Consider the following 72,089-nt stretch of genomic DNA (forward strand, 5'->3'; position numbering starts at 1 on the left):
GTTAATTAAATGTCTTTAAACACTCTTCTGTGTGCTTTACAGTATCATCAGCACATCCATTCACTGAAATATCACTTTTCTAAGCATGGTAAGAAAGAAGCACATTTAGAGATATATGCAAGGGGAAGTACATCTGTTCACTGATATAACACTGTTCTCTAGTGTCAAGCATGAAACACTCTGATAATTAATCTCTTATGTGTAGTTTAACACTCCTCTACATGCATGACAAGAGTCAGCACATCCATTCAATAAAATTCCATTCCAATTAAGTTCCTTACTTACCAAGCAAGTAGTAGCATTGTCTTTTTTTTCTCTTTAAAAATTTCTTTCTTTTTTTCTTCTTACTCCTTTCACCTATTTCTTTCCCTACCGCCACCACCTGACTCTGACAACCAGCAACTGTTTTCTGTATCTCTGAGCTTGGTTTTCTTATTTGTTATTGTTTGTTTTAGGCTCCACATAAGAGAGATCATATGGTATTTGTGTCTCTATGTCTGATTTATTTTGCTTACCATAATCCCCTTGAGATCTGTCCATGTTGTTGCGCATGGCAAGATTTCATTTTTTTATGGCTGAATAGTGTTCTCTTGTACATATATATACCAAATGTCTTTATCCATTCATTCATTAATAGACACTTAGGTTGTTTCCATTTCTTGGGTACTACAAAAAATGCCACAATAAACATGGGTGTGCATGTATCTTTTTGAGTTAATGTTTTTGTTCTCTTCAGATAAATACTTAAAGTAGAATTTCTGCATTACATGGTAGTTCTAGTTTTTAATTTTTTGAGGAAACTCCAGACTCTTTTCCATAGTGCCTGCACCAATTTACATCTCCATTAAAAGTGCATAAGGAATCCTTTTCTCTCCATCCTTGTCAACACTTGTTATTTCTTGTCATTTTTATAAAATCCACCTTACAGGTGTGAGTGGATATTTCATTGTGGTTTTGATTTGCATTTCACTAGTGACTAGTGATGTTGAACACTTTTCATCTACCTGTCGGTTGTCTTCTTTGGGAAAATGTCTGTTTAGATTCTTTGCTCAACTTTTTAATCAGATTGTTTGATTTTTTTTGTTATTGAGTTATATGAGTTTTTTATATTTTTGGAAATTAACCCCTTATCAGATATATAACTTACAAATATTTTCTTCCATTCAGTAGGATTATTGCCTTTTCATTTTGTTGATTGTTTCCTTTTTTTGTGCAGAAACTTTTTAATTTGGTGTAGTCCCACTTATTTATTTTTGCTCTTGTGGCTTTTGCTTTTGCTGTCAGATTCAAAAATTACCCAAAACCTATCCCAAAGAGCTTACTTACTCCTTATGCTTTTTTTTTCCCTAAAAGCTTTATCATTTTAAATCTGAAAAAAAAAGAGGGTCCCCGGATAGCTTAATTGCTTAAGCATCTGACTCTTGATTTTGGCTCAGTTCCTAATCTCAAGAGTCCTGGGATGAGCCTGTGCTGGGTTCTGCACTCAGTGGGGAGTCTGTTTGAGAATTCTCTCCTTTCCCCTCTTCCCCTCTTCTCTCTCTCTGTCTTTTGAATGAATGAATGAATGAATGAATGAATGAATAAATAAATAAATAAATAAATAAATATTTTTTAAAAGTTTCATAATTTTAGGTTTTACATTCAACTTATTAATCCATTTTGAATTAATTTTTGCTTATGGCCAAAAATAATGGTTGAGTTTTTTTTTATTTTTATTTTTTTATGGTTGAGTTTTATTCTTGTGTATGTGACTGTCCAGTTTTCTCAAGACCATTTATTGAAGAGATTGTTCTTTCCCCAATGCAGATTCTTGGCTCTTTTGTTGTAAATTAGTTGGCTTTATATGCATGGCTTTATTTCTGGGCTCTCTATTCTATTCAATTGATCTATGTGTCTATTTTTATGTCAATACCATACTGTTTTTTCAAATAACATACTGTTTTAATTAATATAGTTGGAAGGCAGTAAGCATGATGCCTACAAGTTTGTTGTTTACTCAAAACTACCTTGGATATTTGAGTTCTTTTCTGGTTCCATACAAATTTTGGTATTATTTTTCTCTTTTGGTGAAAATTGACATTGGAATTTTGAAAGGGACTGTACTGCATCTGTAGATTGCTTTGAATAGTATGGAAATTTTAACAATATTGATTATTTTTATCCATGAGCATGGAATATCTTTCCATTTATTTGTGTCTTCAATTTTTTTCACTGATGTAGTTTCCATATATAGATCTTTCATCTCCTTAGTTAAATTTATTCTTAGGTATTTTATTCTTTTTGATGCACGTGCAAATGGAACTGTTTTCTTAATTTTTCTTTTCGATGGTTTCTTTTTTTCCTGCTGTTTCCTTATTGGTGTATATAAATGCAACAGGTGTTTATATACTGATTTGTATCCTGTGACTTTACTGAATTTGTCAGTTCTAATAATGTCTTGAGGGAGTCCTTAGGGTTCTCTCTATATAATATCATGTCATTTGCAAATGACACTTTTACTTCTTCCATTCCAGTTTAGATACTTGTTATTTCTTTTTCTTGCCTAATTTCTCTGGCTAGAACTTCTAATAAGATGTAGAATAAAAGTGGTGATAGTAGGCATCTTTGTCTTCTTTCTGATCTTAAAGGAAAAGCTTTTTTTTTTTAAATTCTTTTTTTTTTAATTAATTAATTTATTTATGATAGTCACACAGAGAGAGAGAGAGAGGCAGAGACACAGGCAGAGGGAGAAGCAGGCTCCATGCACCGGGAGCCCGATGTGGGATTCGATCCCGGGCCTCCAGGATCGCGCCCTGGGCCAAAGGCAGGCGCCAAACCGCTGCACCACCCAGGGATCCCTTAAAGGAAAAGCTTTGAGTTTATCAACATTGTGTATGATGTTAGCTGTATAACATATATCATGTTTCTTGATTTATTCCCTCTACACCCACTTTATTTTGAGTTTTGTTATAAATTGATGTTGAATTTTGTCAACTGCTTTTTGCACATCTGTTTAGATAATGACATTTTTATCCTTAATTTTGCTAATGTGGTGTATCACATTGCTTTATGGATGTTGAACTATCCTTGCTTCACTAAAATAAATCTCACTTGGTCATGGTATATGATCCATTACGTGTATTACTGAATTCAGTTTGCTAGTATTTTCTTGGGGATGTTTACATCTATGTTCATCAGGTATATTAGTCTATAATTTTCTTGTAGCATCCTTGTTTAGTTGTGGTATAAGGATAATTCTGGCTCATAAAATGAGTTTGGAAGAGTTCCTTCCTCTTCTGTTTTGAATGAGAATGAGAAGATTGATATTCATATTTTGAATGTTTGGTAGAATTTACCAGTGAAGCCATCCTGTCCCGGACTTTTGTTTTTTGGGAAGTTTTGAGTGCTGATTCAATCTCTTTACTAGTAATTGGTCTGTTTGGATTTTCTATTTCATTATGATTCGATCCTGGTAGGCTGTATGCTTCTTGGTATTTATCCATTTCTTCTAGGTTGTTTATCTTGTTGGCATATAATTGTTCACAATAGTCTCTTATGATCTTTTGTATATCTGTGCTATCAGGGTTTTTTTTTGTGCTATCAGTTGTAATGTCTCATCTTTCATTTCCAATTTTATTTAAGTCCTCTCTTTTTCTCTTGGTTAGTCTAAAGATTTAAGTTTGTTTATGTTTTCAAAGAACTAGCTCTTTGTTTCACTGATCTTTTGTTTTTGTACTTTCTGTTTCATTTATTTTCACGCTGATCTTTGTAATTTCTTTCCTTATATTAATGTGGGGATGAATGTATTCTTCCTTTTCCAGTTCCTTGAGGTGTAAACTTAGGTTATTTATTTGAGTTCTTTCTTATTTCTGAATTGCCATGAAATCCCCTCTTTTAACTGTTTTGCTATATCCAATGAGTTTTGGTATGCTGTATTTTTTTTTTCATGATGTATAAGGTACGTTGTATTTCTATTTTCATTTGTTTCAAGTTTTTTTTTTTAATTTCTCTTTTGATTTCTTCTTTGGTCCATTGGTTGTTCAGTAGCATATTGTGTAATGTTTATGTATTTGTGGATTTTCCAATTTTTTTCTTGTAATTGATTTCTATTTCATACTATTATGGTCAGAAAAGATGCTTGGTATGATTTCAGCCTTCTTAAATTCATTAATAGTTATTTTGTAGTCTAACATATGCTTTGTCCTGGAGAATATTCCATATGCACTTTAGAAATGTTTATTCTGCTGATTTTGGATGGAATAGTCTGTAAAGATTTGTTAAATTCATCTTGTTTAATATGGGATCTCAGACCAACATTTCCTTATTGATTTTTTTGTCTTGATTGTCTATCCATTGATGAAAGTGGGGTATTGAAGTCCCCTACTCTTATTGTGTTGATGCTTTTCCTTTTATGTCTATTAACATTTGCTGTATATATTTAGTTGCTTCTGTTTTGGATGCATTAATATTTACAAATATTTTATCTTCTTGTTGAATTGACTCCCTTGCCATTATATAATGGCTTTCTTTGTCTCTCACTACAGTCTTTGTCTTGAAGTCTATTTTGTCTGATGTGGGCATAGACAAAAACTGAGTTGTCAGACATATGCACAAACTCCTTTATGGGATGCTGGTGGCTTGGAGTGAGGCAGAGGGAGAGCCTAAAAATGGCACCTGCTGCCTCTCTCTCTCTCTCTGGAGAGCATTGCAGTTTGCCTCTTGATGTGTGTTAAAATAGAAGCCTGCTCCTTTCACCCCAGCTATTATGATAAGTTAATTGTTCTCTTTCGTGGAAATACTGGGCAAGTTTCAGTCTGTTTTCTCTGCACTATGCCCTGGGGAGTTAGCCATGATAAGTCATTGAAGCCTTTTAACAATTGTCTCTGAGTTCACTACAGCCTTGTGAGCCTCATGGCTACAAGCCCTACTGGCTTTTATTTTTATTTTTGTAAAGATTATTTCAGAGAGAGAGAGAGAGAGAGAGAGAGAGAACTAAAAGGAGAGGGAGAGAGAGTCTTAATCAGACTCTATGCTGAGCACAGAGCTGGAGACAGGGCTCAATCTTGTGACGCTGAGATCACGCCCTGAGCCAAAACCAAGAGTTGGTCACAACCCACTGCACTACCTGTTGCCCTTCCTACTGTCTTTTAAAACTAGATGTTTTGGGTCCCATATTTGAGGTAGAACTATTAAAAGTTTTAGTGCTAGATGTGGGGTCCAAACTTTTCACTTCTCAGGGGAAAGTTGGGAGTTGGGAGTTCCCTCCTGGTTTGTTTTTTGTTTTTTTTTGTTTGTTTGTTTGTTTTTGGTCCCTGCACTTGGAATGGAGTTTATGGTAAGACTGTCTCAGCCTCTTACCTGTTCCAGTGTGTGTGTGTGTGTGTGTGTGTGTGTGTGTGTGTTTCTCATGTGTAGGAGTCACCTGATGATCTTCTGGATTTCTTTCAGAGGGAATTGTTCCATATATAGCTGTAGATTTGGTATGTTTGTAGGTGAAAGTGAATTTAGGAGCCTCCTATGTCATCATCTTGAATCATAACTCCTCAATCTTAATCTTTTTAATCATTCTTCTCCAGATGTCCTCCAAATTTGCAGTGTTCTTAAAGTTTGGAATCTGTTAGTATAGTGTTCATAGTATCCAGGATAGAGGATTATCACCACATAATGCCAGAGCTACCACTTTTGTTATGGACATTATATTTCTATCAATTCATCTTAAAAAACTTTGGCTTTTTAAAAGTTACTTGAGCTTGTATTTAATATTATTTTTTATATGAAATGCTAATACAACCTCCATTTTGAATTCTTTTCTTTTAAGATTTTATTTATTTACAAGACACACACACACACACACACAGAGGCAGAGACACAGGCAGAGGGAGAAGCAGGCTCCTCACTGGGAGCCCAATGCAGGACTCAATCCCAGGACCCAGGGATCATGATCTGAGCCAAAGGCAGATGCTCAACCACTGAGCCAGCCAGCCATCCCATCCATTTTGAATTCTTGAGGACTTTTATTAAGTCTGACCCATTACATGTTTCTGTTTAAGATGTTCATTTATCCCTAAATAAGAAAATAATTTTTTTTAAAATTAATTATATACAAGGCACAGTGTTTTTTGTGTCATCAAGAATAGATACAAAAAATGGTTCAAAAGCAGAGCCTGCCATGAATGGTTCACAAGCAGAGCTTGTATTCTAGGAAATAATATGAATCATAAACAGAAAACAAATACCTAATATTTACAGTAGAAAGTGCTAACTTGCATAATAATATTACCATTATATCTTGACATGAAGAGAATAGAAAAAGTAAACAGCAAAAATTAGATATCTTGAGACAGAAACAATATGGTATTCAAAAATGAAGAGTGACTGGATAGACAGAAAAATATGAAAATGTGCCATAGTGAGAGAAAAGTATAAATAAATGTAGGGAAATAGAAGTGCTTCAAGCATGGCTACATTTTAATTAAAGGCATCAGCCTAAGATTATGTAAAATCTATATTTTTATTCTTTTTGCTCTAAAATTAAATTTGAAGAATTTCAAATCATAATTTGAACATCTCAAATACATCAAATACAACATAATCAAAACATCATAATAATGTTTTAACTTCTTAGCAATGAGATTTTACTGCCTTCCTCCCTTGTGAAGCTATGTGTTTTTGTTTTTTGTAACTATCCACAACTGTATGAAGTGCAGAAATCAAAGTCTGCCACCAATGTGATGATGTTTGATGCTTCCTCTGCCTTCACTACTGCCCAATTTGTTGTTTGAGAATTGAAATATTCCATTATGCAAAAGGATTTACATTTTGGCATACTCTGGAGGCTACAAGAGGCATAAACCAGTGAGTGATGCACGCATGCAAGCAGCAAACTTACTTTATTAGAATAAAGGGATAGAATTATTACGTATATATCAAGAATGAGAATATGTTTTACTTCCCACAATGAAGTCATAAGATTTTGTAGAATAGAATTTACTTTGCGAGTCATTCACCATATCTCTTTTTATTTATTTATTTTTTATTTTTTTAAAATTTATTTATGATAGTCACAGAGAGAGAGAGAGAGAGAGAGAGAGAGAGAGAGAGGCAGAGACACAGGCAGAGGGAGAAGCAGGCTCCATGCACCGGGAGCCCGACGTGGGATTCGATCCCGAGTCTCCAGGATCGCGCCCTGGGCCAAAGGCAGGTGCTAAACCGCTTGCGCCACCCAGGGATCCCCCCATATCTCTTTTTTTAATTAATTCACAATTTTTAAAAATATTTTATTTATTTATTTATTCTTTCTTTTTTTAAGATTTTATTCATTTATCTGTGAGAGATACAGAGAGAGAGGCAGAGAAGAGACATAGGCAGAGGGAAAAGCAGGCTCCATGCAGGGAGCCTGATGTAGGACTCGATCCCAGGACACCCGGGATCATGCCCAGAGCTGAAGGCAGACATTCAACTGCTGAGCCACCCAGGTGTCCCTAATCCACAATTTTTATACATTATACTTTATTCCTGCTATTCACTGTTGTAAAAAATGTATGTTAATTATAATGTAAAGCAATATGATAATGTTTTTACATTTTTGACTCATGTAACAGTTGCATAGTTCATTCATAATGATTCTTAAAAGTAGGTAAGAACTTATTAATTTTCTGTAGACTAAAAACATTTATAATATACTTATTAGAATTTTTCATTTTTTCAGAAATAGCAATATTAAAATCTAAGAAAAGAATAAGTCTGTTAATTATATGGATAATTCATATAATTATATATTTATAATTTCTTATTTTCTAATGCTATGAAATAATGCAGAAAAACACTTAAGCCATTTTTTTTAAATACACAAATGTGGCTCCTAAGTCTTGTGCCAAAGTGCACAGAGAATGGTACATTTATTAAGCATATATAAACAAAAAATTCAGCAAGTCATTGTATGCCTTTGCTTATCTTTTTTTCCCTTTGGCTAATGATATAATTATTGATGTTATTTATCTTCATCTGAGAGTTAAGAGTTAATATTTAAAATTTGATAATTATGCTCCTAATTAAAACTTATAGTAAATATTTCCTGGAAAGGAAGTTAAAACTTAGTTCAAATAGAAAAATTCAGAGTTTCTTTAGATTATGATGCTAAATCACAGGGGTGCCAGGAATGCAGTAATGTTACTTTCCAAGAATTCTTAGCATTCATCTATTTTCTCAGCCTGCTGTTTTTAGTGGATATATGAATTTTTCTAATTCCTCAATGTACATGGTGTTTTGTTTTAGAATTCTCTTTCATTTTCTGGCATATATTTGTTTCCTCTTTGTTCAACAATTTTTATTTATCTTAGTCTTCAGTTTTGCTATGTATCTAGTAGTCTTAGTTTATTCATATTTAAGAATGGAAGACTGTTGACTTCATTTTTCTCTGCTCTTGTATGCCTGTTTCTCTGCTAGCTTTCTCCCACCTAGAGGACTAGGATTGGAAGCTCAGATCTGAAATAATGCCTGTCACCCTTAGGGTGAGCAGATGGGAAAACTACTCTTTGAAAGCTAAAATGAGGAAGAGTTTACTTGTGGCACTGGAAACCATTACAGCAATATTAGAAATCATATGCTTATGATTAATTAAAATTATTTGAATGCTGTTTTTTGGATGCCCGAAAGTATATTGGGCTGCAGTGCTCAATGAGCATAGGAAAAAGGGATAGGTTAGAAGTGAAGCGAGCATGGGGCACCTGACTAGTATAATATTTCAGTAGACAGACTTTCAGTTAGCTCTTTTTTTTTTTTTTTTTTTTTTTTTAGTTAGCTCTTTTTTTAAGGGGGTTCTACTCCCACCTTCCATGACAACTCTTTGAGCCAGGTACCTCTGTAAGAAATGGGCTTTTCCCCATGTAGACTGTTCATGTGTACACTGAGCTGTCTTTTGCTTATTCTCTTTTTCCACCAGTATCTTCATTTGCTGGAATTTTATTAGACACTTAGGAGAAAGAAGAGGTAAGTTCTCATTTTTAGTTGTTTTGAACTGAGAGAGACATTTAGAGACACTTATTTTTAAAAAATCAATGTATCTATTATATGGAGAAGGAATGGTAGGAAGGAAAGGCTGACATAAGGGACATAAGTAAGTGGGTTCAGATAAAAGAAGTGACAGTAGAAATGGAGATGAAAAGAAGTAAAAGGTAAAAAGAAGATAGAATTTGTAGCATTTCATGACTAATTAGCTTGTGACTGGCTGTTGTGAATACATACAAAGAAATAACTTCTTCCTTTTGCATGACCAGTAGACATAATTTTCATATAAAAACAATATGTAGAACTCCAGGCAACATGTCTCTCCAGAATTATTTTCTAACTGTATCAAAATTAGATTCTAAGTAATTAAAATCTGATCTACTGACTTTAATTGATATATTATATTTTCTGTAATCTAATATGAAGCTATGATATTTGGATTTAAATGTAAAAAGTATGGAGGCAATTCATTCAAAAGCAGGAAGCCATCATCTAATTTTTCACTGCTCCTCATCTTTTTTTTCCTATAATTTCATAAAATAATATCTGGGGCTCAACTTTTTAACTCATATTACTCAAGCATTTATGGTTTTGATTCTGGAAGAACTACCTCACTCTTATGAGAATAAGAAGTTTATCTACCTGTTTCTGGTATATTATTTCCGGTGTATTATTCTATGGGCTTTGCTTACATTGTTACTTTCAGTAATGCTTCTGTATTATAATAAAATATTCTCTGTCTCAAAGACCTGACATTGCCACCCTCTTCCAGATCCTCATAGTTGCTGATATTTGCTCTCTATATAACTTCTAAATTACTTTTGTTTCATTTTAAAAAAATGTTCACTCATTTTCTCTGCTTCCTTTATTTTCATTATGCCCAAATGCATAAATTAGAATCCTTAACAGAATTCATTTAATACTACTTTCTCTAAGGCCTGATAATACTTGAAGAATTAGATATAAAGAAACTATCTAAACCATGTCTTTTGTTTTTGTAACTCACTGTAGCACTGAGCATGCTCATAGGAATATTTCTTCTCTTTGATTTTCTATAGCATCATACTCTTTTGTTTTCCTCCTGGTCTCTAGGCAGTTCCACTCTGTCCACTGTGGTCTCTTCTTTTCTTTACAGTTTTAAAGTATTGTGTCCCAAGGCTTTCCTCTACTTTTAACACTCTCCTCTTTTCATGCAATATAGTTTCCGTGGGTTAAGTCATGCACTCATGGCTTCAGTTCCCAAATTAATTAATTAATTTATTTTTTAAAGAGTTAAACGTTGGGGGTTTAATCTTAGACTGCACATATTATATAATGTTTCTATTTTATTTTAATTCCAGTATAGTTAACAGACAGTATTATATTAGTTTCAGGTGTACAATTTAGTGATTGAACACTTCCATACAACACTGTGCTCATCAGAAGTACACTCCTTAATCCCCATCACCTATTTCACCCATCCCCTACCCTCTCTCCTCTGCTAACCACCAGTTTGTTCTCTGTCATTAAGAGTTGGCTTGTTTGTTTGTGTATCTTTTTTTCCCCTTTGCTTGTTTTGTTTCTTAAATTCCACATGAGTGAAATCATATGGTATTTGTCTTTCTCTGATTGACTTATTTCACTTAGCATAATATGCTAGCTTCATCCATGTCATTGCAAATGGCAAGATTTCATTCTTTTTAATGGCTGAATAATATTCCATTACATATACATACTGCCTTGTTTTATCCATTTCTCTATCAATGGATACTTGAACTGCTTCCATAATTTGGCTATTGTATTTTTTTCTAAGTTTTGATTTAAATTGTAGTTAGTCAACATATGGTATAATATTAGTTTCGGGTATAGAATTTAGCGATTTATCACTTACATATAATGCTCATCATATTAAGTGCTCTCCTTAATATCTATCACTCCTTTTACCCACCCCCTTCCCACCTCCCCTCTAGCAACCATCAGTTTGTTCTGTAAATCTACAAGTGTACTTCTTTGTTTGCCTCTTCCCCCACCCCATTCATTTTGTTTCTTAAATTCCATATATAAGTGAAATCATATAGAAGTTGTCTTTCTATGACTTATTTCACTTAGCATAATACTCTATAGCTTGTCTGTGTTGTTGAAAATGGCAAGACTTCATTCTTTTTATGGCTGAGTAATATATCTTCTGAAGCAAATATCTTCTCCCATTCTGTAGGTTCTCTTTTAATTTTATTGTTTCCATCACTATGCAGAAGCTTTTTATTTTGAGATAGTCCCAATAGTTTATTTTTGCTTTTATTTCCCTTATCTCAGGAGACACATATAGAATAATGTTGCTATAGCTGATGTCAGAGAGATTGCTTCCTGTTGTTCTCTCTTCTAGGAATTTTATGCCTTCAGGTCTCACATTTAGGTCTGCAACCCATTTTGAGTTTATTTTTTGCATAGTATAAGAAAGTGGTCCATCTTTCTTTTGCACGTAGCTTGTCAGTTTTCCCAGCACCATTTGTTAAGGAGACTATCTTTTCCCATTTAATATTCTTTCCTGTTTTGTCAAAAATCAATTGGCCACATACTTGTGTTTATTTCTAGGTTTTCTATTCTGTTCCATTGATTTACGCGTCTAGTTTTGTGCCAGTACCATGCTGTTTTGATCATTACAGCTTTGTAATATAAATTGAAGTCTGGAATTATGATGCCTCCAGTTTTGCTTTTCTTTTACAAGATTACTTTGGCTATTTGGGGTCTTTTTTGGTTCCATGTAAATTATAGGATTTTTTTTTGTTCTAGCTCTGTGAAAAATGCTGTTAGTATTTTGATAGGTATTGCATTAAATGTGTAGATTGAATTGGGTAGTATTGACATTTTAATGGTATTTATTCTCCTAATCCATGATCATAGAATGTCTTTCCATTTCTTTCTGTTGTCTTCAATTTATTTCATTGGTGTTTTATAGCTTTCAAGGTACAGGTCTTTCACCTCTTTGGTTAGGTTTATTCCTAGGTATCTTATGGGTTTTGGTGCAGTTGTAAATGGGATTGATTCCTTAATTTCAGTTTCTACTGCTTCATTATTGGTGTACAGAAATGCAGTAAATTTCTGCATGTTGATTTTATATACTATGACCTTATCAAGTTCATTCATCAGTTCCAGCAGTATTTTGGTGGAGTCTTTTGAGTTTTCTATATATAGTATCATGTCATCTGCAAATAGTGCCAGTATTACTTCTTCCTTACCAATTTGAATGCCTTTTATTTCTTTTTCTTATCTAATTGCTGTGGCTAGGACTTCCAGTATGATGTTGAATAAAAGTGGTGAGAATGAATATCCTTTTTTTATTCCTGACCTTACTGGGAAAGGTCTCAGTTTTTTCCCATGAGTATGATGTTCGCTGTGTTTTATTCATATATGGCCTTTATTATGTTGAGGTTTCTTCCCTCTAAATCTACTTTGATGAGAGCTTTTATCTTGAATGCTGTGATTCATCAAAAGCTTTTTCTGCATCTAATGAAATGATTATATAGTTTCTATCTTTTTTCCTATTGATGTGATGTATCATGTTGATCAAGTTACATATATCGAACCATTCTTGCATCCCAGGAATATATCCCACCTGATCATGATGAATGATTTTTTTAAATGTATTGTTGGGTTCTGCTTGCTAGTGTTTTGCCAAAAATTTTTGCATCTATATTCATCAGAGATATCAGCCTGTACTTCTCTTTTTTTGTGATGTCTTTATTTGGTTTGGTATCAGGGTGATACTGATCTCATAGAATGAATTTGGAAGTTTTACTTCTATTTTTGGAATGGTTTGAGTAAAACAGGTATGAATTTCTAAACGTTTGGTAGAATTTGCCTGTGAAGCTATCTGGTCCTGGACTTGTGTTTTTTGGTAGTTTTTTTAATTACTGATAAAATCTTCTTGCCAGCCTTCAATCTGTTCACATTTTCTTATTACATTTCTTATTCTTATTCTTATTACATTTCTTATTCTTATTTCTTATTCTTATTACATTTCTTATTACATTTCTTATTGCTTCAGTTTTGGAGAGTTTCTATGCCATTTATTGCTTCAGTTTTGAAAGGTTTCTATGTCATTTATTTCTGTTCTAATCCTTATTATTTCCTTCCTTATGGTGGTTTTAAGTTTTGTTTGTTATTCTTTCTCTAGCTTCTTTAGCTGCAAGATTGAGATTTTTCTTGCTTCTTAAAATATGTCTGTATTGTTATAAACTTTCCTCTTTGAACCACTTTTGCTGCATCCCAAAGGTTTTAAAATATTGTGTTTTCATTTTGTTTGTTTCCATGTACTTTTTGATTTATTCTTTGATTTCTTGGTTGACCCATTAGTTTAACCTCCATGTATTAGTGGTCTTTCCAGATTTTTTCTTGTGATTGATTTCTATTCTCACAGTGTTGTGGTCAGAAAAGATGCATAGCATGACTTTGCCCTTTTTGAATTTGTTGAGGCTAGTTTTGTGGCTTAATATGTGATCTATTCTGCAAAATGTTTCATGTGCACTTAAAATTAATGCGTATTCTGTTTTACGATGGAATATTCTGAATATATCTGTTAAATATATCTGTTCCAGTGTGTCATTCAAAGTCACTGTTTCCTTGATGATTTTGTTTGGATGATCTGTCCATCAATGTAAAGTCCCCTACTATTATTGCATTACTATCAATTAGTTCCTTTATGTTTATTATTAACTGTTTTATGTATTTTGGTGCTCCCACACACAATAGCTGTATCTTCTTGTTGGCTTGCTCCCTTTCTTATTATACAGTGTTCTTCTTTGTCGCTTTTTGCAGATTTTGTTTTAAAGTTCATTTTGTCAAGTATCAGTATTGCTACTCTGGCTTTCTTTTGACATACATTTGCATGATAAATGTTTCTTCAACCCTTCACTTTCACTGCATTTATGCTTACATCTGAAATGAGTCTCTTAAAGGCAGCATACAAACAGGTCTTTTCTTTTTCAAAATATTTTATTTATTTATCTGAGACAGAGAGAGAGCAAGCATGAGCCTGAATGGGGGAAAGGTCAGAGGGAAGGGAGAGGAAGAATCAGATACCCTGCTGAGTGCAGAGCCTGATGTGGGGCTTAATCCCCAGGGCCCCAAAAGCATGACCTGAGCCCAAGTCAGAGGCTTAACCTGCTTAGCCACCCAGGTGCTGCAGGTCTTATTTTTTTTTAACCACTCTGTCACCCTGTGTCTTTTGATTGCATCATTTAGTCCATTTAAATTCAAAGTTATTATTGATGGGCATGTATTTATTGCCATTTTTTTTTTACTTGTTTTGTAGGTTTTCTCTGATCTTTTTTTTCTTTCATGGTTTGCTGATTTTCATTAGTGATATACTTGGATCCTTACTCTTTATTTTTTGCATATCTATTACTGGTTTTTTGATTTGTGGTTACCATTCAGTTTATATATAACATCTTATGATTATAGCACTCTATATTAAGTTAATGGTCACTTAATTTTGAACTCATTCTTTACTCCTCTCCCACCATGTTTCAGATATTTGGTTATCATATTTTCCATCCTTTTATTTTGTGCTCCTTTGACTGATTTTTATAGATATACTTAATTTTATTTTGCTTTTGTGCTTCCTGTTTTTCTTACTCTTATTTATGTCTTTTGTTTTCTACTCACAGAGTCCCCCTAACATTTCTTATAGATCTGGACCTAGTGGTCATGAATTCTTTTAACATCTGCTTGCCTGGGGACTCTTATTCTCCTTCTATTCTGAATGATAGCCTTGCTGGATAGTATATTATTGACTCCAGATTTTTCCCTTTCAGAACTTTGAATATACTGTGGCACTTCATTCTGGCCTAAAAAGTTTCTGCTGAAAAATCAGCTGATAGCCTTTTGGGGTTTCCTTTATGTATCTGTCTTCTCTTCTTTTGTAACCTTAAAAAAATTTTTATCACTAGTTTTTGCCTTTCTTTCTTTCTTTCTTTCTTTCTTTCTTTCTTTCTTTCTTTCTTTCTTTCTTTCTTTCTTCTTTCTTTCTTTCTTCTCTTTCCTCCTTTCTCCTTCCTTCCTTCTTTCCTTCTTTCCTTCCTTCCTTCCCTTATCTTTGCTGTTGTAATTACTATGTGTCTTGGTGTGGACTTTGTTGGGTTGAATTTGTTGTACCTTATAAGTCTGGATCTCTGTTTCCCTCCCCAGATTCAAGAAATTTTCAGCTATTATTTTTTGAAATATATTTTCTGCCCTTCTTTCTCTCTTTTCTCTTTCTGGGATCCCTATAATGTGAATGTTATTATGCTTGATGGCATCGCTGAGTTTTCCATGTCTTTCTCCTTATACAGTATTTGTTTGTCTCTCATCCTTTCAGTTTGATTCTGTAACTCTATCCTTCAGGTCACTGATAGGTTCCTCTGCTCCCTATAGCCTACAATTTATTTCATCTATTGTGTCTTTAATTTCATTTATCATGGTCTTCATCTCTGATATGTTATTTTTTTTATCTCTTTGTCAAGGGTCTCACTGGTGTCTTCCAACCTTTTCTGAACTCCAGTAAGTATCTTTATCATCATTACTTTAAATTCTCTATCAGGGATATTACTAATTTCTGTTTCACTTACATCTCCTGCTGTGAGTTTGTCTTGTTCTTTCATTTGGGACATATTTCTCTATCTCATTTTTTCTAGCTCTCTGTGTCTATTTCTGTGTGTTAGGGAAACAAGTTACATCTTCTGCTTTTGAACATAATAACTTCATGAAGAAGATGTTCTGAGGTGCCCTGCAGTGCAGTGTCGTCTGTTCTCAGAACCCAGCACTTTAGGGGAGTCCCCTATGTGCATTGTTTTCATTCAGCTATGATATCTGAGTCACTTTTCCTTTCAGACTAGATACCTGCACAGATTCTCTGCCTGTTGTGGGCTATGCTCACTCTCTGTCATGTTAGTGAGACTCAGGCCAGCTGGCTCTGAGAGGGCACAGGATTGCAGGGGAGGTCATCAGCAGGATGATGGTGTTTGCAAAATTTGCACTGTGCCACTATTCCTAAGCTGGATCTCCTCAAGTGTGGTGGATGCAGGGTGTGTGTATATGTAGGGTTAATAATATGTGTGCTGAGCCCAGGACCAGTGGGAGAACTCCTGGTTGGGTGTCGTGCACCGCTAGTAGGTCAGGAAGCAAGTGCTACCTGGCAAAAGTGCCCCTTTTGTTTTTGTTTGGGGTGGGGAGAGGAAATGGCGCCTGCCAGCTCCTTTGTTCCTGGAGAACTCCCCAGTGTGCTCTGAAGTCAGTGTAAACAGATATACCTTCTGTTGTGCAAGCTGTAGCTTCTGTGCTGCCTCTTCTTGGGCTGCTGTCTCTTTAAGGGTGGGGACCCAGCTATCAAGGGTGTTCCAGGCTCACCTAAGGCTGAGTCAGCTGATTTTTAAAGCCCCAGGTTCCAAGTCCAGCATGTTATATGAACTCACAGAATTCAGCTACTCTGGTTTTCAAGGCCAGACATTATGGGGATTCATTTTTCCCATGCAGGCTCCCTGATGCTTTCCCCTCTTGATGACTATAGTTCCTCCCCCATTTAGGCAGCTCCCACCCACCATTTCTCCTCCTCCTAAACTCTCTGAGGCACCTTCTTCTCTACATTTAGTTGTGGAGTTTGTCCTGCCAGTCTTGGAATCACTCTTTAATTTGTTTACTCAGATATGAGTGATATCTAGCTATAAATGTAGGACAAGGTGAGCTCAGAGTCCTTCTACTTAGCCATCTTCACAAGCATCTTCTGGTCCCAGACAGAAACCTTTGAATTAGAGCTTTCTCCTGACAGATACCTGTCAATATTTTTCACTTTGATGTTCCATAATCACCTCCAAATTAATCCAGTAAGAGATGAACTTCCTGTTATAACTTCTCTTCTTACTGCATTCTTATGTGGATGGAAAATAAACTGGTAACAAAAAAGATTATAATGTATACTAATGATAAATTAGATACAAACTTATTTCAGAGTGTAAGTTTTGTCCTATTTAATATTTTGACCCAAGGATATTTATTTTTTCCTATACTGAGTGCTCACATCATTAATGTCATCACAAGTCAGACTATTATTGAATTATGTGAAGGGGAATATTGATAGGCTGGAATTTAAATATGTTGGGTAGTGTCATAGATATCTGATATATATTTATAGGTTGGACATTATGACAAATAAATCAATGCAAAAACCAAATAGATATGCATAGAAGGTGGACTCATTTTGAACACTACTGAAAAGATTAGGAGTAGTCATAAAGGAAAAAAAAGCAAGACATTATTTCTCTTAATTTTAATCTTTAATTTTTTTGTGGCATAAATTCAAAAATGTCACTAATTTTCTTTTATGAGGCAAATCTGAATAATTTCTTTTTTTAATTTTGCATTCTTATTTATTTTTAAAGATTTTATATACTTATTCATGAGAGACACAGAGCAAGACAGAGAGAGGGAGAGAGGCAGAGACACAGGCGGAGGGAGAAGCAGGCTGCATGCAAGGAGCCCAACGTGGGACTTGATCCCAGGGCTCCAGGGTCACAACCTGGGCTGAAGGCGGCACCAAACCACTGAGCCACCCGGACTGCCCTGAATAATTTCTTTTAAAGGGAGTTGCACTTTAATCATTTTGTGTATAGGGGGGGGTAAGTGTGTGTATGATGCATATAATGAGTTTTGTTCAAACATTTCAGAAGTATGTAAGGAAATAATTAATTCCCTCATTATGCCACTCCCAACTCTGAAATAATCACTATTAAAAATTAATTCTTAAATAAACATAGTTCTATATGAGAGAGCTCCATTCTAGCTGTCATGCTTTTTAAACAAATGGCTAAAAACATTTTATATGACTTTTATGACTGCACACCTATGCTTCTGCTATAGCAAACTGAACGTTTGCACTGCTCCCTCTTTTGTCTTTTCACACACACCCCACATATAATTATTTTTTATTTTACAAAAAATGATCATAATTCTGCATACTTTTGCAAAGTAACTTGCTTTTTGTCACCTACTATAATATAGAGATTTTCTATCCTATCTGTCCATATATCTATATATTCTATCATTCATCAGACTTACAACTTAATTTTAAGAAAAGAGAATTCCATTTTATGTGCAAACCAGAATACATTAATTCATCACTGTTGAGCATTTTACGTATTTATTAATAGTCTGTTAAGGTAAAATCTGGTATGATAAAAAGACTTGTGGACATGAAATGAAGAAAGTCATTTAATTTTTTTTACTTTTAATTTTCTATAATTTTGATATAGAGAAGTTGTACTGGTCATCTCTAAAGTTGTGTAACACTAGAGCCCTCTGTTTTCCTGTGAGACCCAGTTCAGGTCATTTATATGGGTGGCATTGCTTTAAAATACTCTAAAGAATTTTACCAATATATAGATAGTACTACTGCTGTTATTGTGATTTTGCAATCATTCAGTGAATTGGAAACTTGAATTTAAGACAATAGACCAGGGATCTGCTCAGACATTCCAGAGAAACACAGCTGTACTCTAAGGGGCTCAGACTAGTGGTAGGTTCATATAATAAGTAAAGCACAGCCAGATTACTGAAGATTTTGAATATCACATTTGGGATTTGAACATAAAAATAAAGCTTATACCATTTTGTTAGCTTTGAGTAGGAAGTTGTTTGCAACACTGGTTGTGTATTTGTACTACTGGGCAGATTTTTAATAAATAATACATTATCCAGAAGACACACCTAGGGATTTTGATCTAATTGGTCTGAAATGAGGCCTGGGCATTGGTACTTTAAAAATCTCTCCACATTAGTATTTTTAAAAATGTGATTTGTACATTCAGACTAGATTGAAAATCATCCTTATAGGATAAAGTTTGGTTTCTGTGTATTTTACATTGCATTTTACCACTTCTATGCCCCCTCCTTGCACTATTTTAGATAGAATATTCTTATAGATTTTTGTGCTCCTGTCATTTTATTTTCTGAAAAGCATATTTAAATGTGGTGGGGCATCCCTGATCAGACCTACTCACCCTTGCTTGATGATCTGGAATCACCAAAGCTTGAAGAGATTTGACTCCATGTATGTGCCACGGCTTTGCCTATACATTTCCTGTGAGGATGATCAATATGCATCATTAAAGTGACCAAAGTGAAGAGTTTCCTGCATGATTCTAAATAATTTTAGATTATTATGTAATGATTGTTTAGCTTTTAAGTCAGAAATAACAAATCAGATTTAGGAATCTACTTTCAATTATATGCTTAATCTTCATAGTTACCTTTATTTAACCACTTAACAAGAGAATGTTATTCAGTTTCCTTGGAAATATAGGAATATATACATTCACTGAATTGATTGGAAATGTATTCAGTCTGTTCATGAAAAACAGTAACTAGGGGAGCCCCGATGGCTTAGTGGTTTAGTGTCACCTTCAGCCTGGGGTGTGATCCTCGAGACCTGGGATCGAGTCCCACATTGGGCTCCTGCATGGAGCCTGCTTCTCCCTCTGCCTGTGTCTCTGCCTCTCTCTCTCTCTCTCTCTCTCTCTCTCTCTCTCTGTGTGTGTGTGTCTCTCATGAATAAATAAATAAAAAAATCTTTAAAAAAATTTGAAAAACAGTAACTAAACTTTAGTGTTGCACAAAATGCATATATGAAAACAGTGTATTTCTTGTTTGATAAGAAAAATAACATCAAGTTTCACCCTCCCATATACAAAATCAGTGCATTTTTTCTAAAGATTACAGAAAGAAGAAAGTGAGCACTCAATAGAAATTGGTCTTTCCATACATCTGGTGATAGAGCTAAACAGAACTGATAATGTGAAGTGCTGCTGCCATCTGCAGCATGAAACACTTATTAAAGGCATGTTCCATATATGTGTGTCACTGGGTTCTGAACAACTTGCTTATATAAAAAAGTAAGAACTGTTTAATTTCTCTATTAGTCTTTCTATGTATTTTCTGCTAGCTTTAAACATACCTAAAAATGTAATGTATTTTAAAACATTTGAAGGGTGTATGAACATGATATAGGTACCAAAATGAATATTGACATTATATTTGATTGATTATTCTGAAATTAATTTTGAACAAGCAATTAAATGATAGATTAGTGGGATGCCTGGGGGGCTCAGCGGTTTAGCGCCTGCCTTTGGCCCAGGGCGTGATCCCAGGGTCCTGGAATTGAGTCCTATGTCGGGCTCCCTGCATGGAGCCTGCTTCTCCCTCTGCCTATGTCTCCGCCTCTCTCTCTCTCTGTGTCTCTCATGAATAAATAAATAAAATCCTTAAAAATAAATGATAGATTAAAATAGTCTTTATGATTCATTGATACCAGGAAATATTTTCTAAATCTTTTATGTTTAGCAAAGTTTTATAGAAATCACTCCAATAAAATTTAAACTTTTTTTCACAAATTTTTTTTCTTTCAGGTTTATTCATTGCTTTCTTAATTGTTACATATATTAGTAATACAGGTATCCACAAAGAGGATACCAAAGATATATTGTCAGTGGATGAAAGATTTTGAGTTGTTGGGTATATGTTACTTTCCCAGTGATAGCACCAAGTGTTGATGAAAACATTACTTATTGAGGCCTTAGGGGGATGAGAATATTTCTCTCCTAGGTTTCTAAATTCTTTTCCTATGTATTTTAAAAATTTGTCCTTTTGCCATTTCTTATCCACTCATATTCTCATCTTAGAGGCTAGACAAAAGTTAACAGCACTGTGAAACTTTCTTATAAGAATGTAAGTTATTTAACATTTCCAAACATTGATCTCCCCGCCTGTGCCTTTGTGCTTATAATAATCATTTTGTTGTGTTGTTGCATTGCAGTTAACTGGAAATTGCATGTGAGAAGTCTAGCATAATATCTACAACATGCTCATTAATGTTAGCTTTTATATATTCATGAAACAAATCATTTCATCATGTTTAGTGTTGTTTGAGCAAAATACCAAATTTTCATATTTTAAATCTCTTATATTTATATTGTAATTGATCATTAAAAACTTGATATTTATAATTAAGTGGAAAATGCCCAGAAAATGTATTTTTCAATTATTTTGATAATAGTATTTGGCAGAATGTCAAGAAATACTGACTCAGTCAACAAAAGCTAGATTATCCTTTTTTCCTTAACAAGATTATAGTTTATTTTTTCTCTTTATTTTTTTTTTTTTTTTTTTTTTTTTCTCTTTAAAATGAATGATAGATTCCTTAAATTACATAACTTAAATTATTTAAACCTCAAACACCTGAACAGTTGACAATACATGTCATTAAGTACAATGCTCACTTGTTTTTATGACAAAGAAAAGTCATAGCATAAGAAATTTAAAAAATCCATTTGCATTCAGAGAATTTTTATCTAAAAAGCCTTTTAAGATAATGCACAGATTCTAAAACAAAATGTTAGAAGAAAGAAAAACTGCTAAACTTGAGAACTCAAAATATAAACGATAGGTTCTTTTCCCCCTAATTTTATCAATTAAAGAAACTATGACAAAATGTTAAGATAAGAGTATGTTGTGAAGTGTTACTATTTTATGTTATTTCCTATGTTTTATCCTCATTTTGATAACAAACAAATGTATGTAAACCTCAATGAATTAGAATTTCAGTGAACTGCTATATATGCTGCTGGGCTATACTCTGATTCTTCAGATGACCTAACAAAATCCCTCTTTTGTAGGGAAATATGGGTAACTTATTTAATGAGTTTAATTTCTTTCCTCCAGGATGTTATGAATAGGGAAGGATATTCAAGGTTTTTGTTTTGTTTTATTTTTTTTGTTGTTGTTGTTGTTTTTCTCTAGTACCTGTTGGTTCACTTGGACTCAGTGTTTTGTTCAATCTAGTTTCTAAACAATTTTCAAAGCCATTAGAGGATGCTTTGGTCAAGTACAGACAAAACACATCCAGGAGAAGCTATTCTTTGAATCATGATATAGCAATACCAGTGAAGGACAGCTGCAAGCACAGCTGAGTGGGAAGGGTGGCCTCATTTCTCTAGAAGGGCCTCGATTCATTAGGTGAACCTCAACTTGTGGGACCTCTTCATTCTTTTTTTTTTCTTTTCAAGATTTTATTTATTTATTTATTTATTTATTTATTTATTTTTAAAAGATTTTATTTATTTATTCATGAGACACACACACACACACACACACACACACAGAGAGGCAGAGACACAGGCAGAGGGAGAAGCAGGCTCCATGCAGGGAGCCTGATGTGGGACCCAATCCCGGTACTCCAGGATCACACCCTGAGCCAAAGGCAAAGGCTCAACCACTGAGCCACCCAGGCGTCCCTTTATTTATTTATTTTAGAGCTAGGGAGTTTGAAAGAGTGGAGAGAGGAACAGAGAGAGAAGGACAAGGAGACTCAGTGCTGAGAGTGGAGCCCAGTGTGGGGCTCAATCCCACGACCCTGAGACCATGGCCTGAGCCAAAATCAAGAGTCAGAGGCTTAACTGACTGAGCCACTCAGGTGCTCTAGGGTGTCCTTATTCTTGATGATAATTACAGTGTTTCTGACTTCTATGTCTTTGTGCTGTACTCTCGGCATAGCTTTTTTGTTTTAGAAGTAAACTCCATATACAACAGGGGCTCAAACCCACAACCCCAAGATCAAGAATCACATGCTCCTCTGACTGAGCCAGCCAGGCACTGTGCTTTTGGTTTGGGATGTTCTCGTAGGGGCACACTTCCTGGATTTGACCCCACCTGGCCTGGGGCGGGGGACACATTCATCTCATGCGTCATCACTCTCTAAGGGTTCTAATCTCTCACTCTAAATGTACTGAATGCTTCCTTTTTTTGTGCCCTGATGTATGTTCTTTTGTCATGAAACCTGTAACACTGTATTGTACCAGTTATGATGAATGGTATGGCCATTCCTTCAGCTTCCCACAACAGAGACTGGGGCTTCATCCTTGAGTTATTAGTATTCCTTACATCTCATATCCAATCATGTGCCAGGTTTGGCTAATTTTCTCTTCCATACTTTGCCTTGCAAGACTTTATATTATCAAGCCCCTGGCCACTGACACCTCAGTTGCACAGGCTACCTGTATTTCTCAAAATTGCTCTGCAGGCTCTTGGCTCAGAGCCTTTGAACTCACTTTTCCATCTGCCTGGAACTCCATTTTTCCACACGTTCTAGTGAATTGCTGCCTTTTTCCCTTCCTCTGCTCAAATGCAACAGTAGCTCCATTTTTTCCTCTATTTCTTTATTCTGAATTATTTTTCTTCATGAAACAACTGATTGTTCATCATAGCAACGAGTCACAGTCAAAACCAGTATTAAACTTGTTTAATCAGTGATTGATTACAAAAGTACACACATGTATGAAAAAAAATTCAGTAACATTCCCTGCAGTCCAATTTTGTAAAATCAAGTAATCAGCCGCAGCTTTAGTCCAGTGAACATTTCTGAGAGTCTGCCAGTCAGAAACAGTCTTACTCTGATAAACACATTTCTATAGTTAAAGTTAACACTCCAGCTTCTACACTTCACACTTTTCCAAAACCCTATGTAGACTTTCTTTTGCTTATAAACTGTCTTCCAAACTCAGCCCTCCCTTGCATAAGCAAGCAATAAATTAAACATTGTTTTAGACATTGAGTGATAGACTCTTTATCAGGATTTATGATCACCTATGATTACATGATATTTTTGTTATCTGTTGGTTTATTGTCCATCTGTGTTAGAACATAAGCTCCAAGATGACAGGCACCTTGTTGCATTGTTCCTTGCTGAAAATTCATGCTGACATAGATGCCCAGTACATAATAACAACGTCATAAATATTTGTTGAATGCATCCATCTTTAGAGTAGGAATATCTGCCACTTAGCATAATATCCCCACTGCCTAATATATTGCCTAGTATATAGAAGCAATTCTGTAAAATATTAGTTATATAAGTAAATGAATACATTCGTTGACCATGCATATTTTAAAGTATTTTTTAGGGATATCCTTGAAGTAAACCCATGATTATTCAGAAATCTGTGCATCCATATACATAGGTCTTTTTTAAAAAAGATTTTATTTGTTTATTCATGAGAGACACAGAAAGAGAGGCAGAGACACAGGCAGAGGGAGAAGCAGGCTCCTTGCAAGGAGCCCGATGCATGACTCGATCCTGGAGCCCAGGGATCATGCCCTGAGCCAAAGGCAGACGCTCAACTGCTGAGCCACCCAGGCGTCCTCACATACATAGGTCTTATATATTCATCTCTTTCTTCAGAAATACACTAGCTGAAAAGATGCCCACCTGCCTATTCAACATATCCTTTTGGAAAACTTAAAGGAATGACAAAATCACTATGTTTAAAACTGAATCCAGGATCTTTATCCCCAAACCAGATCCTCTTCTAAATTTCTCTCTGTCAGTAAACGGCAAAAGCCAGAAATCCCCTTTCTTCCTCTAATCTTCAATTTCAACCCAGTATCAAGTTATGGTCATTTTACTCCCTAAATATATTTCTGCTCACTTCTCTCCCTTTACACGAGTGCCACATGTCCAAGCTACCAATAGCTGTCACCCAAACTATTTTTAGTAACCTACTAATTGGTCCATGAGCATCCTTTCCTGCACTCTTCCCAATCTAATCTTTAACCAATTAACTCTTAAGAACGTTCATCAGATACTGATGAGATAGAGTCTAGAATCTTTTAACTGGCGTACTGGCCCTTTTCATCCTCCTCTTGTACCATATTCCCCTTCACTACCTAAACTTTAGTCACTGGCCTTCTTCAAGTCATATGAGATTGTCATGTCTTTCTTCTGCCCCATCACAGAACTTTTTCAAATGTTAACACCTCAGCCAAACACATTCTTCCTTCTGCTCCAGTTATTCTTCACATGTTAATGGTACCATCACTCCCTCACAACCTGACCAAGCCAAATACCTCTGCTGTACTTAGTACCTTGTCTATCTCCTATAAATACTTAAGTTTGACGTCTAACCTTTGTGTGTGCCATTATTGGATTAATAAGTCTTTTTGAACCATAAGCTCCACCAAAGCAGGGGTACCATATTTTTGGCATATAGGAGGGAGTCAGCAAATATTTATTAACTGAATGAATGAATGGGAGGTATTTGAAGCTGGTCACATCTCTCCCAGTACATCTCAGAATAAATGGGGTTGGAGCCTGTGATCTGAGAGTGTAGTGGGGCCAAGGAGAGGTAGTAAAACAGAAAACTGTGATGTACAGAGGACCCTCATTCTAGAGCTGCATGCTGTTTCCTGAAAATTTTACTGAAGAGCCAAGTCTTATTAGTCTCTCATGGACTCATGTTTGTGGGAAAGGAAAAGGCAAAAACAGAGCACAGAAGATATGTAAAGATCAATTTCACATTTAATAAGGGAGAGGAGACAAGATGATCTTAATTTGTTGTGGTGTGCAATTCAGGAGCAAAGTGTTACGGTAGGTTTTTTTTTTTTTTTTTTTAATATAGCCAACTTTGATATAAGTGCTATATCCTAAGAGGCCTTTTATCTTTAGGGAGTCTCTTTTTAGAAGTAGGGGTTTTAAACTTTTCACTAGTTTTAGGAATCATTTAAATATTTTTTAAAATCCAAACGTTTGTCATGTTAAAATATAATATTTATAAGTAACATTTTTCTCCCATTTTGCCGCACGGTAAGAGTGTCGAATGCTGTTGTTGTGACCTTAATTACAAAAATCTTTCACTTTGGAAATCAAAAGTACAAGAAGAATATATAAAAGCCGATCCATCTTTAGGAAGAAAATTTTGGGGAAAAAACAGGGCGCCAGGCAGTCTTCCACATACTGTCTGATTTTCCTTTGTTTTTACTGCATTTTGTTACCCCACCGGGAATTCATATGAAGCATGGTGCCTGACGTGTAATAAGCCCTCAGAAAGTGCCAGCTAATTTTCTCCATTTTATTAGTTAATAAACATCAGCTATAAAAATGCCACTTGCTTTAGCTGGTTATGAATAAATCACACATACATTAGTTAAAATGATGAGGGGGGAAGAGAGGAAACACTGCAGTCCCCTCAACTGTCACCAAGCTCTGCAAAGTAACACATAGGAAACCTGAGAAGTTTGAGACTCTAGGACCGATCTCCTGATGCATGGCTAGCACACAGCAGAGCTAGGCTCAAGACAATGTCTGTCACACGCAGGACTGCCATTTGCTTCTGTGACTGCATTGTTCCAATACTCAGGTCATACTAGTGACACTGAAAGAATGGATGGGACCACCAGAAGAAAGATTGGGTGGGATTTTGAAGCATGGTTATTTTTTGGTGGTCAATGCTTGAACGATTCTGTTCCACCAGTCAATCTTTTATGGTTTGCTGAAGCATGCCAATGGAGGGGGCTCTCAGAAAACGTGCTTCTTTCCCCCTTTCCATCTTATACAACCGAAAGCCCTGATCCCAGAACCCCGGACTAAATTGCTATTTGTGGGCTATCTTGGGAACTCAACGGACATATATAGGGTTATTTCTAAATGAGAGGTTCCCAATTCCAAATGATTAACTTAGGCTTGGAACACATTTCCATCACTAAGCAGGGGATTGCCTGGAGTTTCTCTGAACACCTTTATAAGTGGATAGAAATTTGGGTAGTATTTGTATCATTCTAAATTAGAGTCCAAATGGTTACATGGTGCTTTGTTTAAAACAAATCTGTTTCCTCATTTTGAAAAGGGAAGAACTATCATCATTCCTAACAAAGAATTCTGAAAATTTCTTCTTATGTGGGTGGGCTTTGGACATGAGTAGATAACTAGGTGTAGTTACCTAGGGGACTCTGAAAACGTTAAAGCATAAGGCATTAATTAATTGAATTGACCGTATGCCCTGACTTCTGTATTTGCCTCATGTGTTAAGTTTTTATTTGTTTTTATTTGCTTATTTTTAAGTCCTGGAATAGTGCATTTTTCAGAGCCCCAGATCCCTTTCTTGACTGAACTTTCACTATAAATAGATAAAGTTCCTGTTCTATACCACTGCTTTTACTAACTTAGAAGTCTATTTATATACTTACTTAAATCTCTGGTGTGCCTTTGTGTTTACAGCATACTTTGGTTTGTAAATATTAGCTTCTTTATGGAAATATTAGTTCCTTACCACTAGAACAAATTGATTTCATCTATCTTCCTCCTCATCTTTAAGTATATTATTTATCCAGGTTTTCTGATATAAAGTGAAAATCTCACTACAATAAGATTAATAAATAATGTCAAAAGATTAGTCATGAAATAATGTTTTAGAAATCCAGGCCTTTTGATTAGTAACCAGCCTTAGTGCCAGAAAAACTTCAAAGTGCTCTCTAAACATTGAATTTTCATCAGTGATGCTGCCAGTCTTAGTTCTCATCTTTCATGCTTACCCATGCAATAACTTCAAAAGGATTAAAAAGAAAGAATGACAATCTCTCAAAGCAGCCCTGTACTCGGGCCAGTAATCTTGTCTTTAGCTATCACGCATTTACAACCAGATAATTGCTTCATTACATTAAGCTTTAATAAATATAATAATTAACATTTGTTAGCAAAAAAGCAAATATGCAAGCCATTTAGAAATGAAATCCAGAGCCCAAGGGATTTCTAGAAGAAAATGAAAAAGAGTTAGACAGCGTCAAATATAGACATCTTCAAAGGGAAAGAGATCACTTAAAGTTTCCTTTACTTACTGAAATAGTTTCTTGCAAACTTTATTGTTTTTGTCATCTTGCTTATTATAATCCAGCCAGTGAATGTTCAAAGAACATAAAATCCTACAAATAAATAAACTGAATATGAGTGAATTCACAAAAATGCAACAATTAAGATCAGGAGTCTCACAGGGAAGCTTTGATTGTATAAAGCAATCATGATGCCCACTGGTTGTTCCAACAACATGCAATTTATCAGTAGGAGGAAAATCAAAAAGGTTTAAGTTTGATGACACTTACACGTCTAGTTTTCAGAATGCAAGTTACTTGAAAATCTTATCTGAATCAGCAGAGTATCATCCGTCAAAACTTTGGGTGATCAAGACAGTGCACGCTTCGATTGCAGGGCATTCTGTGTCATGCAGGACATTGTAATAAACACTGATTTTTGAACAAGTATTACATACATCATCATGGACTCTGTAGGTAGTAATGAGGTAGTCATCTCAGGAAGTACTGAAAGCTATATCACAGGAGTCTGACAAGGGGTAGTTAGAGATGTAGGCTGTGGAATGGTAGGGTCAAACTAGAGGAAAACCAACATTAGGTAGTGTTTGTGAATTTTGCTGTTTGGATCAGGGAGCAGCTTTCTGAAGGTCTCTTTCTCAGTACAAGGTAACAAAATAGAGACAGCATTTAAAACATAAAAACATAATTCTTCCCATCAAATTATATTTAGAAATAAGTGACTTATCTTGGTAATGCATGTTGAAATTGTTTTAAAAGCTATATTGGCCAAAAAAAAGGAAAAAAGAAATAGATGGGAACGTTAGATATTCTCAGTGAGTATATTTCTCCCTCAGACAATGGAGTTAAAAAGTTATCTATTCAGATGATTGGGGTATTATCTGGATCAGTGCTTCTCCAATTTATAGTACACAGTGAATTGTTTACAGTAAATTTTTACTGATTATAAGTGGGTAGGCTGGATTAAAGATGATCTGTTTTTTAATATAAACACTAAATGTGGAGCTTAATCAGAAAGGCTAAATTAAAATTTTGAGGAAAGGTTTTGTGTGTGTGTGTGTGTGTGTGTGTGTGTGTCTATGTGTGTTTGTACATGTGCATGTTTGGAGGGATTGGTGTTGAAATGCTGAACGATCAAAAATGGGAAAGGCGAGCAGGAAGTGGGAAATTAAAAGCTCTATCAAGTGGATAGAGGATAATAAGCAATGGAAGCAATATTAGGTCATAGGCAAGATTGACCGGAATTGGTTAGATTTATAGATGCAAATGGGAATTAAAGGTGACTGCTTAGTAAGTATAAAAACCTAGTGCTGTACATATATGAATTCTACCTCTTACCAATGATAGGGAACCAATAACTTAAATTCCTGGAAAAAATATATTCTGTATTAGACCCTAAGTACCTATCAGTAATGTCACTAGGGAATTATTTTTAGTTCATCTACTTCCCAAGTGTCTTTAGAAAAAAACAAATAGAGAGAGCAGCACACATTGATAGAACCATAAGATTTAGGATCCTAAAATTCCGAAGGACAATAATATATGAGAGGAAGAATGCATGGTTATTTTACAATTCCATGAATTTTTGTGAAAGCACTGACAATGCTAAACAATGAGGTAGAGATTAGAGGAAAAATAAGGAACAGGAGACGGCCAAGCATTTGGCACAGGTGTTACTTGACTTCTGTTCTCCTATCACCAATCTCCACACCAAGAAGAAAATATTTCTAATGAAATTATACGTTGGGAAAAAAGGACAAAGACTTAATACCTTTGTAATAATGGATACCTGTTAACTCATCCCTGTGAATCCATGTATCCATGTTCATACTGGAAGGGCAAGACTGTACTTTCCACATTCTGAATGTTACTTAGTTCATTGTTAAATGATGAAACAATTCTAACTTTATCCAGGATAAAGTGACATTTACAGATTTTTTAATGAAAGAAAAAATAAGCCAAAAATCTAAATTGAAAGTGAAAGGGAAGGGTAACTAAGGTTTCAAAGAAGTGATGAGTAGGATGTTGACAGGGCACCCATTCTTGAGGAAGAAGGTAGGAGAGCCAGTGGAGAGCGTTGCCGGCTCCTAAATTCTGGCTTCTGAAGAGTTGGTGGTCCCAAAGTAGCCTTCTCCGCATAAACCTCCTTGGGGTAAATGCAGTGCTGTGTAGATGTAGTGAAACGCCGGGACACCTGCACCCCAATGTTCATAGCAGCAATGTCCACAATAGCCAAACTGTGGAAGGAGCCTCGGTGTCCTTCGACAGATGAATCGATAAAGAAGATGTGGTACATATATATAATGGGATAATACTCAGCCATCAGAAGGATGGATACCTACCATTTGCTTCAACATGGATGGAACTGAGGGTATTATGCTGAGTGAAATAAGTCAATTGGAGAAGGACAATCATCATATGGGTTCACTTGTATGTGGAATATAAGAAATAGTGAAGGGGACTCTAAGGGAAGTAGGGGAAACTGAGTGGGGCAAATTAGAGAGAGAGACAAACCATGAGAGACCCCTAACTCTGGGAAACAAACAAAATGTTGCAGAAGGGGAGGTGGGCAGGGGAGTTGGGGTAACTGGGTGACTGGCACTGAGGAGGGCACCTGATGGGATGACACTGGGTGTTATACTCTATGTTGGCAAAGTGAACCTCAATAAAAACAAATGAAAAAAAAAAAACCAAAAAGAAAATGCAGTGCTGTGTAAAATGAGATTGGCACCACAGTAATTAACAAGAAAAGGGAAACAAATCACTCACACTCTTTAAGACCAGACTTACAAAGAGAAAACAAGCACCAATCATCGCTGCTTTGACAGTCACATCTAGATCTGCGGGAACATGAATTCCAAAGTTGTCAGCATTGGTAAAGACATCATTCACAAATCCTGACCAGTACTTCGAAATCTTCCCGATTGTGAGCTTTTCGTTAATGGTCTTCACCTGTGAAAAGAAAATAAGCGATGTTAAATCTGAAGGTGAAACAAATGGTTTTATGTATCTTGGCATATTTGCTTCAAGAGAGACACAAATTATTTTATTCCTCATCTGTGACAATTCCGTGTCATTCATTCCTTTATATATAAGCATAAGTTTGTAGATTTAACTTTAGAGTTCAGAAATGTTGCTTCGCTGACAGTTATCTAATCCATGTTATTTTTTTTTTTTTTTGCTTTGGTATGCAGATTGAGAATATAATAGCAATAAATAATTAGGGCCCGGCTACCACCAGATGGCAGCAGGTACATAGTCTCAATTACATGGTCTAACTTTGAAGGTAATTTCATTACCTGAGGTCCAGATTTTAAACCTTAATTCTTCAGTAGGAAAAAAAAAAAGAAAGAAAAGAATAGAAAAAAGAAAATCTTTTTGATAAAGATTTTAGAAAATTTTTTTGGAAGAAATTAATTTCTAGGTACATTGTAAACTTTTTCATTGTTATTGCTAACATATTATGATTACTAAAATATTTAAATATTATCAGTCATTTCTTAATCTCATTTTTATATTATGCTTAAATATTTATTAGGTCATTCCTCTGTAACTAACCCTAAGTCCTATTTTTCAGTAAAAAAAAAAAAATCCTCTGGGCAAATGTGCCACCCAGGAAATTCAGACTAATTTGACATCAAAAATCTGTAGTCCTTCTCAGCTCGTAGGAGTCTACAAGTCAATTTTATCAACTATTTTGCTTGCCCTGTTTCTCATTCAAAGGCTGACAGTGATTCAATATAAACTTTCACTTTCTGTATGGCAGGAGAAGATAGAAAATGGAGAAAGTTACTTAGGACATTCATTCCCACAAATACTAAAACCTCCTTTTTTAAAGATTTATTTATTCAAGAGAAAGAGGGTGACAGTGAGACAGAGCAGGAGCAGGGGGAGGGGCAGAGGAAGAGGAAGAGAGTGAAGCCAACTACCCACTGAGCAGGGAGCCTGAGGCAGGCCTGGATCCCAACATCCTGGGGTCAGGGCCTGAGCTGAAGGCAGACACTTACTCGACTAAGCCACCCAGGCACCCCAATACTGAAACTTTTAAGTGTCAATCATAAGGCATATTTGTATCCTTTAGGTTCTTTCTTTCTTTTTTTCTTTCTTTCTTTCTTTCTTTTTCTTTCTTTCTTTTTTTTTTTTTTTTTTTTATTTGAGAGAGAGAGTGAGAGCGCACCCATGCACACACAAATAGGAGAAGGGGCAGAGGGAATGAGGGAGAGACAAGCAGACTCTCCACCCAGCAGGAACTTATCCTATAGTCTTAGGAAAGCCATGCTGAGTTATTTTGGAGTAGAGCAAAGTTAGAACAGCTTCCTTTGCAAAATTTACATTGTAGTCTGGGTGAATAGTCTTCCCTGAAGTCCCTCAAACTGAATGTCCTGGGTGGGATATACATGAATGTATAGAAAATGAAGGAATGAATAACAAATTTACACTTTAGATTGGATCTCCTTTGCCTAAAATATATTTCTAGGAAAGGCTGTTAAGATAATTTATATTCTTACAATTGAATTTACAACTACCTATATTGCTTTTTAACATTGAATTTACACAAATATGTTCATGTAGGTATAGCTTATTTTACAAAATGAAATTAGCAAGTCTTCTGGTCATTGCTTCTAAATTAGTGATATTTTAATGGACTGTGCTTCTTAGATGAGATCTGAACTAAGATATGTAACCACCAGAGCTATAGGAAAGAAGATATAATTTAGGGTGATTCTAAACTATATTTGCTTTGTACCATGGGTGCTGTAATTCCATATAAACCAAAAATTTTAGGGGCGCTTGGGTGGCTCAGTGGTTCAGTGTCTGCCTTCGCCTCAGGGTGTGATCCCAGGGTCCTGTGAATGGTCAATCTGATAGATGGAATCCCACATCAGGCTCCTTGCAGGGAGCCTACTTCTCCCTCTGCCTCTCTCTCTCTCTGTGTCCCATGAATAAATAAATAAAATCTTTAAAAAAAAATTTCAGTATGTCTTTTAAAAAGAATTCTTGAACTTGATATCTCTGTGAAATTATGAGTTGTTATTGGCATGTACAATATGGGTTTACTACGTTATTTCATAAATATATTATCTTCTAAGTTTATTTCAGAGTTATTTCATGATTTGAATATTTTAAAACTGAAAAATCAGGACCTAAGTGAAAACTCTTCATTCTGTCATCCATACCTCAAAATCCACATCACCAAAACAGCCACATGTTGCACAAGGACCAACAATTTTCAAAATATCTTCTTTGTTTGCATTTTGGATCGTGAATTTAGGCAGAAAGGGGTGCCACTTCTGTGCAACATAACCAACTATTGTACCAGGAGGGGCTTGGATTTCTAACTGTAAGAAGAGATAATAATAAAATAAGATTTTTCTAAGGTCACTGGGTTTTAATTTTACAACAATGTCAACTTCTAAACAGTAACTTTCATGAAATTCTTCTGTAATCTACAAAATATTCTAAATATCTGCTTCCAAGGAAACACAGCAGGGGATTTTTTTCTCATATTTTATACAAAGAAATTCACTATTTTGATATATATTTGGCATGACTCACTCAAAGTCCACGTCTTTAATCTTCTTTCCCTAAAGAGAACCTATCCTAGAATTGTTCTCTGAGCCTGGGACACTAGCTTCTTTGCCAGTTTGTTTTGTGTGGCAGTTGGTGGAGGACTGAAGCTGTTTCCCAGGAGGTACTTCAAATCTCCTCCCTCTCTTGTGTTGCCACAACACACATCTATTTTTATCCCTCCCTTACCAATGATTAGTTATTCAGGATTTTTTTCCCTTCAGGCTGTCAACTTCTAGCTTCTCTGTTCAATTAAAAACAAATGCTTCTTGTGCAGGTTCTGTTTTGCATACCAATTTCATTTCTGTTTCACTTCCTCCAAAGTATTATAGACTAGCAATTGCATTTTCAGGCTTCACTTTTAGTATTTTACTCCATTCCCTTCATTCTCTCCATGTGTTTATTTCCCATCATATTGTATTTCAACCTACTTATGCGGTCAAATCCCTTGTGAAATAAGCTAGAGGTGGGCAAGCATAATGAAAATTGTTTGCTTTTAAATCAAACCAACTCCTTATAATCGGTTGACCTTTTATTTTTTTTTAATTTATTAAGTTCATAGTCTCATGTGTATCTCTCTAGCATTCCTGGGTCAACAAAGATGGTTTCAACAAGAGAGCTTAGAATTATATAGACCTGACTTGTCAAATCACTAAGTTGTAGACCTGAAACTAATGTAAAATAGTGTGTCAATTAAACTTAAATTAATTAAAAAAAAAACTAAATAGAAAGAATTATATAGATTTATTCTGGGATCACTTTTCAAATAATTGGTTTGATTTTGACAAAAATTGGTAATGGGTATCAGGATACATCTTATTTTTCACTGGGCTACTATGAAATAAAACATCAATTATCAGAAACCTTCAAATGGATGTTTTATCTTATACTGACTATACCATCTTAGAGCATATTAAATCTCATATGCTCAGTAGGAGGATGAAGTTTCTGGGACTCCGTATATGAGTACTTTCGCCATTTTATCACTTAGCTAGGAAATTGCTTACAGATGTTTGGAGAATTAGCTTTAGTATATAATGCTAGAAACTTCTTCAATTAACCCTATCCATATTAATATTTTTTCCCATTGTGCTAAGTAGAGTACTTACACGTATGTCCTCAATAAAGAAACTTTTTTTTTAAAATGGGGTTTGAATAAAGACAGAGGGTCAAGCCCCATTCATGATAGTTCATGGATGTTTAAGTTACTCCAACCCCTAAGCCCCAGTTTCCTCAATTGCTAAATGTGGAGAGTAAAACCTATTCTTTCTAACTCATAGAGATGTTATGATATCAAAGACATTAAAGTAAGTAAATGTTGCATGTCGACTTAACTGCATTATGCCAATAGAAAGTTATTATTGTAGAGCTATTAGATAATGATGAAAATCTATCATACATTAAAATAATTAAATGACTCCCTTCAGAACAATAACATAGTCTTTGTCAAAGTTTGAAGTTCATCATAAAAAGATGAATGGGTTGTGAAATTCTATACTAAAAATAATACCTCACCAACAGAACACCTCGGAAGAGTTTAGTATTAGTTAGCACTTTCTGATCTTTGCTACTATTAGAAAACACAAAGGGTAGATGTGCTTGATGGTGGAACTCATAGATATTACAATTATATGATTAATACAGAGATTCAGGGAGATGTGTCCTATTTACACAACCCTTTAGCTGTCTACCAATTCATGGAAGCCACTGTAGCTTTTGGTCAGAAAGGAAAACAACAACAACACAACAACAACAACAACAACCAGTGAATCACCAAATCCTTAAGCTTTTCTGATTCTAAAGGAGCAATCTAATAATTCAAACAATTGAAAGGTGAATGGCCTTATGGCTTCAGATCAATGCCATTAATTAAACAAATTATTGCTAATCTTTTCAAACATAGAAAAATAAAAGTACACCCAATGACTAACCTCTTGCAGGTAGCAAGGGCACCAGCAGCTGTTACATCTCAAGGGCCTGTTTACCGTAATCACCTCCCGACCTGAGTTATCTGTGATCTTCAGAGTGCAGGATCGCAGCGTGGAACAGAAAGTACGATTGAAGCAGATGCTTTCCTCCTCTGCAAAGTAAATTCTTTGTCCCAAGCTGTTTTTAATTTCGTATTTGTTGGAGGTCTCTGTGCCAAGTATCACTAAGGGAAGAAAAAAATTCATCAAACAATGCTCTTGCCTAGTATCAAATCTTTAAAGAGGTAGTGTTATTAAAAGAAAATAGTCACTAATTATTAAGTATATGGCATGTTTTTCACCCAAATCTACTTCCATGCTCTAAAATTTGAAGACTAAGCTATGGAAATCAAAGTCAACCAAGAACAGAGCTGTACAATGAGTACATTTTGATTCCAGATATATGCCCTTCTTGATAGATGTAGTTCCACTCTCCAAGTGAAGAAACAAGTCTGTAAAGAATCAAATCCTCAAATAATACTTCTATCATTGCTGTGGAATTTACTGGGACAACTCACAGCATAGTAATGATCTTCTTTAAGATTTATATGGCAGTATACCTACAGCTGCATGCTATCCTGCTATTACAATTTCAACTTATTTTAGATATAATATAGAATATTAAGGACAAAATACTCAAGCAATTTGAATTCAGTTAGTCACCATTGTAAATCTTTGTCAAATAACATACCATCTGATTAATCATTAGTGCAATGATAAAACATCACATTTTGTTCAATGGATTTTTGTTATTTATTTATTTATTTATTTACTTATTGTTTTTGTTTCAAGTTTTATTTAAATTCCAGATAGTTAACATGAAGTGTAATATTAATTTCAGGAGTAGAATGAGTTTTTGTTATTTAGTTTCAACCTTGATTTCCATTTCTGAAATTATTAAGAAAATAAATTATTAACAACCATGGAAATGATAAAATATCTTGTATTATTTTAAGAGAAAAATAATGTTAGATTCCTGATAACAAATTACCAAAGACTTGGAGAGTTTTATGCTCTCAGGTTTATCTACCTCAGACTAACAATTTACTTTCAACGTTTATTTTAAACAGTAGACCTACTGATCTTTTAAATTTTATCCTCAAAACTTAATTTTTTATGAGATATTTAAATATAACACAATTACTGAAGCCTAAAATATTTGTAACAGTTCTAGTTAAGTGTAGAATATAATATACTTACTTCCAAGTAGCTCCACCTGCTGGTGTATAATTATCAGGTCTAACTGTTAAAGAATGACAAAGGAAATAAAAAGTGTTATATCATGGTTTGAAAACCTTTGGAGAGACTACTGTTAACCTGTTCGCCATATGAAATTTGGTGATTTCCATGTTCTCTACCAGGAAAATGGTTGAAAACAACTCACATTTTATTTTTTATTTTTTAAAAATATTTTATTTATTTATTTGACAGAGAGAGAGAGAGAGAGCACAAGCAGGCCGAGCATCAGGCAGGAGAGGGAAAAGTGGGCTCCCTGCAGAACAGGAAGCCCAACGTGGGGCTCGTTTCCAGGACCCTGGGATCATGACTGGAGCCTAAGGTAGGCGCTTAACTGAATGAGCCACTGAGGCACCCATTTTCTCATGAAAAAGATATATTTTTTACTCAAGTACATTTTAAAAAAAATTACAAGAACCCTGAAAATCCCAAGGCCGAATTGCCCAGAATAAGAATAGGAATTGTTGGTTAACTTTGTGTTCTTTCTGTGATAAAGGGAAAAATGAGTGACTCTTAGAAACAATACTTGGAGAAGATTTTTTAAACAGTCTTTGAATAATAATGCCTACAAAGTTTTAAAACTCACTTTTTAAAGCAATGATTTGAATGCCTGGCCTCTCCTTTCCAACCTTCCTAACTTCTCTTTCACTCTCAACTCAATCCTCACAGTGATAAAATGTCTTTGTGAAAGCTGAGAGAGGTTATTCTACAAATTGTTCTCTCACGGCTTCCTTTGGACTAGACAAAAAAACAGCCAGAAATCCTACTGATGCCAACAAAATTCCATTTAAGCAGAATAAGTTTTGCCACTAACAGCTGACATGATAAAATTTGCTTTATATCATTAGAAATGAAGTTAATTTATAGAGATAAAGTACCCATAGATAAGAAAAGACTATATTAAAAAAGTGTACAATGCAAATTTTTAAAGGAAATAGTAAAATATATTCTTAGAATGATTTTTTTTCACTAAGGTAAATTCATGAACCTTGAAGACCACTGTCTTTTCCAACACTTCATTTTCTATTTTGCCTCTTAATTTCTTAACTGTAGTCCTCCTTCATTAATAAACTTACTGGTAACAAACTGAAATGTTAGCAATATTGGGTATTGATTGGGCATCACAAACCTGGAAAATTTGAAGTTACATTATTTCCTACATTCTCCTTGCTTATCCTGAGATGCCAGTAAAACTAATGTCACATCCTCTATTTAAATCTTATTATTGGTAAGAGAGTGCATGTGGCTTCTTTTTTTTTAAGGTTCACAGAAAGTATTTTCCATAAATAATTAGTGATTTAAGATATTCTAAAACCTATTCCAACAATAATGGAAATTTTTAAAATATTAGAATCAGTCTTTTGTCGTGTCCTATTGTTAGTTCTGTTCTCTTTTGAGGAAAATGGAGGATGAAGAGAAGCGAGAAGTCCCAAAGGATATCTGCCATTATCTAGCTGTGGTTCCCTTCGTGGTAACTAGGGGCAGAGAAGAACTATGAGGGCAAGACTGAGGTTGGAGTCTGGGAACTTAATGTTAGTGCTACAGATCAAGTTTTAGTCTTGAAATTTAGAGACTGTCATTTGAAATCCATTCCATGTTGGAAAGGGAAGTTGTAATCCTCTGCTTTCTAACAATAGCAGATGTTTATTAGTGGCTAACATGAGGTAGTCACTGGGGTAGATATTTTGACATAATGTTTGATTTAATCCTCCCCAAAACTCAGAGGGTAGACATCGTTACATTGTGAAGAAACAATCCCAGAGACATAAAGTAGTTTGCCTGGGATTGCAGAGTTTGTCAATGGGCAGGCTGGGATTTTAAACCCAGATCGGACTACCTGCAACCAATTCTGACCTGGGTTCTACTCTCTTGTATTGGCATCGCTAAACTAATCTTACGAACTGGGATAAACAATTCTTAAAGTGATACTGTGGAACTTCTGAGTAGCTTTTCTTCCTATTTTCTCTCCCCCTTATACACACCCCAACCTCTGTGATAATATTTGATTTGATCTATCTCTGTGGGCAAACCCCTTGGATTTGAGGGTCTTGTTTGGTTCTTGCAGTTTCCATTAAGTAGTCCTGGGCCACTTATAAACTATGGTCCAAAGGAGCCCCTTCCACCCTTTGCTATTAATTGAGGGGCTAGGAATTGTTGGAAACTTTAAACATATCAGATCATATAATCAGGTGTTAGGGCAAGTAAAGCACTCAAGTGTGAAAACCATAGAATGGAAATCTAATGACAGCTTTGGATATATAGCTTAAGAATAAATTCTCAGGTATAACTTATCAGGTTTACAGATATCAGTGATTGCATTTAATATATGTACTTCAAAATATATTTGATCTATGCATATATCTTTGTAGACTTGAACTCACTACTCTTACCTCTGGGTGACTAAATTATAATTATCCTTTGACACTAATAGGATAAAATGATATTGACTATAATGAACATGTTAATCCAGAGAGAAAAATCTAGTTTATTCTTAGGTTTAGCTCTACATGAACAACCTAAATGTATACGCACACACATCCATATATGTATATTGCACAGGCAAATATATGCACATATCCACATATGTATACATATGCATATATGCATTTACATGTTACATAACTGAACATTTTCAAATTGTTAATGGGAACAAGATTTTCACTAGTCATTGGATGGACTTGATTAAAGGAGAATAGATGAATTTTTAAATTTTTACTTTGACTTTTTTAATTTAGAAGGATTTTCTGTATTTTGTATATTTTCCTGTTTATTGAAGAATGTACTATTTTCAAATGTTCATGATTTTATTTAATTCTTATAGTTTTTAGGGAAAAAATTAAAACATAAAAATGCACTTTATGCTTATCTCCTACAGACTTGTGGTATAAGACATTTAAAATGCTCGTTTATCCTGCTATAAGTACACTGCTTTAGAGCAAGCAAGTGTTCTTTCAGTCTATGGTGAATAAATTACCTTTCCCTTTGAAGTAAAAGAGTCACAAATTTGTGGCATATTTTTATTTTTCTGAAAGAGATTACCAAAGGTATATGTCTGGAAAATTGGCTTCATTTTAGAACTGAAGCCAGTCGGTTCATATCTCTATTTATGGAATGCAAAACAAAAAATGTATTCACGTCAAGCATCTGGCTCCGGGTGTGTCATCATTCATGGATGGAAGAAGAATATGTGATGACCATATGTGATCATCAAACCTCAGCCCTCTGGCACTGGTATATCACTTTTATACTTGGCAAAACCTTGTCTGACAACATTCCCAAACAGCTTGCAGCAGTTAATCAACTCTAGTCAGCTATTACAGCTGATCCTTTCTGCAGATGGAAGATGGTAGGTTAGCTTTTCCAGCTCTTTTACATATCTCCCTGAGCTCGCCAGTCTCTGAAGTATATTTGTCTGCCAGTGGGTTTCTGGAGAAGGCATCTGCCATTATAAACATTTTCCCAGGAACATATGCTGCATGCAGCTTAAACCCTATCAGGCATAACAGAAAATCTCTTGTACCTTAAGGGAATTAACACAGAGATTTGATTTTGATAAAGGAGATAGACTTTATAGTTTGAAAGAATGCCAAACAAGCTGCAAATTGCAGCAGATGTGCTGACATCTCAATATTAGTGTATTTCTAATCTTTTGCAGGATAAAATACAAAAGCAACAACTATGTTATATATATGTATTTTATATATATATATTTGTTATATATGTATTTATATATATATATATATATTTGCTCTTTATGTGCCACATGGTTCAGATGATATTTCTTGATTGATTTATTATAAGGCTTGAATCACAGCTCACCCTCCAATGACTATATCTAATACCAATATGATCTTTTAAGCAAATCAGCTTGGAGATGCAACTATCAAAGACAATGAGGTTGACTTGGTACCTTGCTTTCCCTTGGATTTATAGCTACCTTTTGAGATTCAGTTGAAGACGCTGAATTCTCAGATCATTACGGAAGTCTCTCCTGAGTACTTAGATCCTTAACAACCTCTCTCTCCTCTATGCACCTGCACACATTACAGTTGTGTGTTTATCTGGCTTTGGTACATAGCCTTGCACTGTTTGTCAACATTTTTTGCATGCCAATTAAGTTGCAGAATGTTTGGGTTAGAGGGACTAGGTTTTATGCTTGTTATATGTCTTAATGATAGTGAGTACTCAATAAATATCCTTTAATTAAATAGCTGTAGGTGACTAGACATGTTAGACAATTCCTTGAGGATGCATTTGCTTGTATCTTGAGCAATGAGCAGAAGGAGGATAAATGTGCTAAACAGCTCCATCAAAAATGTTTAGTGTCATACTCTGCCAAATAAATAAGGAAAATAGAAGTGGGAATAAAAGAGAACAAGTTTCTTTCCAAATAATAGAGATTTTTTTTATCATAATTTCATGATTTACAGTGCTTTTCTCACTTCAATAAGTGGTTTGCTGAAGTCCTTCAACCTTGGTTGAAAAGCAAGAAACCAAATCTGTATTCATTTTAAGGGGCGAGCGTGTGTAGAAATAGAGAGATAAAAACACCTGACTTAAATATTCTAGACCAGGAGGGAGACTGCCTGGCAGAGGGAGAGCTGGCTGCCACACTTGGTTCCCTGGGTTGGGAAGTGAGATGTGAAAGCTGCGGTCAGGGTCTGGAGCTCCAGGAAGAAAGCCAGGCAAGTCTCTACTTCTTTGGTTCTGTGCATCTGAAAGAGAATGAAAATCTCAGCCCATATTTAAATTTAGGCCGTTTCATTGAGTTTTTCTCACGGTATTTGTTACGCCTGAATTCAGAGGGTCAATGATCTCCTGCATTTTCCCTATTGCCATCCCTTAACCCTAAGCCAGAGAATAAGGAAGGCAAAAGATGGCTAGTAGTAGTTGTGAGAAGATGGATAATTGGGCAAGAAAAATGATTCCATAAATATATTTTCTGAAGGCAAGTAAACTCCTGTTCAAAGAGCTAAAAAATGACAAACTCCAAAAGGAAAAGAAATAGTAAAAGGAACTAGATATTCTTTTCTCATAAAAGGATAAACTTAGACATCAGTTTTGAGTCATAATTATGCTTTTCAAGGCATATTCTCCCTTCCTCAAATATTATGAAGGTACCTTGTATTGGCTGAGGATATTTTGTCTCTTTTTATCAGTCCTACTGCTATGACTAGGTTTAATTCAGTGGTCCTTACTCTTCAGGCCATACCAGAAGCACCTGGAGGGCTTGTTAAAACACAGATTCCTGGGTTTCTGATTCAGGAGTTGGGGTAGGGGTGAGACGTGAGAATTTGCATATCCATTAAGTTCCCAGATGACTTAATACTGCTGCTCTGACCATGTACTTTGGGAACTCATGGCTTAATTCTATATACTGTGAAAATATTCAAACTAATCTATGAGCATAAGGGCAGTATAATATCTAATGAAGCTTTGATTTCTCAGTATTTTGTATAAAAGCATCCAAACATTTTTGACAGCATGAATCCCTTTGTAGTTTACCCAATATTACAAAAGATAAAGTGATTACAGAAGTCTATAATGTCTAGCTTTGCTTTTTTTTTAAAGAGAATCACCTGTTTTCTATAGTATTGCCAGGTAAAAATGTTACTGTTTCAGTCATCTGTTAGGTTAAAATTTAGAGATTTGCTATTTATCCTGCATTAGTCTGGACCGTGTGTAGTATCATGCATAAGATGTAATAATGCATGAAAAAAAATCTTCTTTAAAAAATATAAATTACTGACTTTCTACTGTTATTTTTCTTTTTTCTTTTCACATGATTGCCATTTAGATTTCTCCCTCATTAGATACCATTTTTTTTCAAAGACTATCAGAGTTTTTATGCCTCTTCCTTATTAATCCATAATTATTTGAGACCTCACATTTGCATTCATTTAGTTTGAAAACACTATGCTGTCTTAGATTGAGCATAGGTATGGATCAAGTTTCGTGATAGGTATTTTCAAATATTAGAGGGGGCGTTATGAAAACAAATAATTCACACCATTCTGAAGACATATGAATGGGGAGGGCAAGGAAAACAGTTGCCAATAAGAAGTTTATAACAGATTGAAATCTGCACACAGATTTAAATAAGTACTCTCACTGTATATAAACTGAAGTTGGAGTGATATCTACATAATTCATAGTAGATTAGAATGGTCTCTTGGTCTCTCCTGAGTTCATGTAAGTTGTGTGTATGTGGGGGTGTGCTTTTCAGAATCTTTTAAATCTCTAAAAAAAATAAATTTGAAGAAAGGTCTGAGTGTCCTTTGGAGATAGTAAATTCCCCACTATTAGTGGGGCAAAGCCTGAATGAGTTCTTGGAGAGGGATTAAAAAATAAAATATAAACTGGTGAAGAACACATGGCTCCCAAGGATTGGTCCTTTGGACGTTGACGTAAGCTATTTGCAGTAATTATAGGCTCATTAAGTTTGTGTATATGTGTGGTGTTAATGAAAAACAGTTGCCAGGTGATTCATTTATTTACTTAACCTTCAGGTTGTAGGAATAGATGACAATAGGTGTTTAAGTTGGTACTGGTCTGTGACATTTAGAATTTGGACATGGTTGTGTTAGGACCATATGGAAACACACTTGTCATTTGATCTCATTAAAATAGAGCTCTATATATGAGCACGTGGGTCGCTCAGGTGGTTAAGCTGCTGACTCCTGATTTCAGCTTGGGTCATGATCTCAGGGTCCTGGGATCAAGCACCACGCCTGGACTCTGCTCGGTGGAGAATCTGCTTGTCTCTCCCTCTGCCCCTCCCCCCTCTCTTTTTAATAAAAGCAAGTAAATCTTTAGAAAATAAACAAAATAGAGCTCCATACCAATAATATTATAGCGATTTGCTTCCCACAGGCCCCATCCTGAACCTCTCAGATCAGGGCAGGCAAAAAGCTTAGGTACTCCTCTTGCTCTGGAGAAGGTGGCCTGAATGGAACCTCAGGCAGTAAACTGGGGAGAAAGACTGTGTAAGACCATGTCTGATTTGGGAGAGGAGGTAATGACCCATACAGCAACATCAACTAGAAATAATAACGCAGAACAATCCTTTCTTCAGTTTAGTGCCAAAAGCACTGCTGTCATGGACTTTCAGATAAAGATAGGGGCAAAATTATGATCTAGGGAAAACTAGTTCGTAATGATAAAATGTTATGCTAGAAGTTCATCCTGGGTATGAAGATGTATCACTATTGACCAAAAAGGGAACTTTTTGAGGGGCTGGAAATGTTCTATATCGTAATTTTGTTGGTAATTATACAAGTGCAACCTTATTTTTAAAAATCATGAACTTAAGTTTGGTGTTCTTTATGCATTTTATACATGTTATCTTTCAATTAAAACACATATAAGGATCGATTTCTAATAAAAACCGGCAGAAGATTATTAGATTTTCTCTTGTCAATTTTATTATTAGAAACATTAGCAAATTACTCTATCTTTTGTAAGCTATGTTTGCCATTACAAAGTGCAGATTATTGAGTGTCTTGTGAGTGGCTCTACGTTCCAGACCCAGGTCTCTGGGTCCTTAGAGCTCACAGCAGGTCCAGAAGCAGTGATGCATTTGGGGCACAGGACAGATCATGTTGAAAGTTGGAATAGAGTCTCAGTTGGAAACTCTTGGTACCGTCATTGTGATATCACTTGATTTCTTTCTTTCTTTCTTTCTTTCTTTCTTTCTTTCTTTCTTTCTTTCTTTCTTTCTTTCTTTCTTTCTTTCGATTTTATTTATTTATTCATGAAAGACACAGAGAGAGAAGCAGAGACATAGGCAGAGGAGAAGCAGGATCCCTGCAGGGAGCCCATGTGGGATTCGATCCCAGGGCCCCAGGATCACGATCTGAGCCAAAGGCAGATGCTCAACCACTGAGCCACCCAGGTGCCTCCCGCTTGCTTTCTTTTCTGAGATTTCAGTATATTGTAGCAGATTTTAAAGATAGCTGCTGTTCAGTTTAGATTATCCTGGAAACTTCTGTCTTTCTTGAACTTAAAATTTGGGACCAACTTTTTTTTTTTTTTTGACAAACTTGTTCTTAATTTATGTTTATTTATACTAAATCAGGAGACTCCAGACCACACAAATATTTCTTCAGTTCTAATGGCATCCAGTATTCAGACTGTCCTTTGGTTTAGTGGTGCTGTGTGCCTAAACTGCCGACAAAATGTGTGAAATATCCAATTGTCCTGTATTCCCTGGGAAAATAATAATTATCAACATAGTTCATAGACCAGAGGACTTTCATCATGTTGCGAATAATGTCCTGCAACATATTTGAAGAAAACGGTCTACAAGAATGTTTTAGGTAAATAATGATGATAATCTGACTTGCCTCTCAAATCAGACTTCTGATTCCAAAGGAAGCTTCATTTTCATTTCCTCTAAATAGAGTCTCTAACAGATGTTTTGCTCACTAAATAATTTGAGTAGGTTGCAGTAGTATTAATTTTCCACCTGAAGTTTTGCCTCTAAGTTTAGTGACTCTTTATCATTACTGAACATCACTGCCTTTTTGGTAGATTAATCATATTTTGATCTTACTATTGCTTTCCAGTCACAGGTTTCTTCAAAGACTCAGACCACCAGATAAAGAAGGAACTCCTTTGAATTTCTATCTGGCTTTGAATTTCTATCTACTCTTTTAAAAATGTATAACTAGCTTATAAATATTTCACATACTCGGCAACTCTTTACCTTACAGGCTACAGTTGTTGCTGTAACTCTTATAAAGTGTTGAAGTGTTTTGGATTAAGTGTTAGTGTCAGTCTTAAATGAAAGAAAAGACTTGTCAAGATTTTTTTGTTCACCTTCAAATGTAAAAATAAGGCACACATATATTAAAATTCATGATTTTGTTGTTTCATGTATATATTTTACAATTGGTTTGAGCTTTGCCTGTGACACTCAGGGACTGGTGTACATTAAATGTTGAAGAAAAAAAAATGAAGATTATCTCCTTTGTTCCATATTAAATCACATCCAAAAGTGTGTTTTAATAAAGAAAGCAAATAAACCTACATGCTTCTTTGAATGTTTCATTAATTTAATTTAGGATATTTTAAATTGGTGGACTCTATTATCCTATTTGTAATTAGGTTAAAAGGTTTCCACCAATTATACTAATCATAATCCTGCATGCTAAAACTTTTTATTATAGGCTAGAGTTTAATGGTTTGGTCTGATAATGGAATGAAACACATTATAATTTCATTTTTATATAATTCCACAAGTGTTTTTAGTGAGACTGAAACCCATTACTTTCAAAAACAACCATATCTCTGGTCTTCTGAGAAATTTTTTTAAAGTCAGAGAGTACTAATGATATTTATGCAATTTCACAAATTTGAGGGATAAATTCCCAGCTCCCCTCGCCACAAACTCCCTAATTAATCTGCTTACTTAAAATACTTATTTTCTGTTTGCTTTTTTATATATATAATTGACTATCAAAGAAGTTTTGGAAGTTTTTTGCTTCGTAATTCAGCAATATTTACTTCTAGTCTATTAAATTTATTACAATTTATCAATAAAACATTGAATTCTTTATGATAAATGGATGTATCACACATTTTAAACAACAAATTTAAAAGACTGAGCTATACTTTAACACTTTTTAACTTATGCGTGAAAAGTTTTCTTTAAATCCCTTTAAACTTGGAATATCAACCTGTCCTTATGTTTGGCATTAAATATTGCCCTTCTAAATTCTGCTATACAGCTTTTCTTATTAATTCACTATATTTATATTCATGATAACTAAAACATTGTTTATATCTTAACTTTTACATTCAATCAGACAGTTTTTTTTTAATTTAATGGAACAGTCCCTTGAAGTTAAAAATTCCAGTGTTCAAAAAGTGATAAATGACAGGTTTTAAAGTATCAATCTCACTGATTGTAACATCCCTACCACTGAATATTTTTAGTCATAAATAAGGACAAATTTATTAGCTGGCTATATTTACTCTTACCTTTAGAGGCCATGAAGATGTCTGAGTCACTTCTTCAAAGGCAGCCAGGTTAAAAGAACAGGCTTTTCTTGTTGCAGCAAGGAGAAAAAACACAGCATGCATAAAACTTCAGAAGGTGTCTGTCTACTTCATGTCAGCTTACAAATAACAGAGGGAGGGAGTGCCTTACTGTTTCCAGAGTGATGTATTTTATCACTTTGGACAACAGGGGGAGACGAAGCTATCACCAAAGGTAAACACTACTCAAAGCATCCTCTCTCTTGGTAGCTGAAGGAACAATTTAGAGATAATAAAAACAGGAAAGGAAAATGTGCAACACTCATTTTAAGAGTCTTGTTTTCACTTATTGTTTTTTTTTATTTCTTGGAATATATACCTTTGCATTTGCTATTACATCAGAAATGCTCAGATCTTCTGTGTCAGAGTCTATGATACATTATTCTGTCCTGTGTAAGTTTCTGACAGTTCTAAATACAGTATTTTATATTTTGAAAATGTTCAAAATTTTTATTTTATTTATTTTATTTTATTTTTTGTATATATTGGAGTTTGATTTGACAACATATAGCATAACACCCGGTGCCCATGCAAAAATGTTCAAACTTCAATATTTTTCTTCTTTTGAGATTTCTTCACATTCTCTCCCCCAAAAGCAAAGGAGCAGGAATTATTCCTTACTATTTATGTAACAAATAAATCTATAGTTTCGTTTTTAATTGAATTTGATGAATCAGAGACATATGAAAATACAAACATTCAATAATCTTGCAAAGTTAATGAGAACATACAGGTGATATTTAACTGCATTGCATACTGAGGGGGAAGAGAAGGCACTGTCACCTTGACTAGATAGCTCATCTTTCTAAATGCAGGTGACCAGGTGACCATGGAGATTTTGCTCCCCAAGTCAATTGCCCTGGATGGCATGACTTGCAAAGGTTGAACTTGCAAGATATACTGCATTATAAGCAACATTGTCTACTTCTAAAAATAGTTAAGTGGCCTAATAAGCCATAGAGCATAATGAAAAATTATAAAGTCAGCCTCACAGGTTGTTGTTGATAGTCAAAAGTTTATATTCTTATTTGGCAAAGAGATATTTCTTTTTATTGTTGCTTTTGTTTTGAAGTATTTGGGGTTGAAGAACTACCATTAGCTGATGTCATTTGCAGAAAAGGTGAATAAATATGACTAGCATTTTAAAAAATATTTACTTACTTATTTTAGAGAGAGAGAGAGAATGCGAGAGCAATTGAGCATGTGTGTGTGTTCAAGGGGGCGGAAGGGGAGAGACAGAGGGAGAAGGAGAGAGGGAAAATTCTCAAGCAGATTCCCTGCTGTGCACAGAGCTGACAAGGGGATCGATCTCAAGACCCTGAGGACCTGAGCCAAAATCAAGAGTTGGAGGCTTAACTGACTGAGCCATGCAGGCTCCTAATATGATTAACATTTTAACTAAATTATATGTTTCCTGGATTTCTTAGCATTTGTCTTGGGCATTTGAAAAAACTTTATTCCGAAGGAACTAAATTGTTATTAATACTATCAAACCTGATATTTCATTTTTTAAAGATTTTATTTATTTATTCATGAGAGACACAGAGAAAGGCAGAGACATAGGCAGAGGGAGAAGCCGGCTCCATGCAGGGAGCCCAATATGGGACTCATCCCGGGACCCCAGGATCACAACCTGAGCCAAAGGCAGACAACCGCTGAACCACCCAGGTGTTCCAAACCTGATATTTTAAATTATGGTCATAATGGACCTGTTGATTTTGACTTTCCACAGAGCACCAATTTCGAGTTAATTGTGTATTTGGGGGGATACCTGGGTGGCTCAGTGGTTGAGTAACTGCCTTTGGCTCAGGTCGTGATCCCAGGGTCTTGGGATCGAATCCCACATCAGGCTCCCCTCAGGGAGGTTGCTTTTCCCTCTGCCTATGTCTCTGCCTCTCTCTCTCTCTGTGTCTCTCATGAATAAATAAAATCTTTAAAAAAACATGTATTTTGGCAGGCCAATCACCCGTCTATGTGGATATGGCCATATGACTGACTAATGGATTCTTTCAATATTTAACCTGTAAGGGAGAACTTCCAGGCCATCTAACTTGGTGTAGTGTAGGAACTGCCATTTCTTTCTTTAAACTTTCTCCTTCTGTCCTCCCAAAGACAGTACTAATATTGCTTTTTCTTTTCAAAGGCTCAGCAGATACCAACCTGAGGTTTCCCCTTCCCTCCATCCCTTTCCGTTTCCCAGCCTTTCTCAAAGAGAGGCTCACAAACTGTCCTGATGGACCCATGGGAGATTCAAGTGTCCTATTGCTGAGTGCTCCTACAGCCAAGTGGTGTTGCTCCAAGAGCTGGCTTCGCCTCCTCTCCTGCTGACATTGCTGCTGTCAGTCATTTCAACTCCAGCTGCAAGTTGCCCTCAATCCCCCTCCCCCCTTTCCTTGCACCTGCTGCCTCAGTGAAAGCACCTGGACCTCCTTTCAGCCCTCAGAACTCTCACGTCCACCTCTCTGTGTGCTATGAAACTCTGGGCTGTTTCAAGCAGCATCAATATCAGTTTCCTTTTGCCATCAGGCTGCACCTTTCTGGTCCACTGGCGTGATGCCGTGAAATATAGCTGGTACAGGTGGGTGTGTCCAACAGCCACAACCCAGGGCTTGAAAACACAGTGGGATCAGTACAGAAAAAGAGACTTAAAAATAAGTATTAGAAAACAAGTCAACGGGCCTCCCCCTGCACAGGGTACAACCCTCTCCTGAGCCTCTGCTCTGCAGCTCTGTTGCTTGGGCATGCTTATTTTCTCAGGATGTTATGTCTTGACTGTCCTTGTCCCTTCTAAAAGAAGGGCCTCTTTAACCACCCCCAACTTCAGATCCAGCCAAAAAAAAATGGAAAAAAAAACCTGCATCATAATTTCACTACAATTACCCTCTACCCATGGTTTTTCTGCAGGAGGACATATCACAGCTCTTCCCGAAGATCTGTTTATTCAATATCCACATCCTTGTTTAGAACTTTTCCCTGAAGAGGTTTATTCAATATTACATCCTCGTTTAAAACTTTCCCTTAGAATCAAATTAAATATTTAATAGTTAGATACTGGACTCAAATTCTCATGTCTGAAGAGGCTCACCAAAATAGGGTCTCTCAGTAACAAAAGGAGAGACTGCCAATTATTTAAATCTGTCTAGTGGCAGATAAGCTCCCTGTTATGATCAAAACAGCATTATGTTTCAGACAGCATCTGCTGGGGAAAGGGTGGAAAATGGAATAAGGTATAAGCCAATGAGTCTAGGGCAGGACCAAGGACCAAGCATTGAGAATAACTAGCTTCAGGAATATTTCATGGTTATTTTGGTTTTACTATAAAATTATGTGTTCCTAAAAATTAAATATATACACATATAAGCATATACATATCTGTATACATATATAATCATATATATACCTTTATATGGAATAAGAGGGAATTATTTGTTTTTATTGATTTATATTAATATTTTTGAAGTGTAATTCCAAAACACATTTTATTCACTTGAAATTGTGTTTTCTAAAATTCATTATAATTCATAATATTACATTTGCTTTTAGCGGCTCCCTATTATTATATTTTATGGATATAATGCATATACATTTTATTATATTTTATTTTATTACACTTTTGCCCATTGTCCTTCTAATAAGTATTAAATTGTTTCCATTATATAAGGCAAAGGTTATTATGCACATATATTGTGGTCTTTTGAAGGTAAATATCCAGAAATGAAAATGCTGGCTTATGGAGTATGAAAAGTCTCATTTTTACTAAGCATCATTGCAGAATTTACCAAGTACTAAGCAAATACTAAAAAATTGCTATCACTGGAGATCATTGGAGAATTGAACTCTAGTGTGCTTGTAACAATTTACATGCCCAACAGTAATGGGTAAGTGTTCCCATTTCCGTATACCCCTTCCAACACTGGTCTGGTCAGTAGAGTGGGTAATTAACTAGGGGCTCCCAAATATTGATTTATAAGAAGGCAGCATCCATGGGGGTGACTGGGTGGCTCAGTGGGTTAAGCGTCTGTCTTGGGCTCAGGTCATGATCCCAGGCTCCTGGGATCAAGCACTCCACTGGGCTCCCTGCTTAGTGGGGAGTCTGCTTCTCCTTCTCCCTCTACCCACCTGGATCACCACCTGAGCCAAAGGCAGATGCTCAACACTGAGCCACCCAGGCATCCCTTAAAGTGCATTTCTTTACTAACTTATTCAAATCTGTCCTTTTGGTGCAATGCTTTATGCATTCATTCAATAAACTTGTTTTAAATTTTTACTATGTGCGTAGCATTATAGAGTCTATTCAGATGTAATGATATGGCCCCCATTTTGGGGGGATACTCCACTGAAGTACTCCACTGAAGTATCATAATACAGGATTGAAATATTTTTATTTTCTAAGCTAAGAGTAAGTTACAACCTCCTGAAAATAAAATGATGTAATTCATCCTCTCTCTGAAAAGTGAAACTAATTGGAATTAATAATGCATCATTCAAAAGAGCAATTCTTTGTTTCATACACATCTAATTTTTTCTTTCCTCTGTTCCTTTAAAAAAGGGAAATAATAACTATTAAGATATTTTTTCTTAAATAGTAAAAGGATAGTAAACTGGATCATGCCTCTTAGCTGTTAGTAAAAGATGGATTTCTTACCCCCTCTCACTCTGCACATTTAAAAAGATACTTATCCAAAGGATTAGGAAAAAAGGCAAGAATTCTGGATACAGAGAAGAATCTGTGAAAGTAGGAGAAAGCTGGTTCTGGAACAAATCTAGAAGGATCCCCATTTACCAAGATGACATGGAAAGGACTCCTAATTTAGGATCGTGGACAGACTCCATGGGACAAATGGTATCCCATAATCAGTAGATTGTAAAGCCCGAGGCAGAAGCAGAAGCTTAGTTTGTATAAATTTTAGTCTTATACATTTTCTTTAGGTAGGACTAAGTTAAGCTGAATGGAGTCCTTTGAAGTATTCTGTGTTTATTGTGCTTTATCTTCAGGTATTTTCCTGATCTGTTATGCCATAATGTAAACTTTTAATAGTTCCTAATGGTATTTTGCTTTAAAGAGTCTAAAAATAGGGGGTGGTATTCTGAGAGGTTCTTGGCTCATTCCAGGGATATTACTAGAGAAATAGATGGAAATTACAAGCAGAAAACTTGTACAAACATATGACATATCAACAACTATTTATTTAGGTGTCTTTCAGGTGGTATGTTTATGCTTGTATCTGAGGGGGGGGGAGATATAGAGGCAGAGATGAGAGATAGAGATAGATGATAGATGGATAGACAGAAATTGAAGCTGCTAAGTCAATTAAGGAGAATTAAAAATGTGAAAAATCTTCAGAGACCTCAATCCTCCCCACCAAGAACTACTTTGCCATTTTGAAAATCTGTTTATTTCTACCATTATTTTACATATACTTACCTTGTGCCTTGCTTCTTGCACCTTGCTCCTTGTGGTCACTCTGTCCTCCCAGCATCTGCCTGCATCCCTGACATCACCAAAAATCCTGCACCAAACCCTTGGGTCGCTGCAGCCGCCAGCCCAGCAGTGCGCTGCATACAACTGCTTTCACTGACAGCAGCCATATCCCGCACAGCCAGGGCAGCTGCAATTCAGTGCCAGCCAGAGGACACCAATTGTTTTCTGCAGCACATCTTCTTTGCATTCCCAGCATTGAAAATAAGCTTCTGCAAGCTCAGATCCCCCCAAGAGCATAGTTCCAAGAAACTGAGATAAATATACATTAAACATATAGGCAAAGTACATGAGAGTTAATTTATGCTCAATAGTGCATGTTTAGTGTTTTCTTCTGTTGCTGTTTATGGGCTAGCTCATTCAGAAAATGTGACCACATTTAAATGCATGCTCTGCTAAGCAGTAGCTACAAGAGTGGGATGTGTCCTGTGTGACACGGAGAATGTTGCTTCACTACATGGGATGGGAGTGGAAAAAGAAGGCCTGTTTTTGTTATTTGTGTACATTCTTTTTGTTGGTGATGGTGGTGCCCGGTGCAGGTCCTGACTGGTCGTGGGCATTCGTGGAACGTTAACTACAAAAAATGATGGAATAGAGGTCACCAACAACTTTATTTCTGGTTTGGACCTTCTTCTTTCATTATTTTGTCTACAAGCAGATGCATGGACTGTGAAGAATGGATGAGAATTATGATTATGCTCTTGACTTCAAATTATCGTCAGTTGTGATTTGAATAAGATTTATACAGCATACTCTTGTGTTCTGGGCATATCTAGAAATAACTCTGTGTTTGCCTAAAGTAAAGTATATTTATGTTTTGTGTAGTTTTGTTTTTTCTTTTGAAATCTCCTTGGTCGTGTTTTTTCTCCAGTCGCTAAGTAGATTCTAGTGCAATAGAAATATATTTTGAGCCACATATGTAATGTAATTCAAACTTTTCTAGAAGATACATTAAAACTTTTCTAGAAGAAACAGGGGAAGTTAACTTAAATAATATATTTTACTTAACCAGATATTTCAAACATATAATTTCAACATGTGGCACTGTCCAATTTTCAAGGGCTTGGTATCCACATGTGTACTGGACATGAGAAGTCCTATTCTACTTTTCCAGTGAAAGACTTGGCTGGTGACACATGAAAGATTGTTTATTCATTTTATGTGTTTGTTTAAATAGTATGTGCTTTAAAATAATTTTGAACTTCAGTTTTTGATTTATATATTTTTATTTTTATTATTTTATTTTTATTTTTTTCTCGAAAGCTTTCCTCTTTTATTTTATTTATTTTTTTAATTTATAAATTTATTTTTTATTGGTGTTCAATTTGCCAACATAAAGAATAACACCCAGTGCTCATCTCATCAAGTGCCCCCCTCAGTGCCTGCCACCCAGTCACCCCCACCCACCTCCCTTTCCACCACTCCTTGTCATTTCCCAGAGTTAGGAGTCTCTCACGTTCTGTCTCCCTTTTTTTTTAAATTTTAAGTGGCTTGGAGTGGTTTTATTTATTTATTTTTTATATAAATTTATTTTTTATTGGTGTTCAATTTGCCAACATATAGAATAACACGCAGTGCTCATCCCGTCAAGTGCCCCCCTCAGTGTCCGCCACCCATTCACCCTCACCCCCTGCCCACCTCCCCTTCCACCACCCCTAGTTCGTTTCCCAGAGTTAGGAGTCTCTCATGTTCTGTATATTTTTAAATAAAAGTAGCACATGGTATGGAAAACTTTGAAATTATACTGAAAATTATAAAGTAAAAGGTTATATTCTTTCCCATATCAGTTTTTACCCCAAAATAATTGGTGTGAACTCTTGTGTATGCATTTTCATGTCAAAAATATGCTTATAATATGGGACTACTTTTATATTTAGAATATAGCAATATGTTTAGAATTTCTACCATATGAAATCATACAAATAGACCTGTACTGTGCTTAACTTCAGCAGTAAACAGAAAAACTACATGTGATATCATTACTCACTTCTTAGAATGACAAAAACTAAAAGGACTGACAATACCGAGTGTTGCCAGACACAGAGCAATGGTAGCTCTTATATGCTTGCTAGTGAGTGTGTATTTTGCTACAATATGTAGAAAAGTTTGGGATTATTCAGCATGTTTGAAGAGACACATGTTCAATGCCCTAGCAATTCCATTTCTAGGTATATATCACAAAGAAACACTTGCACATCTACGTCATGAGAAATATGTAAGAATACTCATAGAAGCATCCATCATTATAACCCCAGATTGGAAACAACCATTGGTTGGGAAACTGGTCCCCTACCACAGAGGTCAAGGAGAGGCCAAATAGGCAGACCACCTCTGACTGGTAAGTGGTGGTTTGAATAAGCAATGGATTTACTTACAAGGCTTGTCTTGGGCTACTCTAGGATTTTGCACCTTTCTGCCAGGTTCTTAAGTTTATATAGAGGCCTTGACTGGGTTTGGTCATAAATATTGTCCAGATGATTTCAACACCACCCTCCTCTCTCAAGACTGTGTCCTTGGGGCAGCTTCTTGTGGGGCAGGCAGGCAGGATGCACATTCCAAGGACGGATGAGGGATGAATCCCTATAATCTCTCAGGGACTAGCCAGAGATTACATCTTCTTGATGACCTCCTTTACACAACAAAAATGTTCATTCACACACAAAAAATTGGTAAATAGTTGCATACTTACATAATGAAATATTACACATAAACCAAAGTGAATAAACTATAGCTATCTGGATGCAACATGGGCATTTCTTTCAATCATGTCATTGAATGAAAGAAGCAAGCCACAGAAAGATGCTTGTCTAGGGTGATTCCATTTCTATAAAGTTTGAAATAGGCATACGTAGATACTAAAACTATACTTTTAAAAAAGTTACAGCAAATATCAGATCTGTAGTTACCTTTAGGGAGAAAAGAAAAATATGTGAATAGGCATAGACCTATGAGAGATCTGGCAACATTTTAATTTTTAACTGATGTGGTGTTAGACTGGCGCTGCCACTCTAGAGAGTAATCTGGTGATATTTGATATATACTAAGGTGCGTACTTCAGTGAAATTCTTCCCCAAATCCATAACGGGATACTCATGACAGTGAAGAGTTGAAGACAACCCAGATGTCCATAACTGGGGCAATGGATAAGCCAAATGTGATAGATTCCCACGGTGGAATAGCATACAGCTCTTAGAAATGATTTACCAGATGTCCACGCAGTAATCTGCGTGGGTAGTGGCAAAAATGTTTATTAAGGAAAAAAAAACAAGACGAAGTTTATTCAGTTGTTGGTATCTACTGATACTGCTTTTGTCTTCTCAATGATTTTAGATTCTCTGTCACCTTTTTCCATACTACTTTTATATTAACACTTGAAAAATAAAATATACATATAAATGACAATGCCATGCCCTTTTACCTTCCCCCAGCAATTTTGTTTCCTATTCTACCTTAAAGATATAACTTTTATATGTATATCTTAGATACTTCTGTAACTGGTAATGCAGTCCTTCCATTATATCAAATTCATGTATCCCATCCTCTATTTCTGGCTCATTCTCTCTGGTACTTCTGCTGAAACAGACCTTTGATGCACCAGCGCCTCCAATCCTACCCATCATTGGCTCCCTTTGATGTCCTCATTCTCTTGTTCACCCAACCTAAATTCCATGGGGGAATTGTTTTAATTACACCCCTGAGTATACACATTTCCTACTTCATAGTACTCCTTTAGTAAAAAAAAAAAAAATATCCTGGTTGAATCCAACTCTTCTACTCTAGGCCTGTACCTAAACATATATAAAGCACACAAAACAATGCTTATTAGTTTCACTATTTTATTTATGATCTCAATATCAACTGGCCCTCAATGTTGCCAGATTATCATTTCATTGACTCTCTTGGATGACTCTTTCACACCTTCTCTCAAACAAGCATCAATACCTTCTATCCTATTCTCAGCTGATGATTTTGCATCCTACTTCACTGGGAAAATGGGAGGAATCAGAAGACGACTTTCAAAAATTCCCACTGCCACAGGTAGCCGCCTGCCAACAGCACACATGCACATAGTCTGTCTTCCTCTATGTAGCCGAACATGATTTATCCAGGCAGCTCCCTGCAAGCATGCACTACATCTCAGCCTCTCTGGTAAATTCAAGAACTCTTAACTACTAATCTCCTTTCTATCTCTCTTTTTAAAATATTTTATTTATTTATTAATGAGGGACACACAGAGAGAAGCAGAGACACAGGGAGAAGCAGGCTCCCTGTGGGGAGCCCAATGTGGGACTCAATCCCAGGACCCTGGGATGGTGCCCTGAGCCTAAGACAGATGCTCAGTTCACCCACGTGCCCCTCCTTTCTCACTCTTAAATCAAGTTTTCATTCTTCACATCATGTACAAACTGCCATGATGACTTCCATATTAAACTTTTTTTTGACCCACTTCTCTACCAGCCATAGATCATTTTGTTCCGCCTCTTTGTAGCAAGATTCCTCAAAGAAGATTTCCGTATTTTTAGCCTCTGATTTCTTGCTTTCTACATTCTCCCAACCCACTCCACTCAGGCTTTTGCCTTAGCGATTCCACAAATAACTAACTTTGTTAAAGCTTAAGATAGTTTCTGTGCTCTTAAACCCAGTGGTTAATTTTGGAACTCCTTTTCTGGTTTTGCTGGACCTACTGGCAACGTTTGACACAGTTGATCAGACCTTCCTCAAGAGGCTTTTAGCGTTATCTTTTTTTTTTCTCTTCTGCTGATCACACCTCTGTTTTGCTAGTGATACCTCTTGTTTCAAATGTCTATTTTGGAGGACACCAAATCTGAATCCTTAATCATTTTTTCCCCATACATTCACTTCCTTGGTAATCTTGTCTAATCTCCTGATCTCCTGGCTTTAAATCTTTTTTTTTTTTTTTTTTGAGATTTTATTTTATTTGAGAGAGAGCATGCATGAGCAGGGGATAAGGGCAGAGGGAGAAGCGGACTCCGCTGAGTAGGGCACCTGATATGGGGCTGGATCCTTGGACCCTGAGATCATGACCTGAGCCAAAGGCAGATACTTAACTGACTGAGGCACCCCTTTAAATCTTTTATATATTTCCAAAATATATTTCTAGCTCAGGCTATGCCTATGTCTATTGTCACATCTGATTCTATTCCCTTATTCACTCTATTTTAGTCACACTGGCTTTCTTGCTATTCCTAGACCATACCCGGGAATCTATCATTTTAGTTTAGTTCGAAACATTCTCTCTAACTAGAATATTCTTCTGCAAGGTGTTTGCAGGTTAAGGCCCTCATCTCATTTAAATTTTTGTCTACATATCACTTTTTAAATGAAGTCTCTACTAATCACAGTATTTAATGTTCCTACACAACCCCACCCCCCAGCAGTCCAGCAGTTTCTTTTCTCTTTTTGACTTGAAAATTATAGGTTCTATTTCTATTCTTTAAAGACTAACTTTACATATTGAGCATGTCCATATAATGAAGTGTAAAGTTATTTTCTATAACTGCATCTTAATAACATTTGGTTTTCATTCTATATATAAAATTTTCAATGCTTAGTCCTTTACCATAGCTTCCCTATATCATGGGTGGCTACATGTGTCATCATGTTGTGTTTTCAAAAAGGGCTCATGGGATTGTGTTTTCTGAATTCATGCATAATTGAAAATTTCTTTCTGTTGTCTTTACACTTGCTTGACAGATTGGCTGGGTATAACATTCATGAGTTATGCTTCATTTCCCCTTAGATCTTTGTAGACTCTGCTTCTATTGTTTTTTTTTTTTTTTTTAATATTTATGTGGTTGTCTGAAAACAATAGGCATTTCCTGCTTCCTAAATGCCTTGGTTTCCTAGCCTAGATGACTGAAGAATTCTTTCTTTATCCTCACAGTTCAAAAAGGTGACTATCACATGTTAGATGGTTGTTTGTTTTGTAACACTTTTTTGGGAAGCATGTAGTCTTTTGATCCTTACATTCATATATTCTTTTATGTAAGGAAAACTTGTTTTAAAATATATTTTTTTTTCTGTTCCATTAGTTGTGCTCTCCACTTCAGATACAAGAATTATCTAGGTTTCTTTGTTATCACCTTTTCTGTATCTATTACCTTCTTTCTAAGTGTTTTAAGTACTTTGTTTTCTCTGCATTCACATTAATATTTCAAGAATCTGTTATCTTTCCTATTATTCATTTTGCTGTTACTTTTAATCTAATTACCTGAGTTAGTTTCAAGTTATTTCTTAGTTCTGTAATGCTACTTTCCCTCCTTCAATTTGGTCCTTAGTTCTGGATTTTCATTTCATTACGGTATCTTACCATTGTGAATTTAGTATATTGATGACTTAGATCTGTGTTTTCTTTGGATTCTTTGGGAATATGCAGTTAGAGATTTTTCCTTATTTTCTTAGATAACTTTTCCTTAAAAGTTGATTTTTTAATTTCATTTCACTTACGCTACCATTTCTTCTTTCTCTTTCCACCCATGTCTTCTTTCCTTTCTCCCTTTCTTTCATATCTCTCTCTCTCTGCCTTTATTCCTTTTTTTTCTTTCTTTTTTTTTTTTTTGCCTTTTCAATAGCCTTTTGCAGTGCTAACATGCTTCTTTCTTTTATCCATCTCTGTCAAGGCCTTCTGATTCCTTTGATGTAGTGGGGATAAATCCTCCATGATTTTCCTTTCCAACCTGATATGAAATTCACAGAGCTTCAGTTCAACATCTTTAGTATTTTGTAATCTACTACTTTTATGTAGCATATGACCATGAAAGTCAAGAGGATATCTTATTTAAAGGATTTGATCTCTGGGTTCTTTTTTCCATTTTTGTGAAATACTTTGTATCAAAATCTCAGTGTTCTCTGTTGCTGTGTATTCTGCTTCTGTCCTGTGGGTGGATCCCCCTCCACCCCAAGTAAAGTGGGATCCTACAGCCCTCCTTTGCTTCCAAGATGATTAGGCAGGTTATTTCTCTTGTCACTTCCTCCAACAGCCATTGCCACTTGCTCTAAGCACTGGGACAGAAACACAGTTGGAAGCTTGCTTTTGCCCATAAAATTTCCAGAATGACTAGTGTACTGCCTGTAGAGTTTGAGGGATTGCAGCACTGCATGGTAAAGGCAATTCAGAGACTGCAGATAAGGTGTTTAGACCCCTGGCCTTTGGCACATGCATTTCACTAGGCTTCATTCGCCTCTCCCAGACAATCTGCCTTGCTTTTTAATTCTTTGTCTTTGACTGCTTTGCCTCCTGACTGGACACAACTCTGGGAAATATAATTCATTTTTTTCCCTTTAAACATCCTTCCTGCCGGGGAAATCTAAATGAAGAGTCTCAGACATTTTTCCTGTTTCTTAAGAAACTCTGGTGTGGTAGGGAGGGGCTACGTATCTAGACCTTTTTTCCTTCTCTGCCTAAACGTCTCTTCAATTTGCCCTTCAAGTTGGGAGAAAATATTTTAAAATCTTGGGCTTCGAGACACAGAAAGAGATCTTAAAATCATGGTTTCCTAACCAGAAACTTAAGTAGTTTTCAATATTTTTGTTATTTTTGATAGTAAGGACTGATAGTTACTTGGCAAGTTGAAAATAAAATGATGTGACTAAGTACATACAACTAGAGAGATATTCTCTGACTCTAGATTTATTAATGCCCTTATAATTGTATTTCTATTATACTTTTTTTCTTGCTAAACCACACAACACAATGGAGAGGTGTTAAAAATATTTATTTTAGTCTTTTGGGTCATTCACAATATAAGTCAACTAGTAATTTTTATTCTAATTCTTGAAAGTTCGTTATAAACAATGTAACATATTTTGGCCAGTTAATCAGGAGCAGCGATTTTGATTTACAGTTTCATGCTGTTATAAATTGAGATATTCTGTCCAATTTTTTTTTTTATAAAGGAGCAAAGGGATGTTTCATTAAATTTCAAAGCCTGTCTTGTGTCTGACCATCAATGTGCTATTATTACACTTAATGTCTTGTTCCTCATGAGGGAAATCTTTTTCTTTTTTAATCCCCTGTCAGTTTCCAAATCATCATTTTTAAGAATCCACCAATCAAAGGAAATTGTAATTCTTTGAGCCTCTCAGCTGTACTCTTTGTAACCATGGAAACCAAGCCAAACTGTTGCCATGGTAACCTTCCTGAAGCAATGATTTCTCTCATTATCAGTTTTTCCTAAGATTAATAAATTCATTGGAAGTTTAACATAAATAATGCTGTATTTGTGTATAATTTATGGCTTATTTTTAAATCTCTCTCATTTTAAATTATATACAACTGAATGTATGGTTCATGATGGAGGAACAAGCACATTCAAGTGGCAATATTTTAAGCAATTGATTGAGTGCCTGAAGAGAATTAATTTGACCTTGATGCTGAGCATATTTTGTCTTTAGTGGCACATATTTAGTAGCTTAAGGTGCATTCCCTCCCCGCCCCCCTACATACAACTTGATTTCGCTATATTATATGCCTTGATATTATAAATGCTATTTTTGGCCTTCAATTTATATAATCAACATATTGATAAAATACAAAGGACATGATTATGGATAAATAACAGAAGATAAATTATAGATATCTCGGGAACATAAAAGCAATTGTATCTTTATAATGTGTGGTGAAAGCAAGTGTGATTTTATAAAGAGCTAATTTGATATTGTTGGAAATCAATTACTACTGTTTAAATTGGTAATCCAGGAAATGGTAGCATAAACATATTTCAGAATAATTTTATAAATATTTCCAGATATTTATAATATTTAGGTATTTGAATATTTTAAAACATTTTAAGAATATCTTCTGATGTGCATCCAAAGGGGGGAAAAAGTAAATTGTTATAAAGAAAAGGGGACCAGGATTGGAGGTTTGGATGTAAGACTCATTATTTTAAACTTTCATATGGTTTGATGTTTATGTTTAATACACCAGCAATATAAATAAACATCGAATCAAGATTTTTGTTGTTCTGAAGTTTAGAGTGGTGTTTTTCACAGTAAAAAGGAATGTCTAAGAATTTTTATTTCTCTCTAAACTGAATGTAAACATAAGCATATGTGCTAGATTTTTCTAGGAGAGTCCTATTCTTCATAAATCTCAAAAATACTTCATTCCAATTGTCCCTTTGTCCCCTTTTTTTTCTGTTATAGAGAAACTATGGACTCATGTAATCGGTGAAACCAAGTCTCTGAATTTGGAGCATGCACACATGGAAGGGCTAGCATGTGCACTGTCTCTATGTGATTGAGGATGGGGCCTCTGGGAGTCTAGGAACCCTGGGAGTCTAGGCACCTTCAAAATAGAATAAGATCAGAAATATTATTTATGAAGACATTATTTTAAATTTGTGGGTGTGGAGACCCAAGATGAATACCCCTCAGTTTATTAGTCAGCCAAGTCTGTAAGTCACTACTGTGTGACTTACAGTAGGAATCTAGAAGGAAACACTTGTGTGGGGTTGGTTGCCAGGAAAGGGGAGACAGCTATTCTGACCTCACCCATCTTTGACTTTCTCATCTCCTGGCTCTTTACTGGCTAGACTCCAGCAGGAAGCCAGAAGACATGAAAGTTCTGTTTTGTGGAACAAATAAGTCAGTTTCTCTGGGCAGAAGACAGAATAGGGATAAGTGGAGATAGGCAGAAAATGGATTTTTAGGGGCAAAAGGAAGACATCTGTCATGTAACTCCCATCTTCAGACCTTTTGTGATTTTGCTAGAACTGGGATTTACTCTCATCTGTCAGAAAAATTGCTGTAATCAATATACAAATCTGCCATCTCTACAATATGAACGGCCTCCTCTTATATATGGCAACGTTGAGCATGCACCACCTACAACGTGATGGGTTACTGCGTTACATTTGAGTAAAAATAGAGAATGAGGAACCTGACTGGACTCCATGAATGGTGTCTTTTATTTACAGTGTCACAATTATCAATAAAAAGAAGCTACCATGAGTTCAAATTTCATGGCATCACCAGGGTGACATAGACGGAATCCAGAGAGTGGAACTGTCTCATCAACATGCTGTAGGTCCCCAAGTTCCACTGTCTGAGAATTCTTTCAAATATCATTTTCTACATAAAATGTATACCTCTGATGGGAAACACAACAAAATGATTCTAACTGTAGAAACAATGACCATAAAGATTTCTTCTTAAAAAACAAAAAATTGAGGGCATCACTAGAGTCCTGTTTCACTTGAAAAAGGGAATACTTGAAGGAAGAAAAAGACCAGGAAGGAAATTCACATGCCTTTAACATCTTTTGCATCAGGTGCTGTGGGAGGGAATCAAATATATATATATCTGACTTAATTTAGGTAATCATGGCAAATTGATAAGGCAAGTAATTTTTCCTTTATTTTAAAACTACTGTGTATGTTTTCCACAAAATTGGGTCCAATCATGTTCTGTGGTTGCTGTTCAGTTGAAGGCAATTATGAGGTATAACATAGCCAAAGCTAGGAGAAGAAAGGAATGTGAGAAGGTAATAGACTAACTAGATCAGTGCATTTCAAAACAAGTCTTGGGAAATCCTCATGTTCCAAGAATAAGCCTCTGGGATTTCTGAGGTGTGAGGGGCAGGGCAGGATTTGGGGGCCCAAGGAATGCTGGATGGGTAGATTTCAGACTGTTTCTTTTCTTTCAAACAGAGAAATGTGATGTGATATGCTTTCAAAATTTTCTTTAAAAAGAAAACTAGTCTAGAAAATTCTAAAAATTGTATAATCGGCGTCTTAATATTCACTCAAAATCCCCTCTAATATGTTAGTGGCATAATCCTTTCAGACTATATTACAGTTAAGTAGAAATGAAGCAATAATCAGCTTGCTATTCACATAAAAAGCAGTATTGCTTATTTTGCTCCACAAAGGTTCATTAACTCATTTTAAGCTAGACACTTCATTAAACAAACATGTGATCAGCTACAAGCAGTTCTTTCAGAAAGTGAAAGTGAGAAACCCCGGAGTAGAATGTGACCTCCCAGGGTAAAATTCTTTTCACTTTCTTTCTTAGGATACGGCATTTGTCTTTTCTTTTGGGGCTCTCTTTTTTGGTTGCTGCCTTCAACTTACCAAGAGAACAGTTTCGAGGAATTTGTCAAATTAATAAGCAACTACAATCTGTCCATTTGTTGAATGAGTTCTGCATTTTGATGGCAATACTGAGTTTGGAAGGAATTCAAATGTCATTGACATATGATGCCGTGTAAGCTCAAAATGTACAAAGTGTTAATTTAGTACACGTATAGATTGTAGTATTTAAGGTAACGTCTCTATCACGTCACATAATTATTTCTTCTTTGTGGTGGGGACCATTAAGATCTAATCCCTTAGCAGCTTGGAAGGTGATACTATGGTATTGTTGACTGTAACACACCCGTTGTGCATTAATCCTCCAGGATTTACATACCTACCAGTTCCAATTCTCTCACCCCCTTACCTTTGGTAACCACCATCCTACTGTTTTTATGAGTTTGACTTTTAAAAATTTTACATATCAGTGAAGCCATACAGTATTTGTTTTCCTCTGACTTATTTCACTTACCATAATGGCCCCAAGGTCCATCCAGTTTGTCCCAAGGGGCAGAGTTTTCAGTTTTTATTTTTGCTCATAAGTAAAATGGGTTTACCAAAGTAAGAGGCCCTAGGGGCTCTCACAGAAGGAACTCTCCTTACGTTAGGGTGCCAAAGGGGAAGAGAGTAGATAGTCTACTAGTTTAAACAAAGCAGAAAAAAAAGCTACATTTGAGAGTTTTCTGTTTCAAAAAGTGTTATGTTTAGCAAAAAAAAAAAAAAAGGGGGAGGGTGAGGAGAATTACACAAGTTTTCACCTAATTTATTCTTTGGCTGATTTAATCCATGTATATTTGCATATATTAGCATACAAGAGAACTCACCGAATGAAACCAATTATTTAAGTTGAAGCTAACAAATAATGGCAAGAAAAGAATGAGGGAAATTGTAAGTATTTGACTGCAAGTATTTACAGATAAGGAAATTGAAGTAAGGACTTATATGTTATCTGTGTTTAATTTCTCCCCTCGTATTTTATATTCTTTATAACCAGGAAGAGTCTGAGAACTGTTACACTGGCTTTTTTTAAAGTTGCTTTTCAGAGGGCTAATTGAATTAAAAAAAAAAAAAAAAAGGAACACTAATGCTCAGAGCTGTAAGGGGTCTCCAGGGTTTCTGTGCTTCATCTCCATACCCTCAGGCACATTTTGCAAGTAATTTGGACAGATAAACATACAGGAAAGGTGATTTCACAAACCATTGCTAGTAATTCATTGTAATGTTTAACTGACCTTCCCTTATTGGCAGGAAGTTCTTAAATCTGTGTGAAATGCTTTGTACAGGAACTTAAATTTCACATGAGAGAAAATCTGATGCAGCATTTGTCCTGTTTATGTCTGGGTCAGTTACAACCAGGGCCTTTGTCTCCTTTATTTGAATAGAAGCTTCCTGAAATATGTCAATATTTGCCTTCTCCACTTCCTCCCCTACCCACTATCACCATTCTCTACTTAGACAAGGACAATCTGGCTTCTGTTTCCTAATTCAAAGACCTATGGCTTCTCTGAAGTAACTGTTTCCAAGGTAACACAATGCCCTCTGGTTTCCAAACCTAAAAATGCTTTGAAGTTTACTCATTTAACCTCTGTTGGCACTTGACTGGGTCGACAACTCCCTTGTTTCAAAACATTTTCCTTCCTGATTTATTGGACATTATGTTCTCTTGGTTTTGCTTTTACATTTCTGAGGATTTTCTGTATTTACCTAACTTTTAAATTTAGTGTTACCTATGCCCCTCCCGTCCTTGATCTCTTTTTTTCCTCACCCTATACTGTCTCCCTGAACAGTCTTATCCACAGACTGGTTTTAGCCTCTGTCAACTCCAAATCCGTATTAGTTCATACCTCTCTTCTGATTTTCAGATTTGTATAACATTTTCTAAGAGTGTATTGATTAGTTAAAAATCTCTGATGTTCCATTAATTGTACACACATACCATCACCAACACCTCACTGAAAAATCGAATTTTCAATACAAAAATCTCTATTATGTGCCGTTTTCTTGTCCTTTCTTCATGCTAGACATAAGACTTAAAATCAAGTAAGATACATACATGGTCCTCCAGGAGCTTAGGTCCAGAGACCCTGAGCTGTCTCTTGGGTTTACCCCTTAAGGGCTGTAGTGCCATCTTGTCCTTCCCTGTCATGGCTTATAACACACTGTGTTATATCTGCCTGTTTCCTCATGTACATCTCTCACACATAGTGTCAAAAGGACAGGAACTCCTTCTGTCCTGTGTATATCTCTTTCTAACTTAATATAGATCTGTTGACTTGAATGGCTTTTCCCCAGTGCCGTATACCCACCTAAGCGTATAAATTTGCTGTAAAAAGAAAATTATTATTTGCTTTCCAGAGTTTCATTTTTGTACTTATGGAATTATTTTTCAAGCAGGTCAAGAACATTCTATTTATTTTTTTTATCAACCTTAAAAATAAAATCGTCAAAAAATAAATAAAATCGTCAGTTATTTTACTAGCAAGAGGAGTTTACGTAGGAACAGCAGAGGAATTGCAATTCAGACAAACAAGCTATGAGAAACCATAGTCAAGTCCAAAGAGACAAAGAGAAGGACAGTTTTTATTAGATTTTAGGAGGAAATGGGGAGGATTATTTTGAACAAAAGTTCACTGGAGAAAGAACAAGAGTTTGAAGTTGTGGAGGTTTCTCATTGTCTGTAAGTGGTAGTTAATGCATTGCTGCCTGGGCTGGGAGAGATCTTCTTTTTCAAAAGCAGGAGATAAAATTACTGTGTGGAATGTGTCCTTCCTTGTCAAGCTAAGAATTGTCTTCTTTCTTGCTACTGGTTATACAGGCTGCAACTCGTGTTCCGTGCATGAGAGCTCCCCCTTCAGGGCTTCTTCACTCCATTTTATTTTTTATTTTTATTTTTATTTTAATAAATTAATTTTTATTGGTGTTCAATTTACCAACATACAGAAAAACACCCAGTGCTCATCCCGTCAAGTGTCCCCCTCAGTGCCCGTCACCCATTCCCCCCCACCCCCCACCCTCCTTCCCTTCACTCCATTTTAAATAAGATTTCCTTTACTCATTTTCAAAATATGTATTTGATATTTATAAACAAAATGGACTGATGTAAAGTGCAGGTACTTTTAGTGAATGTATGGCCTCTGGGACCAAAGAAATATATTTGGAGAAATATAACCTCAGATGTTAAAGGATTACCAACTTAAGAAAGCATCTAGGATTTATTTATTTATTTTTTGTACTATTCCAGGGAGGTTAAGGGGGATGTCACAATTTTACTGAATCTTTAAAAAATTCTTAATATGTATTTTTATCGGGCCTGCTTTTGTAGTGGAAAAACACATTTTTTATTGATATTCGCCTATGCATTACGCTGAAAAATCTTGATCATTTTTTCTAAGATCTTTTACTTGTGTCAGGGCAATGATATTCTGTAAAGTCTTTGACTTTGTATACACATGTTGGAATATGTACATAACTTAATTATATGGAGTAGGCTCTGTAGCTTTTGTTAGATTCTCAGAGGGGTCTGTTTTTCCCAAAATGTTAAGAACCACAAAGCCATACTCTTTGTTCTATACCAGATCTGGAAATTATTAGTAAGAAAGAAGAATTTTTCAGGGAAAATATCAAATGAATACCTTAAGCCAGAAAAAAGTCTTTTTGTTTTTGAAATTTACACTACACAGAAATGCAAGCTCTCTTGATGCTGACCCTACAAGGGCATTTCTATTTGTATCTGAATAGATTCATTTCCAAAATTGGAGAGTAGCCCATGTTCCATTACCGTGTAGCCCACAACATGCTTGAGATTGCTAATTAGGGTGCAAATCGTGGTGGTATTCCTGGTGACCTGGACATGTGTTCAATAGAAATAGAAATGAGCCCCTCAACTCATTCCACATAGGCCAGAAAACATCTGCCAGATGGTTATAGCTTTCAGTAACTATTAAACTGGATCACATTTGAACAAATGACTTAGATATATAGTGTTTGAAAGCTTATTCTGAATTTTCTAACATATCCATGGAGATTAGCCTTAATGAAAAACTACATTAATCTACCTCATGTATTGTGATTAGCCTAAAACCGATAATTCTCTCTCACTTTTGCCAAAGTCAGCCCCAAAATGGCTTTATTCACTTTCAGATAATGTTAACAAAACATCTGGGAGATTTATTGAGATAAGGATATCTATTAGGACATCAAAATTAATTTCAATTCCCTGAGGTATCTTATTTTAATTAACAAAGCCATGATCTTGTTCTATTAATTAGCATGCTGAAGGAATAAGTTTGAGATGAATTTAATTCTAGAAAAGCATTTATCTTCCAAAATAATAAAAAGAGCATTAACTATCTCAATCTAATTTGTTTTATACTTTTAATAACAGTCTTGAAATTCCATCCAGAAGAGTAATATAACTAATATTCATTATTTTTAATTTAAAGCTTCATTTTGGGTGTGCATATTTCTTACAAGCCTCATTATTAGTAGTACCATAGTTCTAACATTGTATCTTTTAAAGATTATTAATGTGAGCACAAGTTCATTTATTATGTGATATTATTAAACTTTCTGTTGGGTGGGAGCCTCATATTTATTTCACTCCAAGTGTTTTTCCTCACTAACTTATGGAAGTATCTGAGTATGCCAGAGTACAACTAGGAACAAGGCACATGGAATTTGTAATAACTCCCTGTTCTGCCCAAACATATAATTTCTGTCTAATCATATATTTCACTCTAGATTGCTTTTATTGATATATCCTTATATTTTAAATATAGCTAAAACATTTTAGGCAAAATTCAATTAACAGATTAGATTAATAGTATGTCTGATACAATATTAAGATTACTGTAATGAAGCATGCTGAACAATTTCAAATAACTTCATCTTACATCAAGCCACAGATGATGGCTTCAGGTGGTATAATTAGAGGGACTGGATTGTAAAAGCTTAAATGGCATCCTACTGGAAATCCTCCTTAGAACTTTTTCACTTTCATATCTGTTTTGTTGTAAACAGGCTTGCATTTGAAGGCATCATAGAATGGTTCTCAAACAAAACGCTGGAAAACGGAGTGTATGCATTTACTACCCGAATGCAAGAAAAAAAATCAGTATTTTGTATATGGTTGCTGTTTTTCAATCTTTCATACTTATAACCTAAAGCATGGTCAGATAATGTTTTAGGCTTTGTGGGCCAAGAGGCAAAATTGAGAATATTATGGAAGTCAGTATACAGCAAGTGAGAAAACAGAATTACACAAATCTTATTGATGACATTCAAAATGTAATAATTGAGGACAATTTTTGATAATACAAATCTACGAATGAGAAGAATGGAATTCTTCTTTATAAATAATATTTCACTTAATTGACATTCAAATTACTGTTTCCTATCATCAAAATTAACTGCAAGTGTTTAGCTGCCAATGCTGATCCATAATGAGATATGTATTTCATCTTTGAAGATATCTTTTCACAGAGGTAGGTCTGCCAAATATTGATATTAACCCATGAGCATATGGAAGGCACAGAATCCTGTTAGATTCTTCTCTAGATATTTGCCTTTTAGCTTGTCATTGCATTTCAGATTATTCATTTCCAGTTGAAGGTTGCGGGGAAGTTCCTCACTTACACAGTTAAGTGAACTTTGAGATGTGGAAATTTCCTTTGAACTTGGAACTACTAGAACTTAGTTGAAACTTGAAATGTGTATCTCCTGCAAAACTGTGGTAATGAAGGTATTTCTTTTTATCTTAACTTCTGGCAATCTATGAGGCATATATAAGGCAGCTTGACATCACTTATGATTCAAACAATATTAGTTGTCATCAAAATGACTTTCCTGCAGTATAAATTCTGCATTTAAGTACTGTTATTAGTACTCATAATTTTGCCTTTTAATTCTAGGTCAAATTAATGAAAAAATATTATAGTATATAGCAAAAATTATTTCCAACTCTGTTCAGCATTCAAAGGTAGTGGTTGAGGGTGGTTCTTTTTTAAATATTTTATTTATGTATTTGAGAGGGAGAGTGTATGTGAGTGAGCAGAGGGAGGATCAGATGGGGAGGGAGAGGGACAAGTAAACTGTGTGTTGAATTCAGTCTTTCAGGGCTTGATTTCATGACCCTGAGATCATGATCTGCGCTGAAATCAAGAGTCAGACACTTAACCGACTGAGCCACCCAGGCACCCTGAAGGTGGTTCTTGATCACAAAAGTTTTAACCTTGCCTCTGAGCTCAAGAAAATCACAATAGAATATCCCTGCCAAGTTATATAATTGCCCTGTGGTAGAGCAAATCAGGGTAGTCAATGTCTATTTTTGACACACATTCACAGAATTGATGATGATCAAATCCATGAAAGCCAACGAAGATCACTGTTGACAACTATGGTAGTGACTTATCTAATAGAAAGTCTTTTATTCTTTATGTACTTGTTCACAATGTCACTGGGTTAGTTGGGGTCCTCTAAAAGGCAGAGACACCAACGTGGGTTTAGATGTGCAAGAAATGTACTGGGGAAAACATCGGAGAGGCACAAATAGGAAGGAGCTAGAGAAGGTGGGGCGAGCATTCAAGCTCTAATGCAGTTCTGACTCCTGTCAGGGAGGAAAGGAATGAAAGCGGGGTTTACAAGCAGTTTGAGGAAAGTTTCAGCAAGCCAGTTGGAGTACTTGAGCCAAAGTCACCCATCAGAGGAGTCCCTTCTATGTTCCATCTTTGGCTGGAAGCATCCTGCCACAGTCCAGCACAGGTTCCACACAAGTTTACTTCTTCATATTTACTTGGGGAGAATTTCCTCCATAGTTCCTCTGGGTCTGCCTTCCTGAGGGGAAACTTTTAGAGTGAAATTTGTTTAATAAACTATAGTCCCAAACACTGCAGTTGATCTTAGACTGCCACTGGTCCTCACTCACCCATTTCCTCCCATACAATTCATTCTAAATCTCCGTGCCCTCCCCTATCACCTTAGCATATTTTGGTTGCTTATATGGTGGTGTGATCCAAACATTCATTCCTGAGAGTTTGAGTGCTCAGTGATCATACCTTCCTCAGAATCTCAGATTCTTCACAGTTCTTGACATATATCTAGTTTCTGCATATATCTAGTCAAGGGGGTAAGGGAGTACCAGGAAATGCCCTACTGGAAAACTTGGGTTCTGTATGAATTCCTCCCTGCCCCACTGCCTTCTCATGCCATGCAGAATCACTTACCTTGTTGGTGCGGTGACTTCCATATTACCTGTTGGTATCTCAACACAAGGGGTTCTAGTGGACAAGGTGTCTTGGTGGCAGCTTTAGCTTCTAATGTAGTGGTATTCTTGCCAATTCCATTGGTAAGAGTATATTAGTTTTGGGGTTTCAGGACCTCCGCTCCTGCATAGTCTAGTTGTAGGGATGGAAAGCACAAAATTCCTATTGTATTACTGGAAGTAATAGTACATAATGTCATTCTTGCTTTTACCTGTTGGTATGTGAATCTATTTTTATTATTGGAAACAAAATGCCAAGTTGAAACCTCTGATTGAATGCATTTAATACGTGTAAAAAGATGGTATTCCATTTCCTCAGAGAATTGCCTCTGAGCTGGTGCTATAGTTAAACATTTAAAACTGTTCCATCATTTTGTGAGGTTGGCTGTTTCTAGATGGTTTGGTATGTAATATGATTATTGGATTCCATTGTAATGGGCTTACTCCCACACCTCTTTCACTGCAAAGTAGGTCCCCTAGTCTGATGTCATGCTATATGAAATCCATAAACCCCAAGATGTTAAGGTTTTTAACATGGTGCTTACTGAAACCACGCAAGTAAGGATGGCAAAGCTATACCCAGAACAGGAATCTGTCTTTCTAAGAGGGATGGACTGCTGGCCTTTCCAGCATGCAAGAGCCAACGTAGTCAACATGGTTCCAAGTGGTCCATTGGTCTTTTCGTGTAGGAGAGTTCTATTTGTTGTCAGGAACTGTGAAGAATCTGAGATTTTACTGTATTTGCAAGGTAAGTTAGCCTGCCATAGTTTCATAGATTTTGGCAGAAGATGTGAGACTCTTGGATCAAGGGCAATGGACAATTTAATATGTACAGCTGTAGCAGTAGCTTAAGTGTCATTATTTTTGTGTTGGCTTCCTCAGACCTAATTCCAAAGGGGGTTTAAAAGAGGAATACATATACAGTGAGTTGAACTACAGAACGGAAACTGAATTTAGGGAGCTCAGACATTTTATTTTATTTATTTTTAAAGATTTTATTTATTCGTGAGAGACACAGAGAGAGAGAGAGAGAGAGAGAGAAAGAGAGGCAGAGACATAGGCAGAGGGAGAAGCAGGCTCCATGCAGGGAGCCTGATGTGGGAATCGATCCCGGGTCTCCAGGATCAGGCCCCGGGCTGAAGGCAGCACTAAACCGCTGAGCCACCTGGGCTGCCCGAGCTCAGATTTTATAATGAGAAGCAAAGGATAGATAGCAGCATCTAGCATATGGTCAGGATTAGAAATAGATACTTTTATTATTAGGTAGTATAAAGGTTTACTTCATAGAACAGGGATCTCAGTAAGATTTATTATTTGTAGCTAGAATATTAAAATGCAACTGTTACATTTTTGGGGGGAATGCGAATTTACATGTTTTCACAAGGCAAAAGAAGGCAAACACAAAAATCAACCAAAAAGGAAACAAAGCATCCTCTGTAGATTATTCCTTATTAATCTAGATTATTCAAGATTAGGCCACCTGAATAAAAAGAAAGAAAATAACCTGAGTTTTTGCCTGGAAACAGTACCAATTTTCTTTTAAAATGTGTTTGAGCTTTCATGAAGTTCAGCATTTGGTAATTGATGGTAAATATTGCATTTACTATGACAGAGAACCTATATTTATTGATAATTTTACTTTGGATGCTACAATATAAACCCATACAACTGCACAATAAAGATGACTATGTAAGTCTAAAAGGAACTTCTGAGGGAAAAAGCAATATCACTGTCTACTTCTGTAAGTTTTAATTACATTATTAGTTTTAACGTGTAGTATCATAGGAGAGCAAATGATATGGTTT

The 72,089-nt window shown here is 35.6% G+C and overlaps 1 protein-coding gene and 1 long non-coding RNA gene across 2 annotated transcripts in view; both read right to left on the bottom strand.

Annotated features, from left to right (window-relative positions):
- Positions 1-23,310: 23,310 nt before the first annotated feature.
- On the bottom strand, positions 23,311-51,984 carry PLSCR5 (phospholipid scramblase family member 5). The gene is made up of 9 exons (XM_041733703.1): positions 51,877-51,984; positions 46,395-46,461; positions 40,962-41,125; positions 36,375-36,417; positions 35,139-35,359; positions 32,817-32,978; positions 30,430-30,591; positions 27,652-27,735; positions 23,311-27,565 (listed from the first exon to the last, which is right to left on the bottom strand). Exons 2-8 carry the CDS (start codon positions 46,405-46,407, stop codon positions 27,697-27,699), a joined length of 804 nt encoding a protein of 267 aa, XP_041589637.1. The 5' UTR covers positions 46,408-46,461; positions 51,877-51,984; the 3' UTR covers positions 23,311-27,565; positions 27,652-27,696.
- A 17,352-nt stretch (positions 51,985-69,336) lies between these two features.
- LOC121478944 overlaps positions 69,337-72,089 on the bottom strand; it is a 14,408-nt gene continuing 11,655 nt past the window's right edge. The window contains exons 2-3 of the long non-coding RNA XR_005984624.1: positions 70,247-70,417; positions 69,337-69,868 (exon numbers count right to left, since the gene is read on the bottom strand). This is a non-coding gene — a long non-coding RNA (uncharacterized LOC121478944). The remainder of the gene's footprint in view (positions 69,869-70,246; positions 70,418-72,089) is intronic.

The sequence above is a fragment of the Vulpes lagopus genome, chromosome 19, assembly GCF_018345385.1.
Source record: "Vulpes lagopus strain Blue_001 chromosome 19, ASM1834538v1, whole genome shotgun sequence".
In the NCBI taxonomy this organism is placed as follows: Eukaryota; Metazoa; Chordata; class Mammalia; order Carnivora; family Canidae; genus Vulpes; species Vulpes lagopus.

Excerpts from the sequence above, each read along its gene's own strand:
- PLSCR5 (XM_041733703.1), bottom strand. Across the intron at positions 35,360-36,374 it reads GCAGGTGGAGCTACTTGGAA|TGATACTTGGCACAGAGACC; the intron begins GTAAGTATATTA and ends TTCTTCCCTTAG. Across the intron at positions 30,592-32,816 it reads TTGGTGATGTGGATTTTGAG|GTGAAGACCATTAACGAAAA; the intron begins GTATGGATGACA and ends TTCTTTTCACAG.